We start from the raw sequence: 71518 nt of genomic DNA, 5'->3' as shown, positions 1-71518 counted from the left end.
TCAGAAGGATGACATAAATGTTTTAAATATCTTAAATAATAGCAATAGGAAACCAGCCATCAAAAGTAAATCATTAAATAGGAATAGAAATAAACAAACATCACCTGTATGGAATTGATATAAATTATTCTAACTAGTAACAGTGCTTTTCAACTGAAAATTCATGAAGTGCACAAGGTGTCCCCTAGCATCTGGTGGTACAACATTATGTGACTTCTGTTATCATTGTCTCTAGACTGACAATGCTGTGAGCTATAGTAATTGATGCTAATTTATAATATACTGTAAGAAGCCCCATATTGAGAACATTACGGGTATGAAAGAGTTCTGGGGAAGCATATGAAAACATAATTTTGTGCATTATTTAGGGAGAAATTACCATTATAATTTCCACAGTGTGACAATCAGTTTTGTTAACATACAATTCTGCAGAATAGATTTTACAATTAATATTTTAGGGAAAACATACCACAGCTATCGTGATTGCTTCTGTGCATCTGCCACAGTGGGAAAGATATATTCATGGCATTAAAAAGAAAAAAGAAAAATATGGTCCATACATGCATTTTTAGAGGGAGAGGGAGGGCCATTCCTTCACTTGAAGCGTGTTAAGAATGCTGGATGCCATCAGGTTCAATGCAAATGTACTTTCTTTTTTAACATTGCATTTTCTTCTTCTTTATAACTTGAAACCAAGTCAGCTATTGATATAAGAAACTATAGCTTCTGCTCTATATGTTGTCCTGAAATCATTTTGGTAACAAAGATGGCATGCTTTAGACTTATTTATTAAAAAGTATAATCTTGTGAGGCATTCCTGTACCTTCTTTCTGAAATAGTAATCCACCTCTGTCTCATCTCTGTGATCCATATCCCCTCAACCTGTTTGCTCTGAAGACCTGACTCACTCCAAAATAACAAGACTAAAAGGACATATATACCTATCAGTAAGGCTGAGCTGGGTTGTAAATTGTGATGATTTTCTTCCTTGACATGGCCACCCTATTCCAACTTACAAAACTTCTAATATTGCTTTTAACCTTTATTAACTACCCAGAGTTGCACAAGAGCAGGCAGCCACAAAAAATAGGTACCATTGACATTTATTGCTGGGATAGTGTGACTTTGTTGTATTGTTGTATGTATCCATAGTTGGAAAAGGGATGTGGTGGCTGTCGCTAAGATGCTGAAAGAAAGGTCGTCAGTTCGGCGGTTAGAATCCCTAGCGCCGCGTAATGGGGTTACTTGTCCCAGCTTCTGCCAACCTAGCAGTTCAAAAGCAAGTAAAAATGCAAATAGAAAAATAGGGACCACCTTGGTGGAAAGGTAACAGCGTTCTGTGCGCCTTCGATGTTTAGTCATCCCAGCCACATGACCACAGAGACATCTTCAGACAGCGCTGGTTCTTTGACTTTGAAATGGAGATTAGCATTGTCCCTAGAATCACGAACAACTAGCACATATACACGAGGGGAACCTTCATCTTTACCTTTATCCAGAGTTGAATTTCTGTGTGGTGGGCACCAATAGAAATAGTTACGGTAAATGAATGAATAATGAATGAATGAATGAATGAATGAAGTGGTCACTCAGTCCTGTTGTATTTTGATCGTTCCTGTTTGTTCTGTGAATTTGAACTGTTGAAGTCTTATCCTGACAGTATACTGATAGCAAAAATGTAAGAAAGAACAATGTATATCTGCATGTATATCTCACAGAAGAATGCAAATGTGATTAATAAATAAGACTGTTTAGAAAAAGGCAACCTAGTCTAAGTAGCCTTTCAGTCTTGATGAGTTAGGCAAGAAAGATAATTTTATTTATCAGTGCATTTGTTCATATGAGATTCCTTTCAAAAAATGAAGTCAGATTCTTGACTAGGACTGTGCCACTTGCTCCCATTAGTGTGGGCTTCTTAACATGACATGTATTTTTTATTCCAAAAATATCTATTTGTAAACTAACATGACACAGAGCAGAATCAAAATTTAATATTGCTGTGACTGCCTTTTGCTTCATTATTACCTTCTCAGAAAATCTCTGAGGCATGAATATCTTTGCAAATGGGCACTGTTGCTTGGTAGTTTATTTTTTATATTAGGATATTGAGGCTCATATTTCAAGAGCTGCTCTTTAAATATTCCACCCAATATCCAGTGCAAATCATAAATATCAAATCTGAGAAATCCAGCCATGACAAAACAAACCCATAAATGGAATAAAGTCATGGCAACTTTCCTTGTTGATATCCCTTATATGCAATAAAATATAGTAAAAAGGAAAGCTGTAGTGCATGCCCACCCCCACTGTTTCCATGAATAAGAAGACATTCATAACCTCTTATGTCAGCGTCAATGCAATCTAAGCAAAGTTGGCCAGGTTTGATCACATTAAAAACCTTTGTATTGTACATGAACTCCAAATCTTATACTTCCTTAAAAATAAAGGAAAATTGCAATGATTAGGGTAGTGATGGCTAACCTTTTCCGGACTGAGTGCCCAAAGCGTGCACGTGCGCAAATGCAAACACATGCTCCCGAACTCCCGAGATGCAATACACGTGCAGTCCCCATGCATGCGCGTATGCCCCATGCATGCTCCCCGTGCATGTGCAGCTTGCCCCTTCCATGCATGTGTGGCAGACTGAAAGATCAGCTGGCCAGTGGGAGGCACACGCACATATGCAGCACACCTAAACTGGGGCGAGGCTCACGTGCTCACAGCTCTGGCACGCGTGCCATAGGTTTCCCCATCACGGGATTAGGGCTTGAACCTCTCAAGGATTTTAAGGGATTTTAAGATTTCTTTCTTTCTTTGGAAGACTCCCAATTTGTGTAATTATTTTTAAAAGTTCAGGTTTTTTTTTAGAGATGGTATGCGGGTGGTGTATGTGTGTATGTGGAGGGGGGAATTGTATTCATTTCAAATTGAAAGTATAGTCAGCACTTAATTTAACATTTAATGTATGTGTTAGAGGTGTTCGTTAAAGTCAAATGCCTCTTAATGACAGATAGAATTTGCTGAGTCCAAAAACAGGGCTCAAGCTGCAGCTGAGGGCTGGAGGCAGCACAGACTGAGGGATTTGCATATCATGACAGCAATCAAAAGCAACTCAGTGGCAGGGCCACAAGGCTACTCTGCACACACATGGCAAAGCTGCCTGCTAAAGGCAACCCTCACAGCTGAGAGGCCAGGTGGTGGCTTAGGCTCAGACTCTAGAAACACCGGAGCCTTTAAAACTGGCATTTTTTCACTTGAAACTTATAAACAAAATCCAGTTTTTAACAGAGGCTATCCACATAGTATATTCACTCCACCTTCATTCTTAGACAGAGGTGACACATCATTTCCCCATAAACAAAGTATTATATGACTTCCACCCCACTTATAAGGTGACCAACCGTCCTCCTTTAGAGAGGACAGTCCTTCTTTTGTAAGTTCTGTCCTCCCTCAAAAAGTGTCCTCCTACATGTCCTCCTTTTCGATATTTGAAGACTAATCTGTTGCGCGTTATGTGACGTATTTGTATTTGACATGACAATTCGTCAAGGCTCGGTATAGTGCAGTATAAGATGCAATTATGAGACGCATGCGCTCCGCACGGGAGACCTTGAGAGAGAGCGCCGCGTGCAAGTGGCTTTGTTTACTTCTTACCGAAACATGACACGGCACATACGCACGCAGTAGACTCACGGCACGTCGGCAATTGAATGCCTCATGGTAATTATTTCTTTCTCAGTGAATATTCAATTATACAGAGGTAAGTACAATTCACGTTTTATTAAACAGTTTTTAATTGTATTTTTTTACTTCATCGCAAGTATATTGGACAGATATTGAATCTTGTGCTGAATTTTTATCTAAAGAAATGCTAGACATTAAAATAGACGACAATTGTCTCTTTGAAGAAATTAGAAGACTGAATGTATATTTAAATTCTGAAAAATTAATACAATGGGAAAATCAACATGTTGAAATTGATAAAAGATGGGTGGCTATTTTCAGCCATTTCAAAAATGAACGTATTCCATGTGAAAATTTATTTATACTTGTTCAATTTACGTTGTGCTGCCCTGGAACTAATGCAGCAGTTGAAAGAGTTTTTTCAATTGTCAATGATTTTTCAACAAGTGAGAAATTGAGATTGAATGTTGATACTCTAGCTGCAGCACTTGCTGTAAAATTCAATATGAAGGATATTTCTTGTTCAGATATTTCCAATATATTGTTAGAAGATGATACATTGACAAAAAATATTAATTCAATGGAAAAGTACTCATTTAAATAATAATTAACAGGCATGCAAGCATAACAATATAAAATGTTACAAATGTTTTTATTATGCATATATCATATTTTAGTGTATTATTATTGCAATGAATAAAATATTTCTTTTATTTACGATATTTTTTTCCAATTTATTTGTCCTCCTTTTCATTGTAAAAAAGTTGGTCACCTTAACTTTCATGGAGAGGGAGGGAAATTGAAGGAGGGATAATATCTGATTCTCTATATGGCCGTCCTAATATTTCAATATTGAATTGCGTCTTCCTGTCCATTTTTGTAATAGATTGGTTTTAATCCATTTTTTATAACATTCAGTGGTTTGTACTTGGCCTATATCCACAAAATGATCCAATCTCTTATTTTGCACCTTCTCAGATCCAGGCCTTGCGATTTGCATAGCATTTATGACTTCCATTTCATTCAGTTCCCCTCCACCTTTTGTGTACTAACATTTGTAATATTTGTGTGATTTCTACTTTTCAAAATATTCCTCCTAGGAATAACTTGCTTCAGTTTCCATCCATATCATTTCATCAGTTTTAATTCCACTTTGTCACCCTTCTAAAAATATTTATTTCTATTAAAATAACACTGAATTTTTTCCAGTGTTTTTTTCCAGTGTTTTAATGTTAACTGTTATTTGTTTTCACTGATTCCATTCTTTACATCTATATTTTTCTCTTTATACATATAACAAATCTTCCCGTTTTCCTTCTATTTACAATATAATTTCTTTTCTAGGCATAGATTTTCTTCCACAGTCTTTCCACTCTACCATACCACCAATCATCCTTTTTCATACCTCCAGTTAGCATAACTGCTGCAGTCTGTATTCCTTTCACACTTGTTTGAAGGAGTTTCTATATTCTCTTGTTCATGCCTAACTTCCATTAAGCCGAGTGGGAGATTATTTCCAAAATACTTTTTATTCAGGACTTGTACTTTCTCTTCCCGAAATTCCTTTAACTTCTTTCCTTTTCTTCCAGATCATCTTCTCTCTTCTTGTTATAATTCCCAAGATGCATTAACACACTGGCTAGCCACCCACTAATCCTCCCAATATCTTCCTTCTTCCCTATCTTCTCTTGGTCGCTTCTGTCTTTGGCCTTTTCCTCCATTTCACATGCCACGATCACTACTTTTGCTTGGATTTTTAAAAAAGATCCCGTTTTATTTCATGCGTGAAGCAAAACAACCCCACTATGTAAATCATAACACGCAAAATAGATGTTAGGTGCACATATATGTGAGGGGAATCTCTACCTTTATTTTTAACCCACTTAAAGTCAGCCAGTTTGGTACAGTATAGTGGTTAAGACACCAGATTAGAAACTGGGAGATTGTGAGTTCTAGTCCTGACAGTCACTCTCTCTAAACTATAGGAAGGAGGCAAAGGCAAACCATTTATGAAATCTGGCAGGGACTAGTCCAGCGGTCATCAAGAATCGACACCAATTCAAAGGCATCCAAAGCAGCAGCAACAACACCCACATAAAACGTAAAGGTTTATCACCCGTCGATTTACGATAGATCTGATCAGAGGAATTTCTGGAGGCACACTTCCTGTTTGTCACCATCAGCTGCAGCCGTTACTCTTCCAGCATTCCTCTCTCCATTTTATTGCCTCCCTATTATTCTGAATTTCTTTCATATTCAACATCACCTCCCTCCCTTATAACTCCAGCCTGCCCACCCCATTGAGGAGAGGAGACCTCTGCTAATTAATTTAGAAAGAAGGGGAGCATGCTCATACAATTATGCTGTAACAGTGTTATGAAATGACCAGGCTAGTCCTCTCTTATTGCATATGGAGAATAAAAAGGGTTGCTTTAGCACAACTCTGCTTTAATAATATTCTGAATTGGTATCAACGGATATCTTTATCTTAAGATGCAGCTGCCTCTCTTTTCCTCATTGCAATGTCCAGAAAATAATGAGGATTTTTGTGGCTTGGAATCATAAAGTTGAAAAGGGCCTTTAAGGCCATTGAGCCCAATTCCCTGCTCAGTGCAGGAATCCAAATTAAAGCATCCCAGGCAGATGGTTATATCTTTCATTTAAAGACATGCAACAAAGGGAAGTCTACTCCCTTTCTGATCAGAGTTCTTAGGGTAGGAAGTTTCAGACTCTGCTTGCTGTAATTTATATTCATTTCCTTGCATCCTGCCTTGTAGATTGAAGAAGCAGGTGTTGACCTTTTTATATGCAACAACCTTCCAGAGTTTTAAATAGTGTTTTTTTATCTTTCTTTAGTTATTTTTTCTCAAATATTCTGTGCCTTTGTTCTTTATATACAGTTTAGTTTCTAGTCTTCTGATCATTTGCATTCTTTCTCCTAATCCCGTGATGGCGAACCTATGGCACACGTGCCAGAGGTGGCACACAGAGCCCTCTCTGTGGGCATACATGCTGTTGGCAGCTGCTCTTCTGATTTAAAAAACAGGCTGGTTTTGGCGTCTTTTTTGGCCTGTTTTCAGGTTATTTTGTGGGCTGTTTTCAGGCCTAAAAATGGCCCCCAAATGGCCTGAAAGCAGCCTGAAAACAGCCAAAAACCCACCCCAAAAATAGGCATGCGCACCGGCCAGCTGGTCTTTGAGTTTCCGATGCTCCAGCGCATGCACAGGCACACACATGCACACTTGGTGCCGAAAAGGTTTGCCATCACTGTCCTAATCTATTACAAGTTACTATGAAGCCTTCAAATGTGGTGCCAAATACTAGTCAGTATGTCACACACTGATCAGACAACCCAACAGTGACGTGCTGTGAGGTTAATGGCTCGCTCGCTCGCTCGCCCGCCGGATCGGATCGGAGCCATTCTGCCTACCTCCGTCCATGCGCGTCCGGCTCCGCGATCCGGGCGGACGAAAGAGCGAGCGAGGCAGCCCGATCCTCAGTTGCTCGCCCGCCGGATCGGATGGGCGCCATTCTGCCTACCTCCGTCCTTGCGCGCCCGGCAGAATGTCGGCGTTTCCGGATGACGAAGGCACAAAAGCGACAGTCGACAGTCGCTTTTGTGCCTTCGTCATCCGGAAACCGCCCTCCGCAGCTCCCGGGCGCGGCCGGACGGATGTATAATATTATAATATTATATATATATATATAGTATATAATATTATATACTATTATTTCATGAAGAGAGGTGAGGCTCTGCCTCCCTTGCCTCCCCTGACCGCACGTCACTGCAACCCAATTACAGCAATCATAAATCAAGCCAGTTTCCAAGCACCTGAATTGTGATCATGGTACTGGGGGGATACTGAGATGGTTGAAAGCGTCAGGACTGGTTGTAATTCTGTGTAGCAAAATTAAAAAATGGGATGTTTCATATCTTTCTACCCAAAGGCTGGAAATAGAGAACAACCTTTGTGGCTTTGATGAGAAGATAACTTTTGAAACCAACTAATTTGGCATTCATTTAATCATAGGCCATTCTCTATTAGGCAGATTATTATAACTGAGTTATTAGATTTACCCATTTCTTAACCTTTGCTGATAGTTCTACCTTTAATACAGAGGACCATTATCAAAATACTAACAGTACAATGCTTGTATTTATTTGATATATTTGCCCATTATTAATTATATCATGTCTTTCTCAACCCAACTTTCTGGGATCACATAATACTTTACATAATACATAATACTGTAATTTGGTGCATTTAATTTCTGTGTTCATTGTATTATTTGTTTAGTTTATAATAATTTTTAAAAAACCACCATACTATTTTGTATGTATTATACAGTATGGTAATGATGAACATGTTATTGCCAAGGTTTATAAATTCTTACCTTAATTGAATTTGTAAAATAAATACAGAAGAATTGTATGAGTCAATGGACAAAAATTTGGGGTATAATATACTGGTGGAACAATGGGAAAATATATGGATGAAGGGTTTAAAATTGAAATTGAATTATATATATTTCTTAAAAAATTACAAAATGACGTAGCATTGGTATTTAACAACTGTTAAATTGTCAAAGTTGTATAAACAAATTTCAAATGTATGTTGGAAATGTAAATGCAAAAAAGAAACTTTTTACCATTTTTTTGGGTGGATTTGTGGTAAAGCAAAAACAATACAGGTAATCCTCAAGTTACAACCATAATAGAGCCCAAAATTTATGTTGCTAAGTAAGAAATTTGTTTTTCTCTTTTCCACATTTTAAGACTTTTCTTGCCACATTTAAGTAAATCAATGCAGTTGTTAAGTTAGTAACAGGGTTAAGTGAATCTGCCTTCCCCATTGACTTTGCCTTTCAGGAGGTCACAAAAGATGATCACATGAACCCAGGACACTGCAACAGTCATAAATATGAACCAGTTGTCAAACATCCAAATGTAAATCACATGACCACAAGATGCTGCAATGGTCATAAGTGTGAAAAATGGTCTTAAGTCACTTTTTTTCAGTGCCATTGTAACTTTGAATAATCACTAAAGAGTCTCGAAATGAATACAGAAATCAAACCAGAAACTTTTAAAAGAGTTTACGGTCAAAAAACTTGGAAAAAAACCCCTGAAACTTTATTGTTATAGTGTTGACAAGCACCAAGAATGCTGCATAAGAAATGGAAAGATATTCTAAATCCCACAATGGAAAAATGGAAAAACTGGTAGAAGTAGCAGAGATGGCCAAAGTAAGTCCTATAATCAAAGAAAAGAATATATCCAACTTTATCTGTACGCTGAATTTTGTGCTTGAGATAGAAAAAAAGTGAAATGTTGATCTTGGTTTTGATTAGTTGTTTGTTGTTATAGAAAAGGCTAGTGCATATTAAGCATGTAAAAGTAAAAAGTTAAGGCTGTAATATTATTTTATTCTATTGTGCTGAAGATTTGGAAGAATGCATTTTCCCATTTATCCTATACTTTTCTCTTTCCCCGGTGGGAAGCCACCCACTCCCACCCCAGAAGAATGAAATGTTTTGAGAAATATAAAAAAGTCAGAATGTTATATTTCCCCAGAGGGAGAAATGGAGAACCATGTTCAGTCTTTCTTAATTGCCCACCCCCAGCAGATATGTTGTGCCCATAAAGAAAAATTTGGCCAGCCTATCTACAAAACAAAAGCCTTCAGCTTCAGGGTGATGTGATTAAGGACAGGAAATGACCCTTAAGGACATAATAGGATTAACCCACTACTATTTAGCAGTAGACACAAAGCTCACTACACTGCACAATCTCCTAAAGCAGTGTTGGTGAACCTTTTTGTAAACGTGTGTGCCCTACACCCACAATACAATGCGCCCTGTCCACCTGCACATGTGCGCACGACCCTCACATGCGGAAGGGAGTTTTTGCCCTCCCCAGGCTTAGGAAAGCCTCTGGAGCCTGGGGAGGACAAAAAACAGGCTCAACGGGCCAACTGGAAGTTTGGAATTGGGACAACTGGAAGTTTGAAATTGGGCCTGTTTTTTTGCCCTCCCCAGGTTCCAAAGGCTTTCCTGAAGCCTGGGGAGACCAAAAACACCTCCCCCGGCCGTCCAGAAACCAGAAATTGATTGTTTCTGAACTTCTGGTTGGCCTGTTAAGACCGTTTTTTGTCTTCCCTAGGCTCTGGAGGCTTTCTTGAAGCCTGGAGAAAGCAAAAACAGCCTCCGACGGCCCTCTGGAAACCAGAAACGGATCGTTTCTGAACTTCCAGTTGGCCCGCTGGGCTCATTTTTGCCCTCCCCAGGCTCACGAGGCTCTCCTGAAGCCTGGGGAGGGCGAAAATTTCCCAGCCCTTTGGAAGGCCCAAAATTAGCTGGCCGGCACGCACATGACACTAGAGCTGAGGGCTGGCGGCATGCCATAGGTTCACCATGATGGTCCTAAAGGCATTTCAGACATTGCACAACTCACCTAGCAGCATCTCCGAAACTTATAAAAATCCATGTACTCTTCAAACTAGCTGCACCAGAACCAAAAACCCTGGTGGTTGTGTTCATCAATAAACCGTCTTTCCAATCAGCCTTCATGTTTCCAGTGTCTTTCTCCCAGCTTGGAACTAAACAGATTTCTTCCCCTTCTCCGTTTCCCCATTATTTTTATTTGCATTTTGTTAGATACTTGTTCTAACTACAGGGGTTTCCACCAAGGTCCTCTGTTCCGGCGGGAACAGAGGTTTAATCCTATTGGTTGAAGGGTCTGACAGCTCCCTATAAAAGGGCTGATGTCAGACTCAACCTTCCCTGGATTGTTCTCACTTGTTGTACTTAATAAAGAGCTGTTGTTACCGTTAAGCCTGTGTGTTACCCAATCTAACATATTTTATATTCTGATACTAATATACCAGACCAATTTGATAATTCTTGTTGTTAAAATTCAGGGTTAACTATTTTTGGTCCATACTGACTGATAAGAGAACAAGACAAAAGCTTTATTTATTCTTTTGGCAACTTGTTATATAAAACTAAGATTTTTACCAAGTACCTTAACTAGTTATGATGTATTTACAGGCGCTTTTTTTGGGGGGGGGGGGCTAAATCAATCATAGTCAAGGATTTCTTCCAACTTTTTAAAGAAGATTAAATCTCAAACTGCTAAAGTATGCAGCACAAATATGATTTAGCCAATATTTCAACTTTTAAAAATTGCATTAGCACTTGGGTACGAACCTTTATTTTTTCATTCTGCCCCTTGTGATCTAAAAGGGTAAGAGTGACTCACTCTCTCCCAGCACAGAATGGACTGAACCAACGCTGAGAAGAGCGGGGAACAAACACGACTCTACGACGAACATCTCTTCTCCCCCCCCCCCCCCACTTTGTTTTTCTGCCAAGCTGTTAATTTATCGTAGCTCTAGAGCTCGGAGAAAGTCGGGTAGTAGGAATGTACTATTATCGTAGGGGAGAAGCGCACTCATTGTAACGTTCTCAGAAATGCCTTGGCTCATGGGAAAAAAATAGTTGCAAAAAAAACCAACCATAAATAAATAAATAAAACAGCGCGCTGCCCGGTTCCATCTGGTGAACGTAGCAGGCCTTCCAACTCCCATCCCCCCCCCGCATTTTGGCAGGAAATGGCTCGGCCCAACGGGTAACTGCTTCCTCCTTCAAGTGGCCCGTCTTTTCTGGAGATTTTTTTTGGCCGCCGCTGCGCGAGAGGCGTCGAGGAGTCAGCGACCGCGCGCGCTGAGGCGTCTTCAGGCGGGGATCCAAGATGTCGGTGGCGTTTGCGGCCCCACGGCAGCGGGGCAAAGGCGAGATAACGCCGGCTGCTATCCAGAAGGTGAACTGTCGGGCCTAGCCCGTGGGAGGGGGGGGGGGCGGCGGATCGGGTGCTTCGCCCCATGTAGAAAGCGGTGTGGGGAGCGAGAGAGTCGGGGTTCTGCCTCGTCCTTCCGTGCGCGTGGGCTGAGCTGGAGATGGGCCAAGGCCGGCGCTCGTGACCTGGCAATGATGTCGGATGCAAGTCTTCATTTTTGATGCTGAGCTTCTTCTTTCTCTCTCCCCTCACTGTCGCCTTCCTGGAGGTTTCAAGGCTTTGGGACACGACCCTGGGACGAAGGTGTTGAAAACATTAGAATTCAGGCCTATATTTGCAGGACATGAGAAGTCGTTGTTTATTTTATTTATTTCGTCAAGCATGTATTAGACAACATATATGTATAAGCATGATTTTGGATGCGTGAAACGGATACGAATAAAAGGGAACATTAGGACAGTAGGCACGTTGGTGCGCTTAATGGTCCCTTACAGACCTCTTAGGAATGGGGTGAGGTAGACAGTCTAAGGTTAAAGTTTTGGGGGGGTTGGAGAAGAAACCACAGAGTCAGTGCATTCCAGGCATTGGCCATTCTGACCAGTATACTATCTGACAATATACTATCCGACCAGTCTAACCTCTTGTGTGGAGCAAGAGTTGCAGTTCAAACTCTAAAGAGAGATTGGGTAAACCATGGCTTAATAAACAGTGGCCTGTGAGTACTGCAAATAGACTGGGAGGGGATTCACTTGTAAATTCAGATGACTAGACCAACTCCAAATCAAGAGATGGACTGATTCCTGTAAGACAGCAATCACCAACTTGGTGGTCTGCAAGAAAAATTTGGTCCGCAGAAAAATTATTTGCATTTTTTATATTGCACTAAATACTATTTATCTTTTTTTTAAAATGCATATTAGTGGTTATGGGATTTAAAATTATGAATTTAGTGGTTCCTGAGGTCCGAAAGGTTGGTGACCCCTGCTGTAAGGGACCTCTGGAGGATAGTGAGATGAATGGAACTCTTGGCTATGGAGATTCTCGGTCATCCATGGTTGTCCCAAAGGCGCTTTTTCAAGCGGCAACTGGACTTACTGGTTTTTCTTTGAAGATGTTCCACTTCTCATCCGAAGAAATGAAATTTCTTCAAAGAAAAACCAGAAAGTCCAGTTGCCTCTTGAAAAAGCCTCTGGGACTGGAACACTTGTTAATGTTGCAGTAATAATATAGCTTGTTTTGGTGGTCTTGTGAATAGGAATAGTCCATTTAACTCTGCATATTAGTTGAAGAACCCAGGCATAAAGTCAATATTCTTAGCATCTTCTAGTTGTATTTCAGTTCAGTTGTTTTTAATGGCTGGGTGAATTTTGGAAATTTGCATACAACTTTGGATACTATGTTGGTGGAAGGCTGATCCGAAGTGTAGAAAAGTGAGACAGGCTGTGGTTTCACAGAATGCTAAACCACATTGCGTGTTTTTAGTTTAGTTCATTTTCAGAATTCAGTGGTTGTGATCTATAAAGCATGAATTTTGGATTGTTGGGAATTAGCTAGTTGGTTACTGGGTAAACCAAGGTTGAGCAAGCCATAACTAGCATACTTTGTAAACATAGCCACATACCTAAAACAAAAAAAAAAGTAAATTAAAAGAGATCAAATGTAATAGAAAAGATACTTGGGTAATGTTTTGGGCTGTTGATGGGGGCATTCCTGACATATATATGACAGTATGTTATTGTTAACTTGCCAATTATTAGTGAAACAAGTAATAAGAGCCAGCATCATACTAATTCATATATCTTTGGACTCCAAAGAACATGAGAGAGAGCTAGTGCTTGTAAGAACAGGATTTTAAGGCCAACCAAGATTAGTGCTACACCTGCTGACGCACATTAATAAAGTTTAATTAAATAGGTAAGGTAAGATTAGTTTTAAACCTTTAGGGTTAAAGAGCTACACTACTTTCATCTGAAGATATATTTAATCATTTTTGTTGCAAGTTAAGCAGCTTAGTCACCATACCATAAGATCAATACACTATACATAAAAAGAATAGAAAAGAGCAGACAACAATGTGTATATTTTTGTTTCTCTTTGAATATTGTCTATCGGACAAAAATAAGTAGTTAAAAAGTGAGCATATGATTTGTGCTAAGTGCTGTGAAAAATGTTAATACAGTTTACCCAGTTCTGTGATTTGAAACTGCTGTTGAAATATGTTTCTGTAGTTGTAGGACTAGAAAAACTGCTCTGGGGATCTGGTTAATACAGCTGCTCATACTGTATGTAGCCTTAAAGAAAAATTGAAATTCTTGTTGGTGCATGTTACAATATAAAGGAAGGCTTAGATCACTGATATTGTTCATAAACTATAGCAACTAAAAAAAAGCTTTAAAAATGAAGTCTTGGACCAGTCATTGATCTCTGCTCAGACTACTTCCTTTGTTTATTCATTAATCACATTCATATAGCAACCTGTCTCACAAAAAGTGATTCTGGCGTACGCCACGTGGCCGAAAGTGGGTGGGCGGCGGCGGCAGGCTAGCTTTTGCGAGGGAAGGCCTTCAGGCTTTGCCTCACGAAAAACGTGAGTTGGCGTACGCCACATGGCTGAAAACGGGTGGGGAGTGGCGGCGGTGGCAGGCTAGCTTTCGCAGCTTTTACTAGGGAAGGCCTTCAGGCCTTCCCTCGCGAAACCTGCAAGTTGGCGTACGCCACGCGGCCGAAAGCCCCCTGCCTCCCCTCTTCAGCCTCGCCTGGCTGGCTAAGCCTGCCAGGCGGCGTGCCTAGTTAACCAACAACCGGGCCTCCAGTCCAGTAAATTTACCTGTCCTGCTGCCTCGTTGCTTGCCTGCTCCCTGCTGCATCCATCCATCGGAGAGCTGCTGATTCTGCCTGCTGGTAAGTGACCCGGTTTTTTTTTCTTTTATTCTTTTAATGTTTTTTAAAAGAATATTTTATTTATTGTGCATAGAATTTTTAAAAATCATTTTACTTAAAAGTATTGAGTATAGAATATTTTAAAATTGTTTACTTCAATTTATTGTGCGTAGAATACCTTGAAATGGTTACAGTATAAATTATTACTGGTAGAATACCTTGAAATGGTTAAGAGTATAAATTATTGCTGGTAGAATAGCTTGAAATGGTTACAGTATAAATTATTGTGTGCAGAATACTTAATGGTTTTTAAGGATTTTTTTATTTATAGAATATCTTTTTAAAATTATTTTAGGGAAATTTATTTTTTAATTGCTTATAAAATATATTTACTACAAGAAATGTTATTCCTTTTTAAAAATGTTTTCTTTATGATGCAATATGTTGCTTTTAAGTGTTCAGACCAGGTGTCTCAAAGTGGCTGCTTTGTTTTGGACAGGCCAGGTTGGTGCAAGGCAGCTTTGCCAGATTTAGTGTGTTTCACCCTGGTTGTTTAGGTAATTCTGAGGTGGTTGCTGGTTCTGTGAGTTTCCTGGCACTTCCTTTATAATTTCCCACAATGCCTTGATGGTTTTTATTCCAGTGGCTTTGTCTTTCCTGTCCTTAGTGTTAGGGGGGAAAAACTGGTTTCATTTGCATTCTTTTTGGGGAGGGGGTGAATTCTTTTTTGGTGTTTTCCTGGCACTGTCATAGTTTGTGTGGGTGTGTAATGTCCCGCAGTTATCTACACATTAATAATGATCAAGAACTAATAATAGTCCATACATTTTAGTGACCTTTCCTTACATAATTGGTATCTTCTTTCATACTTTTGGATTTCTAATTTCTGTTTCTGTTAGTTAGCAATTGCTAAAACAAATCCCACGTGAAAAAGTATTCAAAGCCTTCTTGATTTTAATTGTCAATTTATTTATTCCTGCACATTGTAATATTTATTCATTTTCATATCTCTGTTTTTCCACTGTTGTGCAAACACAATTCCAGCAGCTGCTAACATGTGTAAAATTAAATATATATTGTACTCCCTTTCAAATAGCCAACAAAATATTTTTGGTTTTAATTCCATATCTTGCTTTACCATTGCTTCTAATCACTAACTTCTGAATAGCTACTTGGACCGACCTAAGTACTGAACCTAATTCATATATTCCTGTTTTTTGGAACTGAGAACTAAATTTCAGAAAATGGAAATCTGTATTGCTCTGGGAATCTACCTATGACATTCATTCTTGAACTAACTTTTTGGATGAAAGACTATATCTTACCTGTTTATATCTTTCCTGTTTCTCATCCTTCCTAAAAAAAACTGTACATTGTTGGTTGAAAGCAGAGGTCCCTTCTGTTACCTGTAGTCCTCAGCTTACAACCACAATTGAGTCCAATATTGTTTTATTTCTTTTGCAGTTAGTATTATTTATTTTTGTACTTATTTTTATCTTATTGTAGTTCATCCATTGGGGCAAAGAATTCAGTGACATTGTCTTGGCCACTCCCACCCAGTCACATGACTGCCAAGCCACTCCCACCCGGTCACATGGCCGGCAAGCCCTCTGGTCACATGGCCAGCAAGCCACTCCCACCCAGTCACATGACCGGCAAGCCACTCCCACCTGGTCACATGGCTGGCAAGCCACACCCACAAAGCAGGCCACACCCACAGAGTAGGTTCCAAATTTTTTTGAAACCCACCATTGGACAGTGCAATCCCATCCAGCACCAAAGATGGCATAGTCCTGGAACCAGTGAGACCCAAAATCTGGAGCCACTCAGTCTTGTCAGGATTCATCTGAAGCCTGTTTTTCCTCATCTAGACTCTTTATAGACTCCAAACAGCAGGGTAAAACATTCACAGTATCACTTAATTCATCAAGAGTAGAAATATATAATTGGGTATGATCAGCATGCTGTCACTAACACATGATGACAGATGGGCTCACCCAGTAGCCTTGTATGAATGCTGAACAGGAGGGAGAAAATACCAAGCCCTGTGGCACCCCCATAATAGGGGAGGGGGGCAGACCTCACCTTCCCAGCCACCAGAGTGAAACTGACCCTAAAGAAAAGAGGTTAAACAGCACAACACCATGCTGCCCCCCCCCATCTTCTAAGCTAATTCAGAAGGATACCACATACTTCCTTCTCTACGTATAATGAACTATAATTTTAATCTAAACGTTGGTTAACTTTTAATTAAAATCAATGTGAAACATTAAGTGTTCAAAAAAGAAATATTGATGCGAAATAATTGATTTGATTTCCATTTAAAAAGTAGCTTGTATGAACCAAGCAATTTTAATTTACTTGTGAAATCTTATAGCTACTTCCAATTAAAATAAAAAGATGCTTTAAATAACTAAAGTAATATAATTTAGTAGATCTATTAAAATCAATCTGTTTTATCTGTTACAACTGATACCCCTTAGAAAAACTTTGGATTTTTCTTCTTGAAACCTAGCCATGAAAGGTGATTGACCAAAAGACAGAAAAGTCATTTATTTAAGAGTAGCCAAGGAAGGTAGTATAAAATGATTATTGTCAAACATTTACCATATTTAAGTGAATATTTTTGAGTTCTGATTTTGTATGACAGACTCATCCTATTCTGCTATTCTTAGTTTTTCTTCCCAAAGCTAAACATCTACTTTGAAAGAGACTTTGTTGTTTTTCATACAAAATGATTGATAGATGTGTGAGAGGCTGTGCTATGATGAAATAGTTTTTATTGTTAAAAAAATCTAGAAAGGCTATTGTTTGATTTTTGTATCTTTTAACTAGAAGTAAAACTATAGTTCTATAACAATGGGAGGGATAACCTATAACTAAGGGAGTCTTTTTTGATGTAGTTTTATTAATGTTAGTTAGACTTAGAATAACTGTATTGTCACTTTAAATGTACACTTATCGGCATACATTAAAATGAAATTTCATTACCTACAGCTTTAAAAGGATCACCACCTCCAATATACACCACATAAACATGACAAATAAATAAATAGTTGCATAGTCAGCTGGATATTTAGTCTGAATTTTTCATTTTTAGTGAGACCTATTGAGTCCTTGCCAAGGACCTGGGATAGGCACATGTGTTGTTTGATGGTATTAAAGGTTTGTAAATTGTTCCAAATTAAACTACCTCTTGCAATTGATGTGGTGATTTTGTCAATGCCAGTGCTTTCTTTTGCCACAGTTGTCCTACTTCTATTTGCAACTTGTAGTATTGTGTGAGTTTCTCTAGTTTCTTCTTTTCTGCTCTGCAGTTTCTACTGTCCAAACTCTTTTGGCTTTATTATCAACAATTGTTAAATCTGTGGTATTATAATTATTGTTGACTACATTTGTATGTCACCCAACATCTATCGTGGTGCACTCTTATGTACCTGAGGGTCTGATTTTATATTTTTGTGTCACAAAAGATTATGCAAAGGTGCGGCGAAACAACAAAGGAACAGAGCAAGAGTTCATCCCTGTTATTTTTCTCATGCCATTCTGATCACTCGAGTTTTTTAGTAAAAAGTAATACTGCAAAACTGAACTGTAGGATTTTATAAGAATGGGGGAAATGACAAGCTATACTTCAGTTTAGTTATAATATTGTCACAAGTAGCGGTAGGGAAGTAATCAGTCTTTTGCCAAACTTTCAGAAATGATGTTTAAATACAGTTGTTAAACAAGACATGTTGACAAAGTTCAGCTTTTTTCAGCTTTGTCTTGACATCTGTATTAAGGTAAAACAGTAAGACCGGTTAGAGCTTAGTCAGTACGAGTTTATTTCATTCTAAATATCTGTTCTGTTATTTCAGATGTTGGATGAAAATAATCACCTGATTCAGTGTATAATGGACTACCAGAATAAAGGGAAAACTTTGGAATGCTCTCAGTAAGTTAATGTTAACTTAAATATATTAGCCTGGACTCCTAGTGGTTATATGAATATGTCCACACACTTTTCATGTTACCAGCACATAAGTAGTTTGCCATTATTTTCCTTGAATATCTTTTTTTAAATAAAATTTTCTGGTTTATTACATATCACAGCAATTTCCTCCAAGTTTTAGAAAACTTGGGAGAGAGTTTTTTCCTGCTGTATAAGAATGGTTGACTAAGCTATAGGTAGTTCTTGCTTGATGACCACAGTTTGGACTAGAGTCTTGGTTGTTCAATGAAGCTGTCATTAAGCAAGACATCCCTGTGGCATTTTGCTCATTGACTATGATTCCAACACTCCCTGTTGCAGTTGTTATGTGATATCACATGTTGTTAAGCAAAGAGAGTCTCTCTCCATGCCTGCAAAGTTATAGGGAGGGAGAGATTTGGGGGTTCTGTTCATGCTTGGATTTCTGCTGCAGAGGTACAAGCAGCATGGAGCTTGGGGTCCTTCTCTCCCCACCTCTGCGGAGAGCTTCACAAGGGCAAGAGAAGAAAGACACCAAGCTCTGTTCATGCTGGGACCTCGACTGCTGAAATACAAGCATGCACAGAGCCTCAAATATCTCTCTCTCTCTCTGCCTCCTCAAAGCTGTCCCCAGAGGTGGGAAGAAAAGACCCCAAGTTCCATGTATGCCTGGACCTCAGCTGATGAAATTCAGGCAGGCACAAAGCTCAAAGTCCCCCTCTGCCTGCCTCTGCGGAGATGGATGCAGGAAGAAAAGGAAGCTCTGTCTTGCTTGGCTTTGGGCAGCTGAGGCATACAGTGAGCTTGACCGTGGAGGTCTGTATGCTACATTTTGTAATGGTCAAAAGTGCTTTATACTTCTTTTTGAAGCCATCAAATAGTTGTTAAACAAGTACTACCTATAGTGCATAACCAGTATTTGGAAAAATATGAACCCATTTCTAATTATAGGTAGTCCTCAACTTACAACCAAAATTAACGCAAACTTTCTACTGCTAAGTAAGTCAGTTAAGTGAGCTTTGCTGCATTTTACTACCTTTCTTGTCACAGTTGTTAAGTGAATCAATGAAGCTGTCTTGTGAATCGTTTAGTCATTATGAATTTGGGTTTCTCCCATTGACTTTGCTTGTTGGAAGCTGCTAGGAAGATTTCAAATCACGATCACATTAACCCTGGGATAATGCAACTGTCATAAATACATGCCCATTGCCAAGTGTTTGAATTTTGACCATGTGACCACTGGGATGTAAGTGTGAAAACGGTCATAAGTCACTTTTTCAGTGCCATCGTAGCTTCAAATAGTCGCTAAATTAATGGTTGTTAAGTCGAGGACTACCTGTACAGTTATTGCATCAAGCTGTTGGCCATAATGTATTTATGGCAACTTGTTTGTCAATGAATTGGTTTTGTAACATGGAGGTATGGAGAAGACAAATCAGAATAAAAGTATGCCTCTATAAGGTTAGAGGAAAGCAGAACAGGCCTCGGGGTAAGTATAAAAAGGCTTCATCATATTCCTTCTCAAGTCTGGTTTTTCATAATGTAGCCCACTTCTTAGTGTTGTGAATTCCAACTCTCAGAAGTCTCATCAACATCCATATGTTTGCGATTTCTGGGATTAAAGTTAGGAGGAGCTCACTGAGAAAAAGCTTCCTGATAGGATCTCACTATTCAAAATCAACATTCTACTAAGCCAAAATGTCCTTTGTTTCTGGCTTGGATGTGAAAACCCAAACTGTGTGGTTTCCAAGCCCTGACTTTATGTATGAATCAAGCCACTATGATATACTCACATACTGTATATTCAGTTTATTTCCTCCAACAGTTATGGTTTAGGTACACTTGTCAACCATGCTTCTTAGTCTTTTGAATAAAAATAAGGAATATATTTACACTATATTGCCAAAAGTATTCGCTCACCTGCCTTTACTCGCATATGAATTTACTTTAAGTGACATCCCATTCCTAATCCATAGGGTTCAATATTATGTTGGTCCACCCTTTGCAGCTATAACAGCTTCAACTCTTCTGGGAAGGCTGTCCACAAGGTTTAGGAGTGTGTTTATCAGAAATTTTTGACCATTCTTCCAGAAGCGCATTTGTGAGGTCACACACTGATATTGGACGAGGTTACGTGGTTTACCACTTCGTGTCTGAGTTGCTGTCGTTCCCAAACACTTCCACGTTCTTATAATACAGCTGACAGTTGACTCTGGAATATTTAGGAGCGAGGAAATTTCACGACTGGATTTGTTGCACAAGTGGCATCCTATCACAGTTCCACGCTGGGATTCACTGAGCTCCTGAGACCGACCCATTCTTTCACAAATGTTTGTACAAACAGTCTTCATGCCTAGGTACTTGATTTTATACACCTGTGGCCATGGAAGTGATTGGAACACCTGATTCTGATTATTTGGATGGGTGAGCAAATACCTTTGGCAATATAGTGTATATCGAATAATTTACCTCAAGGTTAGTAGTGAGTCATTTAAATATAAAAGATTATATTTTGAAATAAGCTTTACCAGTGATAATAGCAAAAATAGTCTGTTATCCTGCAATTTACATTATTGATAGTAATTCTTGAAATATTATTTTATCATTGCTGTACTTTTCTCCAATTATACAATTGAAAATTATGGAAATATACAAATTTTATAACCTATATGTTATATGTGTAAAATGATCATATGTGCATTTTTTTAACTTAATGTTTTTTGTTTAAAATTAGGTACCAGCAGTTGTTGCATACAAATCTGGTCTACTTAGCCACAATAGCTGACTCCAATCAAAACATGCAATCTATATTGCCACCAGTAAGTACCATGAAAAAACCATTTTATTCTCTAAGAAACAAAGATATATTGCACAGAAAAGTGCTAAAATACATATGGTTATGGTTTAACGGGTTGAGCGACGAACCACAGCGTTTTAAAACTCCCCGGAGCGCCCGTGCTGGCAGCGATCACCAGAGAACATGGTGAGAGCCGGAGAGGCTCAGAAAGAGCTGTGGGAGGCAGGGGGAGGCGAGAGAGAGCCCCCAGAGGAAGCTGCGCAGTAGCCTGCAAAGGCACAAACCGCTTCCACGTGCTCCAGCAAACAAGAGTTTTTGAATTTGGAGCCGGGAGCCATTTTGAAACCACATGGTCCAAGATGGTGACACCCAGCAGTTCAGAGGAGGCCGTCAGGAGCCAAGCACTCAGCCCTGCAGCCAGCAACCACCGGAAGCACTGAGGAGCCCTTAAGAAGGTTAGAAACCATCTCGGAGGCATCAGCCAAGGGCGGGGGAGGCAAGGCAAAGGCCAAAAAGGAAGCATATCTCCACCAAGCCTAGCTCCAAGTATGAAAGGCAGAGGCACCAAGCCTTGGAGCACATCGGCCACAAGGCCAGCAGCAGGAAGACCCCCCCTGGCCTGGAACCTGAGGGAAGATTACCAGGTTTCTCTTCACCTGGCAGGGCTGCAGAAGGGGACCCTTCCCTCCAGGTGAGGATTCCCTTCAATACCTCTGACTTTGTCAACCCGTGTTCCGGCAACCTTGCTATCACGATTTATGCAAGCTCTATTCAATCCTTTTCTGAGTGCCTGACTAGCCGGAGAAGCCCAGACAGGGCAACGAGGCTCAGATCGCTGCTGAGACTTTCTCTTTAAGGAAGGTCTTCCCTTTAAGGAAAAACTTTCCCTTTAAGGAAGAGAAAGGAAAGCACCTGGAGGAGGGGGCAGCAAGGCTCTCAGTGAGCTGCTTTTAACAGCAGGAGGCCACAGGAGAGAGCACGGCAGCTCTTAGTAGCAGAAGCCTCTTTTTCAAAGCCCTGACTGGCAGGGCTGTTGTATTTGCTGCGTAGCGCCATTTGAAAAGAAGAGGGAGGAGAGTCCCCACGTGGCCCAAGATAGCGGCCTCCTGCAGCTTGGAGGACACAGGCAGGAATCAAGTCTTCGCTTCTAAAGCCAGCAGCCCCACTGGAGGGGCAGAAGAGCCTCCAATCAGGTTAGAGATTACCCCTGAAGGTCCATCCAAGGGTGGGGGCGGCAAGGCAAAGAGCAAAATGAAGCCGGCTAAAGAGGCAAGCTCTGGCTCCAAGCCTCCCAAACCTGCCTCTAAATATGAAAGGCAGAGGCATAAAGCCCTAGGGCGCATCTGCCATAAGGCCATCAGCAAGAAGGATTCCCATGGTCTGGAGACTGATGCGATCACAGAGGAGGATCCCTCTCAGCAAGTGAGGATTCCCATTGATACCTCAAGCATCTGGGGCTCTATCCAGGGATGGCAGTCTCCCTCAGCATGGAGCATTCTCCTCAAGCCTCCCTTCTACCTCTGCAGGCATGGGGGTGGGGCAACCACCCGAGGCAGAACAGTGTAAAGAACAGGTTATTTTAAGCTCCCCTCTAGTAACAGGGACATTGAAGTTGAATCCCAAATTCTGTTTGCAGTATAATTGAAATCAGCTGCTGGGATTTCCCCCACTCCCTCTTGGAGCAAAGAGGAATATCCCGTTTCAGTGAGAAAGGCTGATTCTTTCTCCTGAGATGAAGGACTCTGTTGTGATTAAGAAAATGTGTTAAAAAGGGGCCAAGAGTTGCATGAGAAATTCAGCGTCTACCACCTAGCTGATTCAATCTGCTCTGAAAAGCCTGTTTTTGTTCTTCTCTGATACACTGAGAAAGCAGATCCTGCAAAGTTAGAAAAGCATGTTTCCTTTCTCTCTTTGTTTGAAAGCAAGATCGACCTTGTTTCCATCTAATTGAGCTCCACGGGAAGGGATCAAGGTATCACATTATAAAGCAACCCCATCCTTTCCCAACCTATGTAATATGATCTGCTGTTGTTAAGGCAAACACATGTGGCCTAACAAAGAAAGAGAAACCTGATACAGATTCCAAGCCTTACTCCTTAAGTGGTTGTAAAAGCCTTCCACTTTTGTAAAAGTGGAAAGATCTCCATGGAAACGAAACTTGAATGAAAAAGAGGTCAGCTAGCCCAGACCTGACCTCCCAAATCCTTCGAATTTTAATGATAAGTTGTCCAGACAACGTGGGGCAATAAAGATCCCCCAACCATCCCAACATCAGGTTACCTTGTGTGTGCAAAGCCTTCGGGCAGCCAAAGGGCCAAAAGTCAGATGTAGTTCAGCTGAAGAGATTGTTATGCTCTTGTGGATTGGTTACTATTGTTTATGAATTATTTTGGGAAGGGCTCAACCCCTATAGAAGGTACCAAGCTAGCAGGTCCAAGACGGGTTCTGAGTTTGGGTAAAGATCCTTAGGAATTCCAAAAACTGGAGTGTCAGCTTGACAACCTAACCAGCAGAATAGCCTTAGCAGCTAGAGCCGAGGTGGCACAAGGGTTAGAGTGCAGTACTACAGGCTACTTCAGCTGACTGCTAGCTGCAGTTTGGCAGTTCAAATCTCACTGGCTCAAGATTGACTCAGCCTTCCATCCTTTAACAGCAAGGAAGGCGCCATTACCAATCACTCCAAACAGTTGACTTATTCGCCATCCCTCTCAACGCCCAGCTCCCAAGATTTTACTCCAGGTACCGGACCCGGGGGGCAGAGGAGTTAGATGCTCTCTGCTGCCCTTGGCCCCGGGGGCTCCTCTATGCCTATCCACCCTTACCTCTGATCCCCAGGGTCATACAAAAAATCTTGCGGGAGGGGCCGGAGGTGGTACTGATTGCCCCACACTGGCCCCAAAGGCCTTGGTTTGCCGATCTCCAATCCCTCTCAGACAGGGATTGGAGGATCTCCCTCAGTCAGGGGTTGCTGGAACACCTGGAACCTCAGTGGCTCCAGTTGACCGCTTGGCACTTGAGCAGAGCATCCTGAGGGAAGATCACTTCTCCCCCAGGGTTATACAGACTGTCCAGGCAGCTCGCAGACCCTCCATGGAGTGCATTTACGGTGCTACATGGCAGGCTTTTTAAACATGGTGCATCTCTAGGGGCCATGATCTGGCCTGGGCCACTGTTGCACAAGTTCTGGACTTCCTTCAGGCGGGGCTGGACAGAGGGTTGGCTCCCAACATGATTAGGAGACAGGTCTCAGCCATTTCATCGGTACTCCTGTGCAGTAGATCTCAGACACTGACTCACCATCCGATGGTCAAGCGGTTCCTCAAGGGTGCCTCCAATCTTAAACTGCCCACGGTGCACAGGTACCCTTCCTGGGACTTACACAAGGTGTTAGACGCTCCGACAGGCCCTCCGTTCGATCCATTACGTACTGTCTGAAATTCCTGACACTTAAGGTGGCCTTTTTGGTGGCCATCACCTCCGCTAGGAGGATATCCGAACTGCAGGCTCTGTCTACCAGGGAAGATCTCTGTGTGTTCCACCAGGACAGGGTAGTGCTAAGGTTGGACCCCTCCTTCATACCCAAGGTGTGCTCTTGCTTCCATCGCTTGCAGGAGCTGATATTGCCCAATTTCTGCCCTGACCCTTCTCACCCATTAGAGAGGAAGTGGCACACCTTGGACATGAGGAGGGCTCTGAGGATTTACCTCAGAAGAACCAGGCCGAACAAGAAGTCGGAAGTCCCATTTGTTTCCTTCTAGCCAGGGTCCCTGGGGAACAAGGTGACTTCCACCACGATAGGCAGGTGGTTAAGAACCTGTATTTCTTCTGCCTATCAGGCATGGGGTCTGCAAACACCGAGCTCTATCACAGCGCATGGTTCTTATTTGGCCATGTGGTCTCAATAATTACTTGAAAATGCTTCTTTGTAAAATACACTCTCTTTTTTTGGCAAAGAATGAAGATCTTGATAAGTTAGTTCTTAGCTGAATAAAACACAGGTAACTAGAGGGAATTTTTTCCTGTAAAAGATGTAAAAGTCTAAACCTTACCTTCTTACTAAAAGAGGAGAAATTAGCCCCTTTCTTCAGGTCCTTTTTCCAATGATCAGAATGGTACCTCATGGTAAGCGGTAATCAAAATCAATGTAGTGATGTTTGTTGTGCAAGAGTAGGACCGGCATTCGTGAAAGAGTGATTAATTGAACTTAAGCATTAAAAAGGTTTGCCAGAGAAAGGTTGAAAGCTATTATACTATATAATAATAAAGTGCAAACATAGTATTTTTAACGTTAAAAATGGTAATTGCTTTTTACCACTTAGAGAGAAGAGAAAGCACTGTGAAGCAGTATATAAATTTAAGTGCTATTGCTATTCTACCAAGTATCTAGGACAAGTTTCACTACAACTTTTTCCTATAAGATCAAATTTAATGTCTTATACTTCTGAAGCCTCAATTCTGGGTTAATTCTTTTTGTAAAGCAGGCAGTTATTTCAACTTAAAAACATTTGATTTTTGATGAAGAAACCTTGAATCTTTTGCAGTATTCATATTAAATAAATCAAGATGAATTTTGATTAAACTGTAATATATGAGTATAAAAGGAAGAAGAAGAAAAGGTTTAGGCTTCTTGTTCTAATTGTTTTGTATTTACTGTAATTATAATTGTTCTAATTGTTTACTGTGATTTAGCAGTAAATTTTGTAATGATATCAGTCTTCTATCTCTAGTGGTGTACTTTTAATAATAACAGTTAATATGGTAACTTCTCAATTTTAACACTAAAAAAGTAATATATTGGCTATTGAGAACCTGTAGGGTAATATGAAGATGACATATTTTATCCTTTACAAATATATCACCTCAGAAATCATCCTCTTTTATTTAACAACTTCATTTATGCTTCTTGAATATAAGAGTCTTTCCTCTCAAATGGGAGAGATATTTATAGAAAGTTTGATTGGGCTTTGGAAGTTTATCACCTGATGAAGTTCTTAACAAAATCTTTAATCCCTAAAATTTATCTCTTTTTATTAAACTTGCCTAGAATACAATTATCATATCTGATGGTTTTGTTTGATACTGTAAGATTTTGGACTTACTCAAATTTTCTCTTATTACTTATTTAATGGTATACTAAAGAAAGCTGTTGCCAGGGTTAAGTACAGGTAGTCCTCGACTTACACCAGTCCATTTAGTAACAGTTTGAAGTTACAACTTATGACTGTTGGAGCATCCTGGTCATTGGTGGGTTATGGCCGGTACGCCCCAGTACGGACATACTGGTGCCTGCTGGGAGCACCAGGTACCGTTTCGGTACAGTGCTCCGGAGAGGCCCACCCGCTGTCCTTACCTGATTTGACCCAACTGGGCCATTTGCACACACGTATGGAGCCTGCGCAACACTCCACTGAGCAGCTGGAGCGTCGCGGGCAGTAGGTACACATGCGTGCATGTGGTGGACGCCCAGCCCCGTCACAGCATATCGGTTGCAACAGGATCAGAACCCACCACTGATCGTGGTCACATGATTTACATGTGGATGCTTGATAACTAAACTCACATTTATGACGTTGCAGCGTCCCACCTTTTGCAAACCTCTGACAATCAGTCAATGGGGAAACCAGATTCACTTAACAACTGTGTTACTAATTTAACAACTGCAGTGATTCAGTTAACAAAGGTGGCAAGAAAAGTCATAAAATGAGGCAAAAGTCACCTAACAAATTTCTCACTTAGTAACAAATTTTGAGCTCAATTGTGGTCGTAAATTGAAGACTACCTGTATTCTTTTATATGTGTGATTTAATGGTATAGGTCCGGGCAGTGGTGGATTCCTGCCGGATCGCACCGGATCGCGCGCTCCCTTTCGGCGCTAAACCCGGAAGTATGGTCTTGCCCCGCCCCTGGCGACGCGGCGACGCTTGCCTGCGCTCCACCAGCTCGGCTGGGAACGGAGACGTTTCTCTGCTCAGCAATGTCTTCAGTGGAGTGGTGGCAGCCTGGCAGGCTGAGCCTGCGTCCCTTTCAGGCTCTCCGCTCCGCTGAGGAAACGTCTCCATTCCCAGCCGAGCTGGTGGAGCGCAGGCAAGCGTTGTCCCGTCGCCAGGGGCGGGGCAAGACCGTACTTCCGGGTTTAGCGCCGAAAGGGAGCGCGCGATCCGGCAGGAACCCACCACTGGGTCCGGGCTATCCAACAGACCATCTGTCTGTAGTAGTTTTTGCCTGTCCTGCACAAATAGACAAAGTTGGCATGCAATAGTAACATCTGACAAGAACCAGTAAGTGAGTCTTCTTTGTCACAGCACCTGCCTTCTGGAACAGCTCCCACCCCCACCCACCCCAAGATTTGTATAGCCCCTAACGTGCCCTTATTCAGTCTTTAAGATCACGGTGTTTTCTTTAGGTGTTGGGCTTAGGGTAGGTGAATGTGTATGCTAAGTAGTATGCTTATTATTCTGTCCATATGGTGTTCATTCTTCTTTCTTGTATGCAACCAGAGTCATTTATGTAGTCAGGTGGCTCTATAAATTTGATAAATAAGTACAATGATCAGTCTTTCATCCCTTGCAGCATATTTAATAAAAAGGAGACACAATGATTGAATCTATCAGTTAAATAATCATTGAGTGAATTGTGAGGGCACGGTCATTCAGAAACATCACTGTTCTTCAGAGCCATGTAAAACAGAATAGAAGTAGATTAAAAAAACAAGAACCATGTTATAGTTGTAGCTACGTATGTGAAGACACGCTTTATATTTGTTGGATTATAACCTGCTTTTTTACTAAATCACTTTTCAGCCACCCACACAGAATATGCCAATGGGTCCTGGAGGAATGAATCAGAGTGGTCCTCCCCCACCTCCACGTACTCACAATATGAGTTCAGATGGTATGGTAGGTGGGGGCCCTTCTGCTCCACACATGCAGAACCAGATGAACGGCCAGATGCCTGGTAAGTTTTTCTTCTAGAGATATTAACACCAGGTTGCTCAGCAACTGAAACAACATGTGTTCTCAAGGGATTGAAGATTGTTGATGACAAAACTACTTTGAATGCTCTTGAGTACAAGTCCTCTTAGAGTTTGTTAGTTACAGAGTTACGTGACCTGTATTCTATGTTTATCAGACTGCCCCTGGGCATTCCTTTGAACAGAACCAGCTAAATTTAGTGTGCCTGAAGCCATACAGTATAAAGTCGTTAGAAGGCTTGCCAAAGAAAGATTCTGACTTATGGATGAATGCATTCTCATTGCAATAAATTATTTAAAATAATTACTGTTAAATTAGTTTGATAAAGAGGAAATGAACTTAGTAAAATTTTGATTATCTTTCTAAGTTATTTTTCTACTAATCTTCTGCATGACAAAACAGATGGAAATGACAAGCTATTCTTTAGGGAGTTCATGTAAAAAATACCTTAGAAGAATTATTTCAGACCTTAAAACAGCTTTTTAAAGATCATAAAGAGGTATAAGCTATTGATGTTTTTTCATAGTGGTCTACATTTTACTATACCTATAGAGAAAATTGCTTTTTAAGCATAGGTTTTTCAGAGAAGGTAGGATCTTTTCTTGTTGAAAGATCTTTTCTCAGGATGTTTATTAAAATGCTCTGGTATTGGATTTGGGTTCTTTTTTTTTTAGTTTCTTCTAAAATTGTTCTTTATCATATTTGTTCAAGTTATTTCATATCACTATGCTCTTAACTCTGTTGTATTTTCTTAAGCGGGAAAATCTGTCATCAGAATTCCTATAAAATTCCAACAGAAAATTAAATAGTTGGGCTATAAATCTAAGCATAGTTTTAGAAGAATAAATTCTCAATCATTGTCTTCTGAATAAATTGACTTAATATTTCTTGTAATATGGAAAGACTAATTCATATTTATGCAGCTAACGAGCCTCAGATTTTTATCGGTTATTGTACTTTTCAAACCCAAAATGAATATTTTATTCTCAACACAGGGAGCTTTTTAAAATATATGTACAACCAGTTTAGAACACATGCAAAGAAAAATAAAATTCATGTAATTTTAATCTGTGCAGCCAAGAAACACACGTAGAAGCAAGAAAGGCTGTATGCTTGTCATGTCAACCAAGCAGCTAATTTAAGATATTCTGTATAGTCATTTATATAGACAATCTCAACCTTACACGGGAAAAGACCCGAATACAACAAAACCAGCATACCTACACCCGTGAAAATCTACGAAAACAAACATTTATATAGTTATATATATATTATAATTATCTAATTATAAGTTTTACCAATTATAAGATGACATGCATAGTACAAGACAAATAGCTGAAATCATACCTCTGAAACTTTAAAATACTTTTGCACTGCTTTCTATTATTCATGTTTTGAATATTACTTTGTAAAGGGATGCAATCCAAGGAAAAAAACTAGTGAATTACTGATTATCATATTTATTTTTCATTAACTTTCTACTCCTAGGTTTAAACTGTCAAGCAGAAAGACAGGTAGTCTTCATTTAGCAATTGCCTCATTTAGCAATCATTGCAGTTAATGATAGTGATGAGAAAATAACAGCACGAATGTACAGGTTTGTAAAGCAAAGGAAAACTGAAGTAAAATCATAAATAGACTTAGTGACAATTTTGCTTAACCAAGTTGTTAGTCCCAGTTGCGATTGCTAAATTAGGACTACTTGTAGTAGTTAAGTATAGTTTTAAACTAGTTTTTCTTCTAATGAGACAATATATATAACATACTATTTATGCATGATTGATTAGATTATAAAAAAAAGATATACCCCAAAATGTATTCAGGCAGTATTCTAATTTGGAACTCTCTATGAAATAAGCAACATATTATTGAATAATGTGCTGATTATTCCCTATCGTTCTTCCTATCACTGTATTAAGATTAACAAGAGGAGCTATGTCACCCAAATCAATGTTTAAAACATTACTTGGTAGGATATAAGCCTACAAGCCTAATCATGATATGTGGTTTTGGTTTCTGGTGTGTTCTCAGAACGCATTAAGAATAGAAACTGGTTTGTTTTCTGATTTTTCTGACTTGTTCACTAACTTACTGTAAATTAATTCTGATTTGCCATATTCTCTGAACCACACTTTGATTTCATTCAAGTTAGGTCTTACAAATTTAGTATAGAAATAAAGGTAGACCTCATTTTACAATCTTAATTGAGACCAGAATTTTCATCACTAAGATAAATGTTCATTAGGTGAGTTGACATCACTTAGTAAAAGTAGTTTTGGTAGTCCTGGTTGCATTTGTTAGGCCACAACCATGCTATCGTTAGCTGAGGTCCTTCAGCCTTTCCTTCAATCCCCCACCTGTTTGTCTCCTTCCATTCTATCCTTTTGATTGCCCTGCACTTCTCTGATATCCCTGTTACCCCAGCTGACCTTCTTTGTCTTCTTTCTTCGGCTGCTGCTGATGTGTGCTTGGCAGAAGATCTCATAAACAGCCAGGAGTTACTTTGGCTGTATGCACCTTCTCAGCAGCTGGTGACAGCGATGGAGTTGAGAGCAGCCAAACAAGACAGAGATGTTGGCGGGGGCGGAGAGATAGGCTAGTGGAATTGATGCACACGCTGTGAAAATAAATACAAGCAGGCTTCCACTTTCCAGAAATTTGATCACATGACTATGGGGACACTGCAATGGTCTAACTTTGAAGAACAGTGCCTTCAAAGTGAAGAACACTTGTTATTGTTCAGTGCCATTGTAACTTCCAATGGTTGCTGAACAAAAGGGTAGGTGAAGACCATCTGTATCACTAATTTGCACGTCAAAATAACAGTCTCGCTAGCAAAATCCAATTTATATTTTTTCCAGAAACAAACTTTTGTTAAGTTAGATTTTTCTGACATGGGGTCATTTTGAGCTTGAAATGCTTCCAAAATGGTTAAACCAGTGGTGGATTCCGGATCCTGTTGCAACCAGTACGGTTACAACGGTGCCCGGTGTCCACCACATGAACGTGCGCAGCGCGTGCATGTGTCCTTACCTCTTGCAACACCTTCGTGAAGCTCTAGCTGTTTGGCAGAGCATCACACAGGCATCATGTGCTCTACGTGGAAGCACCAAAGAGCTCAAATACAGATGAGCTCAGGCGGGTGGGCCCTCCGGAGCACTGTACCGGAACAGTACCCGATGCTCTGGATAGGCCCGGTACGCCCATCCGGGGCATATCGCCTGCAACCCACCACTGGGTTAAACATTTTAATTTAACATAGAATATTTGAATTCAGATCATGTTTGAAACATATGCAGTGCATATATGAGAGCATAGTATTGGACATTAAAGTTTCAGGGTAAGTAGTCAAATATTCTTCAGGTATTTTGTCATAATTCTTTGCCAGTTGTCATGCTATATGGTGTTGGCAGACCACAAGTTCCAAACTGAATAGGGAGATTGAGATGTTCACATTGTCCCAGGCCAATAGTATAGTGCAAGGAATGAAAATGATAACATTCAATATAAAAATTGTTAGATGTATATTTATGACCCGTATCTATTATTGCAGCTGCAGTGTAGTACACTCTTTCTGCCATTTTCTGAGCAGTTTTAAAATCTCAAAATAGATATACTATACATTTGTATAAATTTACTACTTTTTAGAATGGACTTATTGTGAAAGGAGAACCTATTGCTATTAAATTACTATATTACTATTGTACATAACAGGTGTTGAATTTAAAATTTATTATGATTATTCATGGCATTTTTGAAGTATAAAATATTTTTTAGTTTTTTATTATTTATTTTAAAGATACTTTTAATTTTTTTGTTTTTTCAAAGGACCTAACCATATGCCCATACAGGGACCTGGACCAAGCCAACTTAGCATGACAAACAACTCCATGAGTATACCTTCAAATAATCATGGGTCAATGGGGGCCTATAATCATTCAGTGCCATCTTCACAAAGTATACCTGGACAGAGTCAGATGACAATAAGCCAAGGACAACCTATGGCCAGCTATGGTCCCAGACCAAATATAAATATGCCGCCAAATCAAGGTAACGAAATGGATTGTTGGCCTTCCACTAAAAGTAGAATTATCACAAGAGGCAATGCTTTAAAATTCTAAAAGTATTAAAATTATTTCTAAAAAGGATGTTTATTTGCACTGATTTTACTCACTCTGTTAATAAGTTAGCCTTTACAGTCAAGGGGGGAAAAGGTGCTTCTTAACCTTTTTCAATGGTTTCTGTTCTAAAATTTATCAATAAGTTTTATTTATTAGTGCCCTAAAAAGCTAACACATCCTTTGCCAAGAGTTCCTGAATGCTCAGAAAAAGTCTACATCTGTTCTTGTCAAAAGCTTTACTGGCTCATTTATTACTAAGAGAAAAGATTATAGATTGGTAGATTATGTGCATTTTTCATGCAGAGAATCCTATGGCATATTTTCAGGACTGATTTAAAACATAATAAATTGGGTGCTATTGAGAGAAATTAATATTACAGAATTGGGGGGAAAAAACCTTAAACATTGCTATATTTCTTCTCATTGTAGGTCCAATGATGCACCAGCAACCGCCATCTCAACAGTATAATATACCCCAGGGAGGGGCACAACATTATCAGGGACAACAGCCACCAATGGGAATGATAAGCCAAGTTAATCAAGGAAACCATATGATGGGACAGAGGCAGATTCCTCCATATAGACCACCACAGCAAGGTAAGGTTTAAACATTGAACACTTTTTTTACTCTATCCATCCAGTTTCTCTCAGTTGTTTCAGGCATACAAGCCCCCTTTGTCTCAGCGACTGAGCAAATTTTGCTTGCTATAAGCATCCTGATATCTAGCCATTGTCAAATGTATCATATTACATTTCCCTCCAAATAAATTGAGGCTAAACCAATCACCTTGCCAATAAATGTTGAAATCTGTATTTCTGTCTCAGAGGGCAGCTTAAATATATATTGTCTATATGCTTTGTGAAATGTAAATTCACATTTAGTATATCATACAGTCAAGGTGCTCTCTACAATACGTACATGTATTAAACACAAAACATTAAGTAAACTTTCTGAAACACAATGCTATGGGTGGGGGAAATCTATAGGTGAGAGGGTTTTCAAATTACACTGAAATTAGTGAGCGTGTTAATAGAAAAAAATAAATTATTTACGTATTGACTGGTTGTGGTTTTTCAGGCCCACCACAGCAGTACTCAGGCCAGGAAGACTATTATGGGGACCAATACAGTCATGGTGGACAGGGTCCTCCAGAAGGCATGAACCAGCAATATTACCCTGATGGTAATCTCTCATAATGTTAACTTTCCCATTTTATATACCTGCCCATTATTAGTGATACATATATAAAACCACTGGTTGAGCAAAGTTTTAGTTGTTAATCACTAGAATAATTTTATTTATCAACGTTTTCAAGTTCCATAGTTTGAAAACCCAAAGAATAATATTAATTTATTGCTTTCTCAAAATATTGTAGTTTAACTCAAGTACAACAATGCCATTTTTATAATAAGTCCCTCATTTTGCTATTCAAGTTTTTCCCCTACCCACAGATAGTGGTTTTGTAATATGTCTGTTTATAATAGTACTTCACTTATAGGAAGTTATTTTAAAGTACGATTTAACAGAAACTTGTCTGCTAAAATAGATTTCATCCTAAAATCCTTAAAGCAGATTTTTTTTTCAAAAGTATATTTTTTCTGCATTTTTTTAAAAAAGTGGCACAATTGTTTACACCAAATTTTATTTATTTATTTATTTATAAGATGTTTAAGTCCACTTTTCATTCTGAAGTAGCGTACAAAGCACTTCCTCCTTTTTTGTTAACCTGTAGATAGGACTGAGACAGAATGATTGGCCCTTAAATTACATAATAAATTTATGTAACTGAGTCTCATTCATTATCTAGATTTCACAATCTAAATTCAATATTTAATCCAGTAAACCACATTGTTTCTGTAAAATACGAGTTTTTTACCCTCTTAAGATTCTGGAAATTACATAGAGTTTTTGAAATCTATTACCAGAAAAGCATTACAGCACAGCTGATTCTTTGTATATTCTGAAAATATATGAATTTTACTTAAGAATTCAGATTTTTAATTTATATATTTAAATAGTATGATTAATTACAAACTGAATAGATATGGGTTGCAGTTGTAAGAGTTAGAATGACACTTTTTATGTATTAAAATTCATGGTGGATAGTAAACTATTTTTTCAATATAATTCTTATTTATTACAAATATTTGTTTCAAATTAATTTTACTTTCTGGGGGAAAAAATTCCGGAATTGTTTTTGCTAAGTTTTAAACAACATACTTAACTACTGGTGCTTAGATTTTACTTAATTTGTATATCATGAAATCAGTTTTGAACATCTTTTGTTGGATAAACCTAGAATCTATTTTGTGCTATGTAAGATTACGGTAAGATAAGTTGCATAGAAAATATCTTTACATTCTTGTTAATCATTTTTAAAAGTCATAGTGGATTCTGTCTGACTGTACAAAGTAAAATGTAACAACAAAAGTTTAATCATCTATTTAAGATGCTGCTTAAATAATTGTAAAAAATATCCTAAGCTTTATTTGCAACTAGGTAAATTGAGGCAAGGCTACACAACTTGTGTCATCTCAAGAGGTCACAACAAATTTTGTCAAGGTCTAATTCCAAAAGTAAGAAGGGATTGGACTGTTGAAGGCAGGGTTGGGGATTGTAAGAGACAAAATGGCTACTTTAAAGATCTGCATCAGTTAAGGCAGCCATTTTTACTCTCAAAGCCCTTGAAATGTAAATTAAGTCCCATATTTACAGTGCCACTCAATCTGGGAGAGTTTGGGGGCTATAAAAGGAATGTTGGCAAGCTTTAGGTACTCTGGGGCATTCTTTTTGCACTTGCAAACTGTGTTATATTTGAAATAGGTACAACACATAAATATATGAATATAAAATGTTGTTTATAAATATTCCTTTCTTTGAGAAGCTGTAGAGAAGATACACTGCAAAACAAAGCAAAAATAAATTGCTGTATAGCTGATGCCCATCACAAAAGAATAAAAAACAAAATTAACACAGGCTTTAAAGAAATGTCTTTTTTTCCCAAAGCCATTATTGTTTCAATAGTGCATATGAACTAGATTCTTATAGGCAAGTATCTGATGTGAGTGAAAATGTCAAGCAGATCTTATTGGTAGAATAGCATTTACTGGTTATGTTTGTATGTATAGGATAGCCTCATTTTCCATTTTTCTTTTTTAATTAGATTTTAGATAATTTATTAGTACCGTGTTTCCCCGAAAATAAGACAGGGTCTTATTTTCTTTTGACATCCCCCCTCCCAAATAAGCGCTTGGCCTTATTTTTTGGGGGGGGTCTTATTATTTTTTAGGTGCAGGAGGCGGGGAGTGTGGTCACCTCATAGCTGCTGCTGCATTGCAATATTTTTAGGGAGGACTTATTTTAGTGCATGTGCTCAAAACCCCGATTGGGCTTATTATCCGGGGAGGGCTTATTTTCGGGGAAACAGGGTATTTTAACAAATATGTCATGTAAAATCATATAAAGGTTATTGAAAAGTTTACTGAACATATTGTAGTTCACATTGCTTTTAATAGCATACTTTTTTGAATTGAAGATAAGTAGAACAGGTGTTCAACAAAGTATGATAATTGAATTCTTTGTTCATTGTAATTAAATAATTCTTTACATGTGTAAAGCATAAATGATCTCATAAAAAACAATTTTTTTACCCTTTTACCAGAAGCTGTAAGACCATTCCTTGCTGTGATGTTACTAAAACTACTTCATTAGCTGATTTTTTTTCCTCCTGTCACATGTTCATTCAGTAAGAAAGCAAATCCTGTCCTATTGGTGAATCCTTCTAATTTAATTTGAAGGTTTTTTTTCATGTATTTCCAGCTGACACTGATTTTTCAGTAAAATGAAATATTCATAGGGTATTCACTCAGAGGCCATTAACGTTTCTTCCTGTCTCTTGTCGAATTGATGTAGGTCATAGTGATTACGGTTATCAGCAACCGTCGTATCCTGAACAAGGCTACGATAGGCCTTATGAGGATTCCTCACAACATTACTACGAAGGAGGTATCTATATACCTTCACACACACATGCACACATACATTCCTTTTCCTCTCCCCTTCCACAAAAGAGCAAACATTTCTTGCACAACATTAACTTGTTTCCTGCCCATGCAAAGCTCTTGTAGTGTTTTAGTTGCTGGCTGTTAAGAATTGCAGGGAACTAGTTTCTTGCAAACATCTAAACTTACAATTTTAAGTTTGTCATTCTAACAGCAGTAAAATTATTATAACACTATTAGTTGTTTTTTCAATAATATTTTTATTTGAACATAAATTCATTGGTCAAGTTTATATTTTGTGTGTATGTACACATACAAATATAGTGCCACTAGGAAACAGCTTGCTGATTTGTGTAGCTAGTTTGTGCTCTGTAGCTGTCTTTAATTTTGTCTTTTTTTGTTTGTTTAGCATAGTCATGGCCTTATCAAGTCATGACATCACGTTCCAGTAAAAGTAATACTCGTTTGGCAGAGATGTGAAAATACTGCAGTTTAGCCTTGCAAATTTGGCTTTAACTGCAGCTTGGCTGAATATCTTCTGTTTTGGTTTGTTTTCTTTGTTTTCTTAGTTTTTGATATAAATCTGCATTTTCATTTTGTTTTTTGTGGTGTTTGCTGTGCATCTTAAAAAAACCATGCATGCAGAAGAAACAGCATTTAACTGTTTTTGTTTCATTTCCTATTTCAGGTAACGCTCAGTATGGCCAACAGCAAGATGCATACCAAGCCCCACCTCAACAACCAGGCTATCAACAGCAACAATACCCAGGTCAGCAAGGTTATCCTGGACAACAGCAAGGTTATGGTAAGCAAGAGGATACACTTGTATAGGGAATCTTAAATATCAAGCACAGCTTTGGTCAACCTTTGCTTATCCTCTTAATTCCCTGTGTTAATGAAAGACATATGCAAACACATGCAGTAGTAGCAGTGGTTGGTAGTCATTGTTTTAGTTAGATTCCATAATTTTGTTTTGGTCCTTTAAATGTCAATTTACCAATCACACACACACACACACACACACACACACACACACACACACACACACACACATATATATATATATATATATATATGTGTGTGTGTGTGTGTGTGTGTGTGTGTGTGTTGTATTTGTACTGATAAATAAATAAAGGGAGACTAGTATAGATCTATTTCGAGCTAATTAGCTCTCATCAGCTAGCCATACCCTTACTGGGATTTGAATCTGGGCTGTATTATATCTTAGGCAGGAGTCTTAGCCACTAAGCCATAGGCTCGCCTCCTTATCAGTTGAGCCAGGGAAATAGGTATGTATTTGTGTTACAACCCCTGGTATGCCTAAATCTAAAGCATACCAGGGGTTGTAACACAAATATATGTAAATATATATGTAAAATAGTAAAACATTTCTGTGTGTATGCAAAATGGAGTTCTAATGAGGAATATGAAAAATATAAAAAAGAGTTTCCTTGAATTGAGAATAGAAATGTGAAACTCCAGGGGAGAAAATGGGGAGATTGGAATTCCCCCTCCCAATTCTCTCCTAACTTTTTCATATTTAATGAAGAGGAATTTAAAAATTTGAAAAGAATTAAAAGCTCTCTGAAATCTTTTCTTTTAGAACAATAAATGCAACAATACAAGATATCCCTATACTGCTTTGAAACTCATCAAATTTGGTACTCAGTGCATTTTGATGCAAAAATTTTGTCCAGATTCTTGTCATTTGTTTGGTGAACAAATTTTTTGATACTCATAAATTTGTTTACTCAACGCACAGTCTAGAATGTGTCAATGTTGGCTGCCTTGTGGCTCACTATATTATTCCTTATGGGAAAATGTTGCTTAGTACTTGCCATTTTTGCACTCATCATGCCACCCTGAACCAGTTAACGATGAGTACCAAAGAAACACTGAATAAGTATCTTAATTTCCTCAAATGTTTTATAATAGACTGTAATAGGATTTTATAGCATATCCGAGCAGTACAGTTTCTCTTCATGGAAGAAAAGCAGTGCACTACAATTCTAGAATGGAAGCACAAGATTCATTCTTTACCTGGGGGGGTGGAGGGGTGTACCACCAAGATAAAAGGGAGAAAGGATTTAGTGCAAAGGATAGAAGTCGAACAAAATTTAGAATCTACTTTAAAGTAAGTTCAAAGAGTACATGTAATTATTTTCTAACTAGATTGTATTCTTATTTTTAACAAATACCAAAGAAATATATTGTAAAAATAATAAACCAAGCTAAGCACATAGTCATACTTACCGACTACTCTTTCAGTGTCCATTCAAAGTTGTGAAGGCTCTGAACAAGTGGACTTACGATTGTTTCTTGAACTGCTGAAGGGCCTGAATCATCATCACAGTTCCCTGTGGTCATGTGATCATGATTCAGGCACTTGGCAACCAGCTTGCACTTTAGGTTGGTTGCAATGTCATGTGATCACCATTTGAAACCTTTCCTGTTGGCTTCCCCCAAGAAAGGTCAGCTAAGTCACACCCTTCACATACACACACATCCCAGTCTTCTGCATTCACACTGTTCACCCCATAGCCTTCCTTCATTCACACAATTCACCCCGACTTTCTGCGTTTATGCCAAACCTCTCCCCACCTTTCTGCGCTCCCACCCTCTATGGCCACCTTTTACTTGCAGTGTGCCATCTGTACAGCCAGCCTTCCCACATTCATGATCTGCACTAGGGCTCCCAAAATGTTATCTATTTTCACACAATTCACATATAACTTGCTTCAGCTTCTCCCCTGACTTCCACCCTCAGCAGCATCTCACATTTCTTACTTGGGTCTCCCATCACTTCTCACTTAATTAACTGGGTGTGCATTGGGGTTAAAACAACAACTGGGATTGCCCTCACCAAGCAGTATAGTTGTTTCAGTTTTAAATAAAAGGTATGTTTCCCTTCACTCTTTTTTCCATGGTGGCTGCATGGGAAATATTTATTTTAAAGCTTCAGGAATTCTGTTAAATCTGTACTTGAGACTATTAACTAAAAATTACTGTGTCAAGTTTGTATCAAAGGGAAATTAGTGGCACGTTCACTAACCATAGATTAAACTAAGCATTGTCTTGGAATGCATGTATAAGACAGATATAATTTCAATATTTCCGATTTCTTTGTTATTGTTGAAGCGGGGGAAATGTGGGAGCCCAAGTTAGTATTTCATCATCCAATTCTGGCACGTTGCTATCACTACTGCCTCCTAATGTCTCAAAATGAATCCCAATAATATACAACATGAAAATCTTAATGCTTGTGCTTTTTCTTGGTACAACTTTTAAAATCTTGAAATGCTTTTCTGGAATACAGGTAGTTCTTGGCTTACAACCACAATTGAGCCAAAAATTTCATTTGCTAAGCAAGAAAGTTAAGTGACTTTTGCCCCATTTTATGACCTTTCTTGCCACAGTTATTTAGTGAATTTACTGAATTCATTAAGTTATTAATGTGGTTGTTAAGTGTATCTGGTTTCCCCATTGATTTTGTTTGCCAAAATATCACAGAAGGTGATCACATGACCCCAGGACACTGCAGCCATCATAAATATATGCCAGTTGTCAAGCGCCCAAACTTTGATCACATGACCACAGGGATACTGCAACAGTTGTAAATGTGAAAAATGGTTATAACTCAACGTTTTTCCGTGCCATTGTAGCTTTGGTCATTAAAGAAATGGTTGTAAGTATAGGTTTATTGATATAGGAAAGGTGTATGCAATATGGAGAAGTTAAGTATGGAATAATCAAGGAGAAGTAATTTGTGTAAATCAAACTCAAGTTATTTCTGCCCAAGTTTTCCACTTATTGTTCTGTCTCCAGATTTTTGTACTTGGCAGCATGCAAGTATTCTGGGCAAGTGCTAGTAGCCTTGGCAATTCAATTCCCATTCTTCCCTAGTTTTATTGTTTCCCTTTCTGCTGTGGAAGATCAATACAGCTATATATGGCTTAAAATATTGAATATGTGAGTAATATATAATATTTTTGCAAATATAGTACAAGTAGAATAGTCTGTGACAACAGTGTTATATAAATACACCCCCCTTTGAATTAAATTGAGGTAAAGTTGCATCTACATAAATAATATTGATTAGACAGTTTTCTTAATGGTGTTTAGATAATTCATAGGCCTTTTAATTAAGTTGGATCCCACAGAGTCTTAGGGGAGACATCAAAATATTTAATTTATTTCCATCAATTTTAGAAAAAAAAACATTTCACTACAATTTTGAAAATAATGTTTTTACATTATTCCACACATTTAAATCTCTATTCTTTCAAAAAAGCAAAAATAAGGTTCTTAAAACAAAACAATTTTCTTTGTTCTGATAGTTTCAAGGTGTTGATAACTTTGCTGTAAACTTATTTGTGTATAATTTGGCCTCATTAAGGCAAGCCTATTGATCGTATTTGTAATTCAAGAGAGATGAGTACTTTGGACCTCAAGTGGGAAAATATAAATTATTAAAATTTTGATTGAAGGTCCTTATCTAGAGAAATAAAAATATAAAAAGTTGTGTTTTTAATTACTGAATTGCTAGAATTTCTGTACAAAATATTGTAGGTCCTTCCCAAAGTGCTCCAGGACCTCAGTATTCCAATTATCCTCAAGGACAAGGTCAACAATATGGAGGATATAGACCTACACAGCCTGGCCCTCCCCAGCCTCCACAACAAAGGCCTTATGGATATGACCAGGTACAGTTTTTAGAATTACCATATTTTTCGAAGTATAAGGTGTGCTCCCCACCCCCCCAAAAAAGTGGATAGAAATGTCTGTGCGTCTTATACAGTGAATATTGTGGTGGAGGAGGAGGCTGTTTGGTGTGGCGCCGATCAGGTGTTCTAGAATGGGTAGCGGTGAATGGGCTGCTGCAGCAAATGGGTCATGCAAACAGGCCAGATGAATACCAGATAGATGCTGGGAGGCAGACACAGATTTTTTTCTTCTTTTCCTCCCCAAAATCTAGGTGCGTCTTATGGTCTGAAAAATACAGTACATATTTTTGAATGTGTATTTAAAGTTTTACTGTTCAAATTCAAATGCTACCCTATATGAATATTTAAGCATTTCATCTGAAACCATTTTAAATAAAAGGTAAAATCAAGCATTACACATACCATTGTGCAAGTTCTCTTTACTTTTCAGGTAACTAGCTGACCACTAGAATCAGTCTTCAGAGCTAATAGGCATTACTATTCATCTGCATGAAAGATTCTTGAGTATTAGTGAATATTGTTCATAATGCCATCTGGCTCCATCACTACTTATATCAGGGGTGTCAAACTTGCGACATCACAGCAGTGTCATGTGACATATCATGACTTTTTTCCCTTTGCTATACCGGGTGTGGCCATGGCCAGAGCATGACACATCCAGCCCAGAGGCCATGAGTTTGAGAGCCCTATTTATTTACTTGTATTTGCATGCTTTAGAACTGCTAAGTTGGCAGATGCCTGGATGAGGACAGGAGCTCACCCCGTCATGTGGATCTTGGGTCTCAAACCTTTCCAGCCAACAAGTCCAGCATCTTAACCACTGAGCCACTACGTCGCCCTTATGCAGGAGTAAAGCTTTAAACAAACCAGCACAGAGAAATGCATGGGTTACAGGGAGACTCCAACTGGCACAATCAAGTTATATTTACAACTCACCATAATATTTTGAAAACTGTTTTAATTGTACTTTCCCTGATTTCTATTGTTTCTTTAAAAATATTTTATCTAATAGTTTATATTGAATATTTCTGACCCATAATACTTTTATCATTCTTCTTGGCTCCTGAAGGACCAGAGTAATACAAAAACAAAATAATAAAATAAATACAAATGTTTGTTGTATCCAAAAATTATCTTTTGTCTTTTAGTCTTTCCAGATCAGAAAGCAAAAAGATACGTGGATTTCAGCTGTTTTCTTTCTCTGCATATCATTTCTAGATAATTGTACCTCTGACCCAGTGGGTTATGCTTTCAGAGATAATTCCTTATCTAAACAGAGAAACAAAATTACCATGAATGGACAAAAAACCAGTGGGAGCGGAATCAATTTCCAATTTATGTTACTTATTAATGTTATTTATGAAAATTTGGTAGAGAGCATCAGAAATCACTCCTTTGATTGACCCGTGGACCTGCCTGCCACTTTGTTGAGGGGAAGAGGAACAAAAAGAGTCTGGACTGCAGGGAAAACTGCAATCCTGCTCCTCATCCTGACATGTCCCCAAAGGCCCCCTCCTTCCAGAGAGAAAAAGAGCTTAGCCACTAACTATCACCCACAGCCAGTCTACCTCGCAAGCCAGCATCCGAGTTCCAAAGCAACCAATCATGGGTCACTTGTTGGCCTTGCCGCCAGCTTATTGCAGAAGGCAGGAAAGAAAGCTCCTCCCATCTTCCCCTACACCATGCAACTTATAGTTTTCTCAGAAATGTAGTTGGAAAGCACAGTAGTGTTGAAGTGTCCACAGCTTCTCAAGATTTCATTCTTATAGGAGGATCATGGGTCCCAGCATTCTGTAAATTGGTCCATTTGGATTACCTTGGTTCAATAGTTACTGCGCTGTACCTTCCAGTTTTGCCCAATTTAAGGTTACAAATGGAAAGTAAGAATATTAGTAGTATATAAATTGATGCTAAAAAATATTCCTATACCAAGAGAATAGTGTGTTGGTAATAATGGGCTATATATAATGGTGGCATAATCTAATATTGTTTATGCTATTTATTTTACCTGAAGATAGTTCCAACTTCTTATATTTTTAAATTACCATGACATTTGTAAATATGTGACTTGGCAGGGATAAAAATCTATCTTTGAACAAAGTTATACTTACATACTAAAATTAAAAAGACACAATAAATGTACCATATTTTTCGGAGTATAAGACGCACCAAGATTTTGAAGGGGTAAATTTTTTTTAAAAAAAATTTGTCCTCCCCAGCCCCCCGGGCACTCTGCAGGCCTCCCAAACCCACTGAAAACTGAGGCATGCAGAGAGTTTGGGAGGCCTGCAAAATGCTTCTGGGGGTCGGGGAGCGGAAAACCGCGATATGTGGGGGTTTGATTATCCTAAAGGGTAAGGCTTTTATTGTTCAAAAATCCGCTTTTCTTTGCCCCTCCTCAGGGCAGGGCAGGACTAAACATATCTCTCTGCGCTGTATTTTTTTCCCCTCTGACCGGCGACCACTCAGAGCTGCTTGGCCCAAGAAGCGGCAGTCGGGTTGCTTCTTCTTTTCAGTGAGGAGAGAAAGACACATGGGGGCTGCTGAACCACCACTGCTGCGCTCGACTGGGAACAGACCATAGGCCAAGAAGGGGGTGGGGATCCCTTTCATATGGATTAATGGTTCCTTGTGGTGGTCCCTGAGCCGCAAAAGGGAAGCCCAAAGAAGACGACCTGGCAAAGCTGCCTCCTTGAATAACCAGGCTTGTTCACAGGCCTATTGTAACCCCGCTTCCTTAGTCTCGGTGCAAAAGCAGATGCCAGGCTCCCAGCTACCATAGCTTTTTGCTGCATGACAGATCTGGGCAGATCAGAGGTGGGGGTGGAGGAAGAGAGGAGGAACAGATTGGGAAGTTAAAAACCTGGAATGGGATACAATCAAGCTCCTGAGATCGCTTCGCTGCCACCTCAAAACGCTGTTGCTGTGATCTCTGCTGCCTGGAACTGCCCGGAAAGGGGCGGGTGAAGTGGGCTCTGCAGAAATCGCTGTAACAGAATTTTTGGGTGGCAGCACAGTGATCCAAAGCCTTTGAATCAAGCTTGATTGTACCCCATTCCAGGTTTTTAACTTCCCGATCTAGCGTCCAGAGAAATCTAGCGTCTCTGAGGCACCTCTCATTTGCAGGCCTCCTCCTGCAAATGAGGTGCCTCAGAGACGCTAGATTTCTCTGGATGCTAGATCGGGAAGTTAAAAACCTGGAATGGGGTACAATCAAGCTTGATTCAAAGCCTTCTTTGAACTCCTGAGTTGAGCCTCCTGAGCTGCGGGAAGTGACTGCCAGCGATGCCCTCAGGGTGATGATGTTGCGAGCAGAGAAGGCTCAACCCCCTCAGGAGCCGCCAAGCCCTTGCCGCTTTTCTGACACCCATGAGGATTGTGAAGGAAAGCATTTTCAGGCAGCGGATCCCCTCCCCGATTCCAAAAACGGTGCGTGCGGAAGGCGCTGCCACCTGAAAGCTCTTTCCTCCATGATCCTCACTTTTCAGGTGGCAGATCTGGCCAGGGGAAAAGATAAGACACATCTGCTGTGAGAGGAGGCTCAGCGGGTGTCAGAGGGGCGGCAAGCATTTGGCAGCTCCTGAGGGGGCCTTCAAAAGGCTTTTAATGCAATTACCTGGGCCACTTCAGGAGTCAGGCTCCATGTGGAAATGAGGATCCCTGCTGCCTGGAACCACCCAAAAATCCAACACATGAAACAGGTGGGCGGGGCTACATTCGGAGTATAAGACACTCAGATTTTCACCCTCTTTGGGGGTAAAAAGGTGCGTCTTATACTCCAAAATATGGTATTTTGTATTTACAATGATTTCTAAAATGCTGTTTTGGAAACCATATTTTGCTTTTTAAAAACTTTTCATATATTTTTTTATATTCAAGGTAAGATATGTTTTAAAAGACATTTCCGGGATCTAAAAAACTAAACAATGGAATTATGAAATTGTTTTTGAATAGTTGCCACTGAAATCAAATACCAATATATTGCTGAATTCTTTCTTCACACTTAAAATAAGAAATAATCCTACTTTAAAAGAAATCAGTGCTAAGAATGTATGTGTTTTACTTTTAGTGTTTTGCCCTTTACTTAACTATCCTCCTTTTTCAATTTATTTATAGGGGCAGTATGGAAATTACCAGCAGTGAAAACATAATTTTAATAAGCAGTATCTGTTAGCAGCCTCATCGTCTCTTTGGCATTGTCAACATCTTTTGAAGAAAATCTTCAACTGCTTCTAATTTTAGAAAGAAAATGACAACCTCGCCTTGTTAATAAATGGCTGTATTGGAGTATATTGCCTATCTAGGTTAGCTTTTCTCAGCTAATTATAAACAAATGTAATTGTCCTTACGGAAAAATATACATCTGTACTCTAGATGGCAATATTGGACAGAAAATACACTCACAAACAATTTGCAATGAGCTTAGAACTGTATATCAAACATTTGCAGACTGAAGTATGTGAGCAGTACTGTATGTTTATGAAGGTTAAGGGAATTTAGTATTTTTCCAGAGATTCTTTTGTAAGAGTAAAGGGAAAATTTTTACAGCAGCAATATTTTATATATTATGTTTTTTTCATGTGGAATATGCAAGGTAGTACACTACAAACTGGCAAGGTCGGAAACCCAAGTAGAGGAGAAATACAAACTGCGATATGAGGAATTTGTGGGTGTGTATGCTGGCCTCGGTGTCGGATGAGAAGCCAACCATGTTTTTGACAGATCCTGATATGAAGACTCTGTATCCCAACTACTGAAATGATGGAATTATCATGGAACATATTACCCGTCATAAAGTAATTTTAATTTACTTGGTGGAAACCTGTAAAATGGTTGTACCAGTGGCACTTCATTTTACCTTTTCTTACAGTAACACAAAACAATATGAATTTTTAATGGCCTTGTAATGGTTTCAAATAAATAAGAACTGTGATCTTTTTTTGATTGCAGTAGCAATGACTTTGAAAAAGTATTCATTTAGCCTGACTTAAATTTACAAAGTATTTATAAAATTATAGATAGGTTAACATGTATTTTATTTCACAAGTATATTTAACTTGTAGTACAATAATTACTATGTAACTAAGATAGTATAGCAGCTTTTGTAAAACTTGTCTAAACTTTCTCATTCAAGAGTGAATATCTTTAAGAGAAAATACAATTCTGTATATGTCCATGTTTGTATTGGTTATTATGAGACCAAAAGTAAAATTTAATGTTTTTTTTTAAATGTCAGTTTAAACTATAAATTCTGAACAATCCCACATTAGAGAAATTTGCTATCCAGAGTAAACAGATTCATCAGGGAAACCCTCCTATTTTATTTGAGGCACATTACTGGATTTTGTGTTGCAGAAGCATACATACATTCAGACAGATATTTGAAAATTTGCTAATAAAATCAGTTGTGTATTGGTATATTTTGATAGGAAAATAGCAGGAAGTATCTGAATTAAGACATAAAAATACATTCCTCCATAATCCTAAATAGAATATGCTTATAGGTTCAGTGCCAATTTTCCACCATTGTGTACTTCATTGCTATTTAAAATTGTATTGCATCAACTCTTAACAGAAGAATAAATTATTTGTGATTTAATATCCTAATTTCTCTTTGAAATTTACTATTTAAATTTATAATGGATTTATATTTTATTTTTAGTTTTGTGTAGGATAACTAAATTATATATTTATTTTAGAAGTTTTATCACAATTATCTCAGAATCATGATCTGTGAAGCTATAATCAAGGTGACTGAATTAGATAAATGAGTTGAGAAAAAATGTGTTGAATTCAATCTGTTGTAGATATGGCTTTTTGTTTAGAATATGCTTAACTGACATTAGGAAATAATTTTTCTTTCTAGACCATCTTTTGTTGTCTTAAAATTGCAGTTTTAATAAGCAGAATTTCTGGGCTTTCTCTCCTAGGGAATAATGCATTTTCAAGATTTAATTGTTTTATAACAGTCCTGTTGTCATAAAAGTGTTTAATTGGTTACAAACATTACCTTATTTTGCTAGGTTAAAATAACTTAGGAGATAGCTGCACTTTATTTTCTGTTTTAATTTAATTTGAAACCTAAACAAAGTATAATATAAAGTTTGTGTGATGCAAGTGGCTATCCCCCTATAAATGGAAATTCAGCATCAAAATCTTGCCTAAATTAAGTCATTCTAGTTAAATGCAATCAGAAATAGGAAACAATGCAAAAGAAAAATAAAATAAAAGAGACTGTTTTCCCAGCCAAAAAGAAATAATCTTATTTGTTAAGAATAAGAAAGGAAAATGTATGGTTAGGATTCAGGGCATTATAGCAATTAATGCCATGCATATACATATGAATGTTCTTGGACTCTTGAAATACTCTTGAAATTTAAATCACTTTATTATATTATTACAAAACTAATTCTTGGAATTAATCCAAAATTACTATATTAGTATATTAATAAATAATGTTCATTTCAAACCAATTCAGGTTTTGGTACCAAGAAAATAACAAATCCCAATTTTTAAAAATAGACATGATTTATTAACCACATAAAAGGCTAATATAAGTATCATCTAAACTGTCTTGAATGAAATTAATATGTTCAGTAACCAATAATGACAGATCCTTCAAAATACTTTGCTGTGCTAATTTCCTTGTAAATTCTTTTAAACAATTTTTAACATTTCCTTGATTATTAGGCTATGGACATTTTAATCTTAAGCACAGATTCTTTTATGAATTCAGCATATTCATGATATATATCCAATTCACATTCTTTAGTCCATAATATAGAGCATTTGACTTAATCCTTTGTTCTGGATTCAGAAAGAAAAGTATAATCAATGTATTTTTACTATTAACTTTGGTGAAAATTAGGAGAAAGGACTTATTAGGGCATTTAATATTTAATGGAAAAGAAAGAGAATTGGAGGGAGATGCATTTGTTTCTAAAGATTTATGCAACTGATATGGCCCTTGGCCTGTTTTTATTTTTACAATTACAATGTAATATTTGTTTTCATGAACAGAGATCCAAATACACTCAGAATATTGGAAGTGTCCATTTTTGTGCATTACATTTTGGACCAGCAGTCTATCTCAGACAGTATATATCCAGTCTGGTTTTCTCATTCCCTACATACACTCTACAATTTCTTAGCCTGGTGTTTTGCATAACAAAATTCTTAATATGAATAGAAGCACTTGTACCGATAGTGTTGAGCCGGGGGTGACGCAGTGGTTAGAATGCAGTACTGTATGCTACTTCTGCTGATTGCCAGCTGCTAGCAGTTTGAGTCGCACTGGCTCAAGGTTGACTCAGCCTTCCATCCTTCAAAATGAAGACCCAAATTGTTAGGGCAATGTGCTTGCTCTTTAAACCACTTAGAAAGGGCTGTAAAGCATTGTGAAGCATTATATGAGTCTAAGTGCTATTGCTATTTTTTTTGTACGGGGGTAGTATGGGGAAATTGTCATTTTAAATGAAGGACCAAAGCAACTGGAGGTATGATAGATTCATTTTCATTAATGATTAAGTATTAAAGACTGGAAAGAGTGAAGAGCAACAAAGATGACTGGGGGCTGGAGGTTGAAACTTGATGAATGGTTGCAGGAACGGGATATATCTACTCTAATGAGAAGGACTAGGGATGACATGATAGCAGTCTTCCAATATTTAACAGGCTGTCATTAAGAAGAGGGGGATAACTATTCTCCAAAGCATGTGATGGCAAAACATGTAGCAAATGGAAATTTATGAAAGAGAGATCCAACCTAGAATTAGGGAAAATTTCTTGACAGAACAATTAATTAGTGGAAGAGCTTGCCTTTGGGAAATGTGGGTGCTCCAACATTTGAGGTTTTTAAGGAGGACAGTCGTTTATCCAGAATGATATAGGGCAGGGGTGTCAAACTGGATTACTTTGAAGGCTGGATCAGCATTGTAGTTTTCTGCAGGCTGGTAGGGGGAGATGGGACGGATGCCTCCTATAGCAGCCTGCTGGCCAAAATGGGTTTTTAGCTGGCAGAGTACTGCTGGAGGCCAGGGAAACCAAAAATGGGCCATCCTGTGGCCCATTTTGGCCGGCAAAGGCACCGCGGCCTGGTCCTTTGATATTTCCAAACCAGCCTCAAGGACCAGATTTAAGCACTCCACGGGCCGGATGATTGAGTTTGACACCTCTCTTGTAGGGATTGCTACTTGGGCAGAGGCCGGACTCTCAAGATCTGTTCCAACTGGTAATTCTATATATTGATCAACTGAGCCTGCCATCATAACTATGCTCTATAAACAATAGGACTTATTGTATCTGAATACTTAATCCTTTTACACCATTTCCTTCACATGCTAAAGAATAATAGTTGTCTGGTTTCCATTAGCTGTCTCCATGCAGGTTCACAGTGCTAGCTTTTATTTCAATGAACAATTTTACTGCAGCTCTGCTTTCAGTCATGAATGGGCTATTTCTAAAATAAGAAGAATAAAATGAATTTAGCCACCACAGTGTGGGAAGTCTTGCAGATGAAGAAAAAAACAGAATACATGTTTTGGTGTCAGAAGGGCTTATTGTCACATTAATTTCCTTGCTTTTAAAATAGTAGATATGGTGTACACCGATTGAATAGGATTCTAAGAAATTGTTCCAATATGATTTAATATGCTGTGCAAGCATGAAATCAGTAACTTGATGCCTGAGTTGACACGCAACATCTTAACTCATAAATTATTTTACATTATTTTAGCTTGACCTTTGTCAGAATTTAGCCTTTAGGGTTAGGATTCCTTGAAGCCACAGCAGAATTTAGATTTTGCAGGCTTCAGAATATTTGAGGTTGGAAAACTTGTAAACGGTATCTAAATTTCAGGTAAGATGTATCTCTTTCCTAACATGAGAATGGTTTGATATTCTATAAAAAACAATTTTGCATTATATATAATGATAAATAATTGCTGCTTTATTAGGTTATGGAGTTCTTTTTGTTTTATTTATGTTGTACTATCAGTCTGCTTAATATTTCAAAGTATTAAGCAAGAATGATCCACAGCCCTAACACGTGATTTCTGTATTTTAACTGGTGTGAAACAATGAAAGGCAGGGAAGGCATAACAAAGGACCAAATACAGAAATCACATATGGACAGTGTAGATAATTAATGCTCATTTCAAAGGCTATCAATGTAATTCACAAAATCATAATTTAAAGCATCCTCCTTTCGTGATTTGCCTTGAAAAAACAAAACTGTAACCTAGCTGTATGATCACACTTACACATTTATCTGTAACTTAAATCTACTGTATATCCAATAATGCCAGATGTTTATACACACATGATATAGTGATAAATGATAGAGGGCAAGAAAGGGGCATTTGGATTTTGTATTTTCCAAAACTTATCTTAATCTTTATTTGTGTGTGTGTTTGAGATTCAATTCTGATGAAACAAAGTCTTATAAGTTTTTTTATAGCAAGGGAAAAATGAAAGAAAAGCACCAACTTCCTACTTTTTCAGTTATTTTGGAATAAAATAACATTGCAACCTCAACTACTTTCCTTTTACATTTTCCCACTATTTTCATTTTTGTATTTTGTACTTCGATAAGTTTAATTACATTTTTTAAAAAAGTTTTCTATGGTGCATGTGTTCAGCTGTAAACCTGCTGAGAATGCTTACATATCTCCACTTACAAAATAAAACAGTATATTTATATTGCTAAAAGCTTTTCAACGTGCAGATTGACATTTTTTGCAGATTTTTTTTTGAGGAAAAAAAGTAGCACTGAAACCTTATGAAGTGGATTCTGTAAAATACATTTTCATGAAAGCACTGAAGGTAAGTTCAAATTTCAGAGCATACTATGACTATCTTTTGAAAGAACTAAAAAATCTTTCAGTAATCTACATTTTTTTCTATATTTCCTTTGACACTACCTCCACAACAGGTGCCTGTTTTAATCCATACAAGCTGGTACTTAGTCTTCACTCCTACATAAACACAATCATTTTGCAAACATATTCTAATATTAATTACCCCCTTGGCACCAAAAGTTAGGATTTCTTGATGCAGCCCACTAATGTAAAATGCATTAGTGCAGTTGTTAGTTTCAAGTATTCAGATTCAGATTCTCTTTAATAAATAGTGATGGGTGGAGTAATCTGTACTACTAACTACTGTGATGTACGTGCTTTTTCATCGGTGGGGAACATTTCAACCCCTCATATTTTGATACAATTAACATTTGTTTTGGAATTAAATATACATCAAATTATATTTCAAGAATATTCATATAATAATTTCATATAGTTTTGGTTTGTTACTACATGAAACTACTATTGGAAAACTGATAGGTGCAGAATTTAAAAACTTAAAGCAGAAATTCTGTTTTGCAGACGGTACCATCCCCTCCCTGCCTCCATTCCAACTATCTCATCCTACCATTTAAAACCAATTTTTAATGGATATTTATTGACTTGGGCTAGATTGATTGTATCTTATTTCTTTAAGAGGTTATTTTTATTCTCACAGCAGCGCAACAGATAGGCCAGGCTAAGAGTAATTAGTCCAAAATCATCCCGGGGATTTCATGGCTGAGTGGGAATTTGATCTGAGATCTCCCTAGGTTTTCTCTGTAACCACTACATTACATTTTTGAGGCAGGTGAGAAGTATAATTATAGCATCTTTGTAATATTTAATCATAATTTCTGGTATGTGTTAAATAAATAATAGAAATGAATTCTATGGAAAGTGAGACAAAGCATACAACAATTTCAAAAGAATGTATAAAATCAATGAGAAGAATTTTCAAGAATTATTAGGACATCTTTTCCTGCACAAGACAATGATAACCATATTGATAAGTTACTTGATAATTAGGTAATAGAAATACTTGTTTACTATAATATTATTACTTACTCTGTCAGTTTCATAATATTTTGTTTACGGTTAATGCTCTATTCAACTTCCATTTAAAGAATTATTCTTTCTTTGCCATTCTCATTTAGAAATTGTTTAGAGATTCTTTATAACCTAATTGACCCATCAGTCAATACTAAGGATGTGACCAAAGGATCAGATAAGTAGTGATGCTTTGTTTTGTTTTTTGAGATCTAGATCAAGTAATATATATTCAAAGATTCTCAAAAGAGTAGAAGAAATCGGCAATTTTGCCTGCAATGTAACAAACTAAATCATGTTTTTTTTTCTTTTCCTAGACAGTCATTTTAAAGGCTCTTCAAGTAAGGATATGGTGTTTTGATGCCTTAATGTGAGGAGTCAAATACGACATTAAGAAAAATATTTTTAAAATGGTCGAAGAATTTTTCTTGACAGATTTTAAATGAGAGTTGAACAATATTCAGTTGATAGGTAGAAAAAAAAACTACACATATATAATTAAAGAGTTGAAATATTTTTTTACACAATCTAACCTGTATATTTTATTTTTAGGCTGATCAGGCACAGGAGAGGGAGCAGATAGTGCCAAAGCTCAGATTAGAAATGAAAGCAAACCCAGAAAAGCTTTGAAAACCAGTAGGTGCTCAGTTACTACTGTGCTGAGTGCCATAGAAATAACTATTAAGGCACCATCTTCAAGCTTGGAAGAGCAGAATGAAGCAGTTAAAACTTTGGGCTCTGTCTAATCCCCCCTCCCTCTTTGATTTTTGCAGAAAGATAATATTTGAGTTGAGTTCCATCGTTTCTGCCTTTATTTTTTTTGTATAAGCAATGCCAATGTTGGCAACACTTTGCTACTGATCTGATGGACAGAACAGAGTAACCAGCTCTACAGATGCGACAACTGTTCGAAGACAGAAAACCAAATGACAGATAAAGATTTATTTATTTCAAAGTTTTATATAGCCATTCTTCTTATGTGCCATAACTCTGAATGCTTACAAACAGTGATCCAACCTGGTAGGAAAAAAGTTCAGCCTTCTCTTTTAGTCTTTAGAAAAAACCTTAAAACCTGGTTATGCTGACTGTATGGGGTTATGAAAGAGAAGCTGCTGGCTGGAGGTGGTTGCTACTAACAGAGAAGGCAACCTATGTCTCCAGTACAATTCCTCCCTTTTTTAGCTTGTTTTAATTTTTTTTCAATTTGAATCTATTTTTATATTTATAAGTGTTCAATGTTTATTTTATCTTTATGTATGCCATTCAGAATCACCTGATCCGAAAGAAGGACAGCAAATAGAAATAAAAATAATTAAAATAAAATCTCAGTGTTGCTTAGGTCATGTGTTCTTCCTCATAAGGAGTGTGCACAAACCAAATACCTGCAGATGACTAGCCCGTTAAGAACAGATACATTACTGGATTATAAGCAGCAGTCAGGTTACTTGAATGTAAATCTAATTAACTGTATATGGTTATAAAATTAACCCTGATTCAATTTGAATCGGAGGTTCCAGAGTCAAAGAAATCAGTTTATGATTCAAAATTTGATGGCAACCTGATTCAATTCAGGCCTCTGAGTTTCAAGATACAATCTGTAAATAAAAATTGAGTGGGGACCTTGATTAAACCTTGATTGCTTTTCATGAAATAGTAGATTTTGCTGTCTCTGATCACGAGTATGTTGAAGTCATATAGCTGGTTGGCAAGTATGGCTGTTCTGGGAAACTCAGATGCTAAACTATGAGGAGCACATTGGCTAAGCTTGGACTCTTCTCAGCTTGCGTAGAAAGAATGATCCCTTGAGAGATGGTATGGTTTAGTGGTAGCCATGTGTTGAAATACATTGATTTGACCCTGGAATAACTTGCAAAAAATCCAGTATACCGCCCTCCTCCCTGGAACATACCATGTTCTGGAATTTACTAAATTGGTCTTAGATGGCAAATAGTTTCTGATTGACATATTTTAGTTCCCTTAACCAAGCTATGCCTAGGACAGCATGATTTGAAAAAAAAATTGATGGGAGCTCCAGAATCTATTTGTTCACACCTCTATTTTGCTCCCTAATTAAAGAGATTTTAGATCAGTGATGTGACTTGTTGGCTACAATTTGCATTGATTGAAGACCAGAAGCAGAATGGCACAGTGAGATATAATGTCACAGAGAGAGGAAATCTATAGAGAACTTTACCACTCATCCATATTTTTAAAGTAGTAAAAATTTGAGCCAATATCTAGCTTCCACTCATGTCCAAAGGCTTAAATGTGCCTCAAACCTACAGAATTTTAAAGTGAGAGCAACTTTTGAACCCATATTTAAAGTGTTGAGAATTGCATTGAAATCCAGTTGTGTTAATAGGAGCATCATAAAAATGTTACATATATATATTAACATGAGAGTTAGCAAAATTGGGGCTTATGAGTTGGCAGATTAATTAATTTGAGAACTAAAAATGAATTGATCTTCAAACAATGTTAGCCTTGCCATTCCCCAAAAGCTTAGATAAGCAGAGTTTATTCAGGTGAAAATTTTCATTGACTATTTGACTGAAGTCAATATCAGAAAACACATCTTGCCACTCAACCTACTCTCACATAATTTTTCATACAAAAAACGAAAGTTGCATTATTTCTATCATCTGTAAGTATTCCAAAACCAAAATACTTTGGAAGGAAGTGAAATGCTTGGAGCTGTTCAATTGTTTTAAGGCATGCCTCTATTTTGATATATAAATCTACCTCAGTGAGATAATCGTTGAAGGTGTGAATTTAGTGTCATTGACTATTCAGCATTTCATGAAATACAGGCCACAAGGGTGCAGTGAGGTGCAGAGAGAGTTAAGGATCTTATCTATGTCCCTTCTACCTGCTTTTTTGTCTAAAACATTGCATATTTCAGGTCATTTCCTTCTGCCTTTGTTCCGAGGTGCCCAGATAAAGCCCACGCTGTTTGACTGTATTCCTGGTAGGATGTAGTTAGTTAGATTCTAGACTTCTATACTGTAGAAATAGATAATCTTCTAAATAAATATCCCATTATAGTAATAAAATTGGCTTTATTACTCATTGTTCACATTCTCAGGAATGTTCAAATGTTCACACAGAGAGAAAGAATGTGTCTGCTTCCAACAATTTAATCAAAGCTTCATCAAACTAAAAAATTCATCAGAAGCTCTGCAGAACCCTAAAATTTATGTTTTGCTTGTAAGAAGGAAGTAGGTTGTGCAAATCCTTTGAAAGTTCTGGAATGTATGGGAATATAACAAGACACTTCTATCTGAATCACAGAACCTGCTGCATCTTTTTACAGGCTCTCATAGCTACTTTGGGATATATTTCCACCTGACTTCTACGTGCATCTACAGTGACTTTGCTTTGCATTTTTAATAAATTGAGAAAGACCTCTTTCAAATGATATGTATAACCCTAAAAGCCAAAAGGCCAAACTTAATTATTTCCATTTCAAAAGAATACATGCCATGCAATAACAATTGCTGTGCATAATGGTGGCAGGGACAAATGCTAAACCACTGTTTCTTTAGGTACAGTTGCTAACAAGCCATAAGTGCCTAGATTCTTATTTAGCCATGAACTATGTTTTATGAACTACAATGGTTTTTTTCACACAACGTATTAAACCCTAATATAAATTGTTCGGTTAGGCTTAAGGCTTTTGGGATGATTTGTAAACCAATCTTTATGGCTTAGTGTGTTATGTAAACAAAATGAATTGGAATTATTTGATGAGTCATGATTAAACAAATCATAGAACAATGATGTACCAACTAGGTTTATATATAAGAAAGATATTGACAAAACCTGAGGGATGACCAAGCCAACAAAAGCCAGACTCCATATTCAGCTGAGCTAGCAGGGAAGATCTGACCTTGCAAAAACTGGCGTTGTATTTCTAACTAGATAACCTCCACATCCACTTTAAGTGCCCTTGGTATGATAGGATGGAGATCAAAGATGTAAGTGTAGATTTAAGATTTACTTTGTTCCTGTAAAAGACTTGTAAAAACTTTGTACCTTAAAATCTACTTGGACTTGTTAAATATTTTATATGTTCTGCTTGTAATTATTATAATGATTTATATTTTGTCTCTTCTGGAGAAGCTCAGGGCAATCTCCCTTCATCTTATGTCCACAACGACTTATTGGGATATAGTGGGCAGACAGAAATTCATCCAAGAATTTTCATGGCTAAAGGTGGATTCAGAACATCAGTATTTTTACTGCAACATTTAGCTATTTAATCATTTAATACTGGTTCACTAAATTCTGCCTTTTATTCTTATTAATATTGAAGAATATCCTGAAATCTAATGGAATGAAGACATACAGTATCATTGAGGTAAACATGACAGCCAAATGACACATATGTTTAGACTCCAATGATGATCAGAGCACATTTTTCAATGCTGCAAATGTCATACTAACACAAAATGTAGAATGCATGATGAGGATTATCTTTTCTGTTCTTACAAGCATGCGATATTTTGAAACCTTTAACTTCTTTTGAATTAAATGAAATCTGTTTTTCGGAGAAACTGGCTAAAAGAAGCAGAGCAGGGGAAAAGTTGGATGGACACCGAGTCTGTCCTTATCTTCTCTGCCAGAGAGTAGACTCAGAAGCTTTAAAAATCTTGATGATGTTATCCAAACAATACTAAGCATCAGTCTGATTTTAAGGAGTAGGAACATCATTCTTTGAAAGGCCTTTGATGCAAATGGAAGTTGATGTGGAACCTGGTTAAAATAAGACAGACAATCTTGTGCATTAAATGCTATGGAATTTCTTATATTCATGTCCTTTCATAGCCTGGTAATATTCATGCTCAGAATCAGCAAAAGAAAATGTTTCCTTTATTTGTAAAATAAAACAAAGTTTTATATAAATGAAACTGAATTGCTGTTAGCCACAGTGGGGCTGAAGTCATTTTTCTATTGTGAATGCAAAGCACTCAATATTTTTAAAAGATCATGAGTGTAGACAAAATTTATTCAGGCAAATAAATTTATTAGTCATTTCAATAATTTTTTTTTTAAAAAACCATTCTTAAGGTTCTGTTATATACCTCTTTCCTTCCTAATGCTGAGTGATGTGATGTGATTTCATTCTAAAGGATTACATTGACTTGTTTTTAAACGCTGTGGGCAAATCCCCTATGATGAGATATATTTTATTCTAAAAAAGTTCTGAGGCTTGGCTTGTATAACAATGCTTCTTAAGTACAAAATATCAAGGTTCCAGTCAATGAAACAAATTTCTGACCAATACGAATTATATATATTATATATATATTATATATATATTTCAAATATTTTTCAATAACTTGTTTATATAATAGATACTGGAGAGTGAAATTACTACCGTTAGTAAAACTGTGCTGTATAAGAATAATTAAACTGGTTGCTGACATTAATTTAATAATCTCTTACTTGAATCTATGTCCAAATGACATGAACAGTACATATAATTTTCACCATCCTATATATGTAGGACTTACGTGAATACATCCTTCTCTGAAATTCCATGTACTTTTATGTACTTTTATGTTGTGAACATGGATGCTTATAGTTTAGCTCTGCACCCAGCCTTCTAGTGCTCAGTGATAGATCTGAACTATTTTGAAGAAATACAATGTCTTTTTTTCTTGTTGAAAATCATGGTAAAACATGTACTTTAGGTTTGCTGGGTGTGTGATTTTCATTTGAAATTATTTGTCTCATACTGAAGTTTCTGCAGCAGCTCCAGAATTACTACATTTTGTAGCTTCATTCAGAGCTTTTTATTTCTAGCTGACTCAGTTTGGCTTTGACTTTTTCGGGTGATTCTAGAGACATGAGCTGTCTTATGTGAGTCATTGTGTTTTCTCAATACACTGATCTCTAATCATCTCATCTGCCATATTTCCAAATTCACATGTAACGATTAGTTCCCTCAGAGCAGCAATATAGTATAATGATGATTCCCTTGGTTTCTGCTCATGCTGGCAAAATGTGTAGCAATTAGCTATCACTTTGGGCACCAAAAATCATTTAATGCAGTGAGTGTCAACTCATATTTAGCATATCTTAAGAACAGAGTAGAATATTCTTGTCCCTTTTGCACAATGGCATTGAAAACTCATTATAAGATTGGATTTTAGAAACATTTCCATTGCTTACTTATTTTAATTATTGCACTTAAACACTACATTTTCAACAGAAGCAACAACAAAAAGTCAAAGTAGCATATATAATTCTTCACCCTTTTACCTTCAAGCATCCCTTTGAGGAACATTATGCTGAGACCTAGTCATTAACTCAAATTATCATAGTCAGGTGTGTGGATTGGAAATGATACTTAAATCCCCTTTTAAAAATATAGTCTTGAAAGTTTTTAAAAAAGAAAATAAAAACTAGTATAAAGTAAGGAAGAAGAGAAAAGAAAGAAAAAAGATAGCAAAAGGTGCAAGAATGAAAAAAGAAAAACAGAAAAGAAAGAAAAAAGAATGGGCTTCTGATGGCCTTTACAACAGTTATAAGTACCATTATATTTTAATCTCTTTCTAAAGTTACATCATAATATTCTTCTCACTATCATCTATCCATTCAAAATGTCAAAGCTATATATCCCCTTTTTTCATTTTAATGCAAAAAAATCTTAGGTTTCCAGTCATCAATAAATGTAGTGTATTTTCTCTATGTCTTTGATTAGAACAGGGGTGTCCAAACTTGGGAACTTTAAGACTTGTGGACTTCAACTCCCAGAATTCCCCAGCCAGGCTGGCTGGGGAATTCTGGGAGTTGAAGTCCACAAGTCTTAAAGTTCCCAAGTTTGGACACCCCTGGATTAGAATCAAAGAAGTTAATTTATCCATCTCAGCAAGATCTGTTCACTACTACAACTGTTCCTCCTTAGTGGGAAGTGTCAAATCTTTCCTTCTCTGTGCATATCAGATGAGTTCAGATGACATTTAAGATGATACTTAGAGCTAGTAGTTACCAGGGCCAAGAATGGTAAAAAAAATGCTGAGAATTGTGTTTTAACAGTATCTGGAAAATTCCATGGGAAAATAATTTAACTGAAATGCCGTATCTATCTACCAGGTTTATATATCACACTATATTATAATGTGGTTTGCCTGTTTACGACTTAGTGCATTATGTGAATCTAACCGTCAAAATTTGTAAACTATATTTTAAGGGCTGCTTTAACCTTGGAAATGGCAAAATTGTTGGCGCTACAAAGTTTGGTGGAGTAGAGTTGGAATTTGAGATACGGGTTTTTTTTACCATTTTATGCCACATTTTTGATTTTCAAAAATTGCTTATAAGCTGGCTGTTCTGCAAAATGTGCCTAATGGTGTGTAGCTTGCATGTTAGACTGCTGTGTGTTGGGTGTCCCGATTTTTATTTTTTGTATTTTCTATTTCTGTAAACTCTCTTGGGTCTTATGGACATGGATGGTATATAAAATTTTGTAAAAAAATAAATATATAGCAAAATAACCTATATGATTGATTACGTGGCATCAAGTTCTTGTCAATTCTTAGTGACCACATAGATATATTTTCTCCATGATGATATATCCCAATCTATATATTTAGGTGTATGTAAACGTCTAGGTCTCAAAATGTACGTATGACTACAGAAAGTTGTCTTAGCATATTGTTCCTCCGAGGGATGTTTAGCATCTATGTAAAAGGCAGACAGAATATTTAACTTCTGTCTAAGTTTACTTTTTGGCAGGACTTCACCACATTTCAGCCATATCTATAACCAGTGTACTTTTTAAAAAAAACTGTATAATTTTATTCCTTTTCTCCTTTTCCTCTTGTTTTTGTCACCCTGGGAAGACAGATCATTGTTACTTATGGGCTATTGCGGAGTAGAAGTTGTTGCAAAATACGTATCTCTGTTGCCCATTTTCACTGTTGTCTGTGTTTAGATGCATAGCAAACAGATTAAACAAGGCAATATGGCTTCTGCCCGTATTTATTTCAGACTAAAATGCCATGTTACGAAAATTATGAACTTAAAATAAAAGTTTTCCTACCTTTCATATGCTGAATAAAGATCTCAGTTCAATGTCTTTCTTTCCTTGGCACAGAGCTGTAGTTTAGATCTTAATTCCCTCTCAAGTGACTTAATGGTACTGTATTGCTTAATTATAGCAGTTGCTAACTCCATCCGCTAAGATGTAACACTGGGACCCAAACATCTGCAAGATTTAGAAAGAACAGAGGATGCTGCATAATAAGATATCATTTTTTATTTTGTTTTTTACTTAATGTGTCAGATACTGAGCAAGTAAGTATTGCTGGAGTTATGTAACTTTGGGGGGGGGTTATATGATATATGACATCGACAACATGCTTATTTGTAGGTATACTTTTCTTGTGTGTGGGGGAATACTGTCAGAAGCAAAGTATTACATAATACAATGTCTATTCTTGTTTATTAATGCAATAGTTCCAGAAAAGGTTTCCATATAGTCAGGTCTAGCCCATAAACAGAGCACTAGTAATGAAAGGACAATGACTTCAGTATACAGTTAATATTTTAATTTTTATTATTCAAATAAGAACTGAATAACAATTTTGGACTGGAAACCCCAAAGGGTGGTTTTTATTTTTTTTAATGTTATGAAAAAGCATTAGTTAGCTTTTTTTTAGTTTACTTTATTGTCATTGCACCTCATATAACAAAATTAAATGCCATCTTCAGTTTACATCATACATATTGTTTATCTAATTAATTAAATGAAATACCTATCTATCTATCCATCCATCCATCCATCCATCCATCCATCTCTTATCCATCTATCTATCTATCTATCTATCTATCTATCTTTGTGTCTGTCTGTCCATCCATCCATATTTCTTTCTATCTATCTTTTTTCTGTCTGTCCATCCATCCATCTGTTGTGGCCCAACAGCGGCTGGCTGAGCTGTTGCTGGAATCTGACAGCAATGAACACTATGGGACTGCTCTGGAGGCTGAGGAAGACTCTGGGGGGTGTTCAGAGTCAGAGCAGGGACTGGTCACCAGGTGGCATCTGAGTCAGGGACAGTGAGGAAGAACAGAGGGAGGCTGTCCCTGACGTACGTATGCGTAGGGCTGCGAGGAGAAGGAACAGCTTTGGAAAAAGGGTCACAGAAGGAAATAGGAACAGGTGGCTACTGATTGGCCCCTCCTGGAACTTATAGGTGGGGCAACGGGAGGGGAATTTTGCAGGAAACAACAATTTACTGATCCAGCCGTAGAGAAAGATTGGGAGAATTTCGTGAGTTCAAGCCTTGTTTCATAGCTTTCTGGGCTCCCAGCCAAGGGGTTGCTTATCTCTTTCTTTAGTTATGGCAGACAGCCAAGTCTGCATCTGTATATATTGTAGAGGCATGGGGCAGAACACCATCCATCCATCCATCCAATCTATCTATCTATCTATCTATCTATCTATCTATCTATCTATCTATCTATCTATCTATCTATCTATCATCTATCTATCTATCTATGTATATGTACACACACACACACACACACACACACACACACACTTCCCAGATGTACTGGCTGAATTCTGAAAATTGTAGTCCAAACACATTTGAAGGGAAAGATTGGAAAAACTGGTTTAGAATGTCTGCTTTGGATTCATGTCACTGTTGCAAATCCTTTGTGTTCAACCCTTGATTCAGCCAGCTTTATTTAAGAATATTCTTTTTAATAATGCTCTAGGATTTGCCAGTACATAATTCAACCCAAACTTTATGGCTTCGATCCAAAGAAACAGGAATGGGACTTGGCTTGCTTTTTCTCTCTATAATCCAGCCTCCTGGGCTTTTCTGAAAAAGCCAGTCATAAGAGTACAGGTCTTTCAGTAGAGTATAAGATGTAATGTGAGGACTGCACTGGAAGGCAGCATTAGTAGACAGTTGTGACTGGAAGAACAAAAAAAAAAGCTTGGAGGAGCAGAAAAGCTGTCTCATAGAAGAGGATTAAATATAAAAATGTTTCATTCGCTAAAGATCTTGAAAAGGTTACTTGTTGCAGGTTATATAACAAGAGGATGCCATTAGAAGACAGAGCCTTGATTCCAGCCAGAGTAACCTTCTGTAATAGTTCCTAAATAACTACAAATAAAGTTATTCTAATTCCCATTTATAATGTTTTTCTCCCCGGGAAGAAGAGAAAAAGTACCTATTTAAAGTTGTTTCAGTTGCTATAGAAACTGTTTCCCAGGCATCAGTAGACACAGTTCTTTAATAATCTTTTGTCCATGACTGTCAAAAGAGTAGGAGTCACAGGTGTGCAGGCAAACATGTGCGTGTATATCTGGAACAAAGTTAGAAAATGTGTCAATGTAAAGAGTATAATATTCATGTATTGGTGTCTGTCTTTATCTTTAATTGTATATTGCTCTTTAGGTGCAGAATAATGTTAAACATGGAGTGTCAACATTATATTAAGAAAGGAATTTTAGGAATATGGGCCAAATCCAAGGGTGGCATTCAGCCGGTTCGGACCAGTTGAGGCAAACCGGTATTTCCGGTGAGCAGTTGGCCCTGCCCTGGCTCTTTCCTATACTATATTTCCCTGTTTTTTAGCTCAGCTGATTCGTGCAGCACAGTGGGTGGCCATGCGTCAGCTGTGTTACTGGCGCTGACATAGAAGGTAAGTTTTTAAGCTTAAAATGGGCGGTTTTGGAACGCTGTGTGCACAAAGCACACATTAGATGTGCACATGTGGAAAGCACGCATGCGCTCACCAAACCAGTTGTTAAACTGGTTGCATCCTACCACTGGGCAAAGTTCCAGCTTGGACCATCACCAATATAAATCATCCATTGCTGCTTTGGCATTGGCTTCCTCCTCTTCCCAGCCTATCACAAAGTCTCTCCATGTCTGTGTTTTCCAACATTGATTCAAAACTCCTGGTTTCCAACCTGAGTTACCTTTAACCCCTTTAGGGCAGAAGTTCTTTAATGCGTTGTTCCATTCTGGTAACAACCACAGCTCTGACTGACTTCAGTGCCTGTCATGGCTCTCGCCTCCAGCAATCAGGTGTTACCTGGGGCACCCATTTTGTCCTGAACTGCCAAGTTGCTACAATCGCTACAAATTGGAAGTTGCTGTTTTACAGCTGATCCAATATGGCCTATTAAGTCAATGACTAATCTTAAATCCTAGATACTCCTTTTCCTTTAATACCATAAATTTTCACTTTCCTTCTCTTGATTTTTAAAAATATCTTTTAAGTTGCAACTAGGAACATTGCTTTGTTTCTATGAAGCTGAATTATCAGTATTTCCTTGCTATAAAAATTTCCATAGGCCTATTGTTAGGGATATAACCCTAGGCTTGGCTTGGCAATGTATATAAGCTATGATTACTTTACTGTTACTTTAAATGCTTAAGAGATGTAATTGGTTTGTTACCTCAAGCAGCCATAAGAGGGAGCCAGAGTGGCTGTTAGCTCTCTGTTTGTTAAATGCTGGTCAGTGTATTGTGAGGTATTGTGGTTTGCTACTGTTAGCTATATTTTGTGTGCTAGACTGACTTTTTTGATAATCGAATTACTGAACCGTGTATGACTTGGACTATTAACCGGACTCTGAATACCTCTATATTTCTACATAGTAAACTACTATATTTTTATACTATTCAGTGTCTCTGTATGCTGGTTTGTGCATGTTATTCCATATCACTCTCATTACACTTCTCTGCATACACGCTCTTCTAACAGGGAGCTTAATTACTTAACACTTATAGAAGAATAATCGGTGTGGGGGGTGGGAAACTGTTCAATGATGACAGTAGGGGTGGGGGAGAAAAAGAAAGGCCTCTGTTAATGTGAAAGGAAGTAGTGTGGAAAATCATATGTGGAAATATCAATAGCACTTAGACTTATATACCACTTCACAGTGGTTTACAGCCCTCTCTAAGCGGTTTACAGTGTCAGGATATTGCCCCCAACAATCTGGGTCCTCATTTTACTGACTTCGGGAGGATGGAAGGCTGAGTCAACCTTGAGCCTGGTGAGATTAGATCTGCCAAACTGCTGGTAGCTGGTGATCAGCAGAATCATCATCAGAATCATCATCATCTGCCAAACTGCTGGTAGCTGGTGATCAGCCTGCAGTACTGCACTCTAACCACTGTGCCACAGCAGCTCTTTGCTACTTCAGAAATATCTGAAGTAGCAAAGGAAGTAGCAAAGGAAAGGCACAGGGATTATTAGAAGGGAATCCCAAGGCTCAGGAAAATAATTTAGGAACTTTTAAATAATTTTAGGCTAGTAGAGATTTAGTTTTTAAAACTACTAGAAAAAATATTAGAGGAAGAATTTGAAGCAAGTATAACAAGTGTAACAGGCACTTGTAACAAATTTTGCAGTGCAGTGTGATCTCTACTTGAGACTGCAGACATCGAACTTTTAATTTTGATCTCCAACAATCATCAGCATCCAACAAAAAATGATCATTTCTTGCATTGTTAGGGAGGGTTTTCCCCATTAACATCTTGTTAAGAATTTCCCCCCAAATCATCATCATACTTTTGCAAACAACAAAGTTCTTCCAAAACTTCTGTTTCAGTGATTTGGTTAGTTCTGTTTGTAATATGCATATAGAAAAAAAATGATGCTTAGCACTCTCAAAGGAGTAACATGGAACTGATATTCTGGCAGTTTTATTGGCTGTGATCAGTGCTTAAGCTTCTGATAGATTCACTGTTGACCAAGAAGACTCAGATTCTAACCCATTCTCAACCAGGGAAATTTAACAGGTGGCTTTTTAGCTACTGTCAACCCTGTCACAGAGTTATTTGTGTGGGTGGGGAGGGAATTGGGAGAAAGAGTGCTTCGTATTCATTTTGAATTCCTGAGTAGTAATCTAATAAAAATTGGAATTCATTTATATTATTTTTCAATAGTTATATGATACAAATTGGAATTCATTACAAATTTAATAAAATTAAGATTGCAAAAAATATCATGACTGAAAGTATTCTGCACCTGGGATATCATTTATCATAAAATCATCTCTGAACTTGATTTTAGTCCCTGTTGATTTTCCAGTGAAGTTTTTTTTAAAAAAACCCTCTTAGCCAGCTAAGTCTTTCACTTTTTTCTGGGCTGAAATATTTCAGTGAAACACATTTTGGAACTGAGCCCAAATGCCTCAGACAAAACTCTGGCTTCTTTGAATGGATGAAATTGTTGTATAAGGTTTAATGAAAACTATATTTTGAAAATGGCTTAATGGTCTTGATGTGTTCTCCCTCTCTCTTGGTATAACATGGGCCAAAATCTTCAAATTACTTACTCAATAGTCATCTCATAGGACTACTCCAATAGCTCTCCAGAGCCAAGTGGTTTTTTTAGAAATGCAGCTGAAGGATTTCTTTTTGTTGCTGTTGTAATAGTTTAGCAAATACTCCCTAGTAGACTACTGTTGGAAGCAAAAAGTCACTTGGGACTATCACCCATCTTGGCTTCCCTTTTACTGTTTTGTTTTCATAAGAAGTTTGTAAAGAGAAGTGTCTCCCGACATACAATGTTAGCCTACAAGAAACTTTGCCACAGTTTCCTTTGGTGAACAGATAGTGTTGAAAATTAAAGGGCAATTCAGGGGTAAGCAACCTGATACCTCCCTCAAATGTTTTGGACTAAAATTCTGTCTATGATAGCATGTTCAATAATCAGGAATTGTGGCAGTTGTAATTAAAAACATCTGGAGGGCATAGAATTGCTTATTTCTGATATAAATAATACAGCTGGCCTCCAGAGTAGTTTAATAATAGATAGCAAAGGTGAAGCCAAAATAAACCCTTATTTTTCAAGTGTGGGCTACTTCATATAGACTAAATGAAAGATAGGATTCTTTTCCTTTTTTATAAGCTTTAGCTATTGTAGAAAATAATAGAATTGAAAAGTTGGTGAGTCCTACAGGAGGGGGGCAGATTATTTTTTGTTGAGCAGTATATAAAGTAATCTACTCTACAAACTGCATGCAACATGCAAACCTCATGTCCTTTGTTGTGCCTCTCAGATTTCTTTCTAAAATCTAGTGCAGGTTTTGGTAGCATGATCATTTTCTGAAAAGGATTTAATTTGATGTCCTAAATGTGTCTTCCAATAAAATTGGCCTTTGCAAGCCAATTTTAAAAATATGATACTTTCCCTGTCCACTCCTGATCTTCAGACATGCAAAAGTTGACCACTCTTGATCTACAGTATTGGCAAATACTTTAAATGCCTCATTCATCAAGCAGTGCCCTTCCAATGTAGTCTATTGACTACAAATCTGTTGAGAACAGTTTCAGATTCAAACCTTTATTGTCTATGCACAACATGTGTATAATGAGTTTGGCTGAGTCTTCCTTAGTGCATCCCCCCAACATAAACAACTTACAGTGAAAGACAATCCCTAACCCAGTAAATTATACTAACAAACACACAATCCTCTATACATATGTGTACGTAACATTTCATTATAATATTACATTACATTATTTGACACAATCAATGCACCATCTAGACTATAGAGGATAAGTAGGAGAGACATGTTTTAAACAAATAAGTGAACTAGATGCTAAGAAGATCCCAAGATAATTGAAGCTGATATTCCCAACTATAGATAGGATATATCACAGTGAATATGTGACTGCACCTAGAAATTATATATGCAAATATGTTCTTTTATTAGGAGGATGTATATAATAACAATAAGAAAAGGAATTAAATCAGTAGCAAATATTCAAGACTCATACAGAGCAGATTGCTCAAGAAAAAGAGGCAAACTACTAAAGATTAACCAATACATATATGCATTGTTTCATTATAGATGAGTTAAGAAGATGAGAGTAATGCTCAAATGACAAGGTCAAAGGGTTTATTTAAGAAAATTACAGAAATTAAGGGAGTGATCATTGCCTACTCTGTCTTCTATCACCTATATCCTATATATGAAGGTTTGATCACTGCACTAGACATTCTGGAAAATGAAGAGAAGCAGTCCTTAGCTAACAACAAAACTGCTGGAGCTGATGAAATGTCAGCAAAACTCTTTAAAGCCTTATAAATTAAGTGAAAAACATTTTTTTCAGTCCCCAGGTAGTTCCTTAATAGCCAGATCTTGGTACACTTTCTGAATATTAACAGAAAGGATGCTGATTATATTTCTGAAGGAAATACTTCCATAAGATAGATAATGCTCACTTTTAAATCCCCCTTTGTTGCATCTCATGGGAATGTAGACTTTAAATATATACTTTCTACATGCATCCTTGGATGGGCAGATTCTAGCTGGGTTAAGGATTGTAAAGATTATCACCAGTCCCATGAATTGTACATAGAAACCAAATGGCAACAAATGCAGCACTCTCAGTACAGGTTTGATGTGTCATTGTTGGGACATGCCCAACAGTACACAGGCTGCTGCATTTTGTACATGTTGAGGTTTCTGAGTATTCTTCAAGGATCATCCAATTTCCAAGTGATGAGCTCATAAATTACTGTAGTCCAGGTGGTAATGGCATGACCGCCTTCCTGTTCTATAATGGCCATAATTGATAGACAATTTGAAAAAGGACAAAACCTCTCCTGGGCACAGCCTCCACTTGCTAAACCAACAGCTGTTCTAAATCCAGGATATCCCTAGATTATGGATTAAGTTGTTTTGGAGCTTTTTAATTTTTTTTAATTAAATGTATAGGTTGCCCATCTTACCCTAGGGTGATTATGGGTGGCTGATGGAGTTGCATCATTGGAACTCTCACAGAATCAGTTGAATTCATTGTGTAACTGATACTCAAGGAAGTGTTTTTAATGCAATTGTGCAAAAACTATAGAAGTACAGAATCAATTGTCTACTAAAGCTAAGCAATGTGTTTTTTAAAGGGGTGTGTATATATCATACTTATCAAGTAATTAAGTCATAATAAATCATAATCAAAGCACCTAAGATAGTTCGGCTGAAGCATTTTAAATTGCCCAAATATTCTTGTACTGTTTATAATAATTATTTCTTTATGTGTATATGTATAAATATAAAAGGGAATAAGATAACACTAATTTACTGCTAAACGGGCAGCTCTCCATTTCTTAATGACAAAATGTTTCATATCAAAGCATATGTCACAATGCTAATATTAAAAGGAGACATCTACGTTCCCTCAAAGGCACCTGAGAATTGTCTGTGGTTAGCAGTCCAGCTAAAAATAAATGTAAGATTCAGGGAGCACACAGTTTTTCTCTTCTGCTTCAGTCACCCGTACTGCCCCTTTGCTCCTTGTTCCAAGACTTCTGCTATTTTTGAGGCTGCCCCATGAAATCTCTGCCAAATTTTCGAAGACTAGTGAGGGCTGGCTGTGAGTGAAATCAGACAGAAACTGACAGCATAAGTCAAGGGCAGGCAGACACTGGTCAAAGGAACAAATTGCTTTTTGGAAAGAGAAGGACAGGGAACAAAAAAGACTAGACAAGAGTTGGAGATATGAAAACTTTCTGCTAGTCAAACAGCTCCATTAGTTTAATATGAGATTCCTTTTCATATGTTATACTCAAAGCCGGTAATATTTGTTTCTTTCCTTTTAAGTGGCAGATAAGAGAAGGGGAAAATGTCAAGGTTTATAAAGTGATCTTAAGAGACATATTTAGATTATTGATACAGGTTGATAGATGTATTACATACAGGTTCTTGAAATGCTTTTTGTAATCATTGTACATCAGCTCTCTAAACAACTAACAGAGTTATTTGAAATGCTAATGTTAAAACAGGAAGGCAGGTGCCTTTTGTTACATCAGCTTTTGCAGAAAGTTAAAGAAAGCAAAAACAAATATGTAAATTTTCAATAGCATATCTGTAGAAAAACATTTTTGAAGATTTGCTGTATAAGACTAAAAATATAAGCCACAAATAGTTTGAGTACAAGAATCCCCTCTTTTTGCTGGTTGGTCCCATTCAGGGGCTTGAAATTTTATTTGCTCATTCCAAGAAATTTATCATCAATATGAGCACTTGCACAAATTGATGGATACATGCTCACTGGAGGCACAAGCAACTGGAGTGCCATTTGTTGGAGTTGCTTTAATTCCGGATTTCATGCAATGAGAGTTGTTGAAATAGATGTCCAACTGGACCCAATTAATTCCACATAGAGGAGATATTTAGTCCTGCATACGACTGCTTGAATCAGCCTTTATAGCTACATAATATGAATCATCAACATTTAATACATAATCAAGAAATGCATTACTGCAAAAAATGATGGACAATACTGAAGTAGCCTTAAAGCCTTATCTTCAATCAGATGTCCTCCAGATTTGTAAGCTATGTCCCAACTTAATCACAGCATAAATATGATATGGAACATCTATTTTTCTGCCATGTCCCCATATTGTTCCTTATCTTGTCTTCAATCCATCACTGAAACAACTTCAGTAAAAAGCAAAGGATTTGTAAGGGAAGAAGTGGCAAAACCTGGGGGTGGAGTTAAAAGTGCGATCAGCCTAGAATCTCTACATAGCCACAGCAAACCAAGTCCAACACCTCTTGAATTCCATTGACCCTTATGTAACTCCTAGCAGGTTCTTACTATTTGTTAATAATATTCCTGCGCATAGACTAGTAGCAATATATCAGTTTAATTAGACCTTCAAATGTGAACCTGATCTTTTGTGCCGCACAGATTTATACCATTGAAGAGAAACCATTGTTTTTACAATTATTATATTATAATTGTAATATAATGTAATATAATGATTGTGCAGTATTGGGGTATATTATATTTATTATATTATATTTATTATATTAGTGTATGGTACGGTAGTTATTAGTAAATCAGTGACTAGTGTTTTTTAATGACTACGACTCACTTAGGCCATAAGGTTTGGTTTTGATTTTGGTTTAGTATGTTATAGAAGCATAGCAAGTTCATTATTCAACAAATAGACAAACAAACTACTTAGCTCAAGGTGTGAAACCAGTAGTTGAAAGTCTTTTCTAACAGTTTCCTTGGTTACATACATAGTATCTATCAGTCCATAGAATGCTAACCATATACAAGCCATCTGGGTAGTATTTTTTTTTTTAGAAAGCAAGAGTATATAACATACACTTATTTCTATTTCTTGCACATAATTAGCAACAACATATTTACAGTTAAGATCTGACTTCCCTTTTGAGCTTTTGCTGACAAGGAACTGATTATGTGCATTCCAAGCAGGTACTTTGTTTTTGTTTTTTTAACAGTCATTACCTTTCAAATTTCATATAATTAATAATTCTAGAAATGCTTTAAAAAGTTAACAATATTCTCATGTTTCCAGCATGGCTTGTCCAATATAAGACAACATTGTTGTTGGCTTTTGTTTTGATTTTGTTTTGTACATGGTTCTGCCTTATAATATGCAGGTAAGAAGACAAATCTAAAAGGTGGGTGTGGAAGCCTATTACCCTTTTATCACTCTCTCCCAGAGTGATTTTACAATGTGGTGAATGATCTACCTCTCCTGCCTCTTTTCTTTAATAGCAACTTTCATGTGCTTTACTAAATTACTTCTAATTGTTTGAGATGAAGCATTAATGTGCTTGGTTTGGCAGCGGAAAAGATGACATGCTCTTTGCTCTAATTTACAGCCAAATTCTAGACTCTAACTTGAGTTAAATAGCATCTTAATCTTTGCGTGGATTCATTCGGATGTTTGTAGTATATCTTGGCTGCAAGTCAGAAATCCATCAATGCAATCAATTGTTGCACTCTGAATTATTGTACAGATACTATCTTGCTCTGCATGCATGAGGGATGTGCATTCTGTACAGTACAGTGGTGGGATTCCAAATATTTTCCAACAGGTTCTATGAGAGAGTCCTTTGCATGCACATGCAGCACTCAAACACCACCCTCAGTGTCAGCGCTGGTGAGCTGAGCTGTTTTTTAGCTCAGCTGCGGCACGCAATCCACTCTGCTGCACATCATCTCAGCTAAAAAAAACAAGGGACTATAGGACAGGAAACGATGGGGGGGGGGGGAGTGTACCAACCAGAGGTGGTATTTGCTGGTTCTCTAAACTACTCAAAATTCTGCTACTGGTTCGCCCGAACTGGTCTGAACCAGCTGAATACCACCTCTGATTCTGTTCCTTCTGCAACCTTCCTGGCTGGGGAATTCTGGGAGTTAAAGTCCACCCATCTTAAAGCTGCCAAAGTTGAGAAAAACTGCTCTAGTTTGCATGTGTCTCCGAACTCCTTTTCTTGGCTCATGTTGCTGAAATTCATTGCCTAATTGTTAAATCTAAATTGATTTCTTGTCATTTTCCAATGGGAATCTAAAAAAATTAAGGTAGTATAGTGCATCTAAAAAGCTTCATGCCAAAAGCTCCCTCAAACAAGATATAAAATAAAATAAGCTGCCTCATCTGTGTGGTGATAGTATCACCCTTTGGATGCTGCTATACAAAACAAACTAGTGATAAAAAAGGCATAGCCTCAGTTATTAAAAATGATTTCCTAGCCATATCTAACTAACAAAGAATTGTAATTACATCTTAATTACTGTAAAATGACACAGCAATCTTTCCTGTGGGTTGTACAGATACAAGTGGGCACATGAATATTTTATTTGCATCCCAGAAAGCATGTTTGTGGCATATGTAGGTAGTCCTCGACTTACAACAATTCGGTTAGTGACTGTTCGAAGTTACAAAGGCAC

At 37.6% G+C, this 71518-nt stretch overlaps 1 protein-coding gene across 6 annotated transcripts; it reads left to right on the top strand.

The window, feature by feature from the left end:
* Window positions 1-11318: 11318 nt before the first annotated feature.
* SS18 (SS18 subunit of BAF chromatin remodeling complex) lies at window positions 11319-46536 on the top strand. Of its 6 annotated transcripts, none has more exons than XM_081950284.1 (11): window positions 11319-11506; window positions 18223-18299; window positions 21049-21133; window positions 27912-28065; window positions 31911-32132; window positions 32633-32800; window positions 33282-33386; window positions 36117-36209; window positions 36894-37010; window positions 40775-40908; window positions 45524-46536. In XM_081950284.1, the coding sequence occupies exons 1-11, from the start codon at window positions 11438-11440 to the stop codon at window positions 45626-45628; spliced, it is 1329 nt and encodes a 442-aa protein (XP_081806410.1). In that variant the 5' UTR covers window positions 11319-11437; the 3' UTR covers window positions 45629-46536. The 6 variants fall into 6 exon arrangements, with proteins under 6 accessions (XP_081806410.1, XP_081806411.1, XP_081806414.1 ...); XM_081950285.1 differs by having other exon boundaries at window positions 11320-11506; window positions 45046-46536; XM_081950286.1 differs by lacking the exon at window positions 36117-36209 and having other exon boundaries at window positions 11321-11506.
* The last annotated feature ends 24982 nt before the right edge of the window (window positions 46537-71518 follow it).

This window comes from Natrix helvetica, assembly GCF_964273705.1.
Source record: "Natrix helvetica genome assembly, chromosome: 4".
NCBI lineage: Eukaryota > Metazoa > Chordata > Lepidosauria > Squamata > Natricidae > Natrix > Natrix helvetica.
This window is presented reverse-complemented; position numbering and strand designations above follow the sequence as displayed.

Coding starts and splice junctions, on each gene's coding strand:
- SS18 (XM_081950284.1), top strand. CDS start 11,438: ATGTCGGTGGCGTTTGCGGCCCCACGGCAGCGGGGCAAAGGCGAGATA. Junction 11,507..18,222: donor CGCCGGCTGCTATCCAGAAG/GTGAACTGTCGG, acceptor CTGTTATTTCAG/ATGTTGGATGAAAATAATCA. Junction 33,387..36,116: donor CCAGCAATATTACCCTGATG/GTAATCTCTCAT, acceptor GAATTGATGTAG/GTCATAGTGATTACGGTTAT.